We start from the raw sequence: 72,089 nt of genomic DNA on the forward strand, positions 1-72,089 counted from the left end.
TTTCAGAGTCATCCCAACTGCAACACAAAGACCAGATGGTTTCTGCATTATAGTTCCTGCTGCCAAGCCTGAGGAGCTGCCTGGAACTGCCAGTTTTCCAAGACGGGTGCTCCAGACTCTTGTTAATACTTGTGCACCTGATACGCTTCTGATATACGTATTCTGGCTTTCTTTTTCCACTTCTTTTTCTTTTTCCTTCCCTTCCTCCCTCCCTTCCTTCCTTCCTCTCTGTCTCTCCCTTCCTTCCTTCCAACCTTCCTTCCTTTCTCTCTCTCTCTCTCTCTCTCTCTCTCTTTCTTTTCAACCACATTTGGTCTCAGTGGCTTACAACCAAGACTCTTGACAGATTCAAGGCCTAATGAACAGAAACTACCAGACTATGGTGCAGCTTCATCTCATATAAGTGGTGGGATATGAGGAAAATCTTATACCCAGTCTGAGCCTGTTTGCTCATGTGGAATGTGAGTCTGATATCTGCCTTCCTAAACTCTGAGCTTATCGTGCAATCCAAAAAAGCTCTTTGTTACTGTTAAGCAATGGAATAATGATAATGATGATGATGATGATAATGATACTAAAGATACTTTATTAGAGTTTCATAAGGTAAATATGCAGGAAAAAGAAATACATAGTTGTGAGGTGGAAGGTGGAATACTTAAAGCACTTTAAAAAATTACATAATAAATTTCTTTCTGAGTGTTAGAATAAAATATTTGAAATTCACACTACATTTCAATGAACCAAAAAAGAGAGTCATTCCTTAAAGAATGCATTTAATACTATGTAAATAATGCTGCTCTTCATTTATTTTTCTTATAAATATGGATTTCTTTGTTTCAGATTTTCTTAAGGGGAATTCTATCTGAATGTGTTACAGCTAAATTCATGAGTCCACCCATATCAGATTGCATTTCATATCCCCAAATGCAATGCCTGTTAGATCTTTTGTTTATACCTTAACTGTTGGCTATCTTTTTTCAATAAACATTTTTATTGAATTATACATTCAGAAGGGTATACAAATCATAAAGGTACAGTTTATTGAACTATCACAAAGGGCACACACCCATGTAAGTGACAGCTAAGTCAAAACCTGAATACTCCTAGAACCTGAGAAAATACCCTCATGCCCCTCCGAGGCCATACTTTAGCTGCCTGAATTGCCCTTAATTTTAACACCAGAGAACAATTTTTCCTGTTTCTGGATTTTATTTAAGTGGAATTATAAACTATGTATCATTTTGTATAAGGCTTCTATAGATCAACAATATATTTATGAGATTCATTCAGGTTTTGAGAATAGCAGTGGTTTTCCTTCATTACTGTGTGTTATTCTATTGTATAAATCTACCACAATTGGTTTATTCATTCAACTCTTTGAAATGTTTCCAGTTACAAATGATATTGTTTTCAACATTCTATTTTATCTTTTGGTGTACATATGTATTTCTTTTCAATATTTACCTGGGGATGTAATTGCTGGGTCATAGAATATGAAGATGTTTAACTCTTATAGATAAAAAATAGTCTTCCCAAAGAGGTTCTGCAGTGTTCTGCATCCTTGTCAACACTTGGCATTATCAGTTATTTTAAATTCTAGTTATTCTAGTGGGGTTTAGTGTTATCTCCTTGTAGTTTTAATTTTCATTCCCTTGATTCTAAGCACACAACAAAGAAAAACTACATTATCTTTTATTATTTACACTGAGGGATATGCAGGGAGACAAACTGTACCCAAAGTGAGCTCAAAACTTTACAGCCTTGCCCTCGAAACAAATACATGTACCTGAATCTGCATGTGTGTAGGAGAGCAAGTGTATAACTGAGGAGTTCTTCAAATAGCTTCCATGCAGAATTAAATGTTTATGAAAAGATAAATAAGTAATAAACACAAGCTAATGTGAAACTTACATATATTATTAAAATTCAACTTAAGCACAACAATTATTTAGAATCTAGACCAACAAAAGATTTTTTTTCAGGGGGTGGGTTATTTTATCATAAGGTTTGTTAAAATTGCTGGTCCCTGATGATATTCAAAAGCACACCACCTAGATGATTTTATTATCATTTTTAAACTCTCTACAGACAACTCATCCCTTTATTGCCTGCACTCAGAGTGGACCACTCTCACTGCCCCATCCTTGGTTGCCACTAAGGGATTTTATGCCTTTATATGTTGAATCATCCTTGCATTCCAGGAATAATTCCCAACTGATCATGGAGTATACTCTTTAAATTTTTTTTCTGATGTCCTAAATGATTTCGGCCCCATCCCAATTTACATCACCTGCTTTGAATGGGTTTCTGTGCCTTAAAACTCAAAGAGCCTGGTGCATAGTGGATGCTAAATAAAACATTACCTTTGGACCTAAATTTATGGGTTTCTATGTTGACTTGGAGTGGAAACTCTTTCTTGGAGGCTAGTGGGAGTCAAAACATCATACTAATATTAGCATCTTTTCTTCTAGGGAGTTAGAGAATCAAAAATAACTAAAAAATAAAAGAGCACTTTTGTGGGAAGTTAAGGAAGGGACTTGACCCTTGGCATCATTAGCTCACTGGAGCTTGCACTCATCTCTTTATTGTCAGTGAGTTTACTGGTTGGCAAATGGACATGGTAAGGACAGCACCAACTTTCAACTAGATACAGACAGGAAGAATCAGAAGTAGGAATATAGTTTATTGACATGTCATTATTTCTCTAGATACCATGATCATTTAGAGACATGGTTTATGACATCTGTTTACAGTTTACAAAGGCATTAAGAACCAAGTGACAGTGCAGTAAGATTGCATGAGACAATACTCCTGTTTTCCCCCTGACTTTATTTCTGTGTTGTATCAGTTATATGACAGTTATTTAACCTCTTTACTGTGACATACAATGGTAGGGTGTGCTATGCTGTATTAACATAATTATGCTCCTTTATTGACTATAAAAAAAGAATTTTTCAGAAGTCCTGGGCACTGTAAACAGCAGCTTCTTCAAGCTAATGCACAGGAGTGTCAGCACAGAACTGCAGAGGTTAGTTAATGGAGGCTGAAATTCTGCACTATTAATAAAGCATGGTATTTAAGAATTGAAGTGAATTATCTATGAGGTTTAGGCATGGAGCTCTAGGAAATAAATATTTTATATAATTACAATGTAAGATTAACTGTCTAAATATTATTCACTGCCTTACAATTTTTAGCACTTTATCCCTCAATAATTAATATTATTTACTAAATATCTATTACTATCATTAAGAGGTAAAATACTATATGTAATAATAAGTATTATGAAATCATTATTTATACATATCAAACATGGGGCTGAGGAGGACCTGGGAAGGGAAATCTGGGCGGGGGCCAAGGGCTGCCTGGAATTTATAACTTTATTATTATATTTAAAATAGTAACTATTCAAATTTCCTGTACACTATTCATTGCATGATAATATATAACATTTATTGCTATATAATGACTAGTATTTCATTTATTAGTATTTTGTATTAGTAGTACTAGCAATTAATAACCATTTACTAAATAATAAATATATAGAAAATGATTTTAATTATATGCGAAGCCTCTCCCATCTCTCCCCCCACTTCACCCCAGGCTACGATTCCTAGAAGAACTGGGCAGTAATTATCACATTTTCGTGCTTCTCTGAATGATCTACAATTTGTGACACTTGAGCCATGTCTGGAAGGATGAATGGGGTTAGTTAGGAAAGGGGAGATCGAAGGTCTTTCCAGGGAAGGGTCAGCAGGTACAAAGACATAGAGACGTCTGGCTAGTTGGAATGGCTGGGGGCTGGCTGTCACCCTTCACAGTCTCACATCCCTAGTGCAATTTCCAAGTGTCCTCTCTCTTCAGCAAGATAGTCAAACTTCTTTAACAGAGGCTGACTTCTAAAAGAGCAAAAGTGAGATTTGCCAGGTCTCTCAAGGGCTAGACCAGAATTTGCAGTCATTTTTGCCACATTCTGCTGGTCAGTGCAAGTGACAAGGTCAGCATAGGTCCAAGGGGAAGAGAATTAGCCCTTACTTGTTGATGAGAGGACAGACATATGTCTGTAACCATGAGAAGAACTGGATACTATTATATGACACAGGATTGTTCCTTGAAATTTGGAAATGAGAACATCCCAGATTAGCCACACCCCTTCTACTTTTAAATTTCACTATGTTTTGGACTACCTTACTCAAAAATTGCATTTCTTTTATTACATGAAGGAGAAAAAAGAAGGAAAAGAAAAAAGAAATCCCTGTACAGGAAATCCGCTTTTGAAGTTCCCCAAACTAATTAAGAACACACTCAAGTCTCATTTATTTTATATTATCCATAAAATAATCAAAAGTTAACAGGCATTTACCTATGCCTGTTAGAGCATTAATTTCACTAGTAAAATCATCTAAAGTATCAAATTCTAGACATCTGTTTAAACTAATAATCTTGAAGAAACTTTGTCTAAAGCAGAGTTGTGGCTCACTAGATGAAATATTTTTATTAGATTTGAAATTAGATGGAGTTCATTTGTAGAAAACAGACACCACTTCAGGCACTTAAGAAGAAAGGGATTTCATACAGTGAATTTGGTGCATACAAACTAACTGGAAATGTTGGAGGTACAAAACCCAGGATGCTGTAGATCAACACCACAGAACACGCCCAGCAAAGGACTGCTAACTGTCATCACCAGGAAGCTGGCAAGTCAGGAAGCTGCAGTCTCAAGTGGACCATCATCTTAGTCATCATATAAGGAAAGAGTATTTCCTACAATTGTTGATCGGGATGAGAGGATGGAAAGCCACCACTTAAATGTTGACCTCTGGACCATGTACGCATAATGATTTATATAAGGGCAAAAACAAATTAAAAATAAGAAAAAAACTTTAATTCTTTGTACTGAAATAAAATGAAGCATTTCTCCCTCTCCCTTTTCTTAGAACATTCACTTTAGAAAACTTATAATTCCTGTTTCTTTGAAATATTTGTAATCCTTTTTAAAAACTAAATATGCCTCTTGCCAATTTTATAACCCAGGAATGTTTCCTCAACCTAGAAACCAACTCTGAAATGTTAGCATCAAGGAAGAGAACGCCCCTATCTCTCAGTTTTTATGGGAGGGTAGAAGCTGGCTCCTGCCTCTAAGTTGCAAACCTACCTCCTGTCATAATGATATAAGAAATTTATTTTTCCTTTGGGTAAAGGCAATGAGCACAGGTGGTTACCCTAATTACCAAGTGAATTTAGGACCAACCATGTGTGATAAATTGTGCTGTCCTGTGCTGTTTATGTTGAGAAGCCGGATGGAATGGGTTGTGTCTGCTCAGCTGCACAAAAGGGTGAGATTCCTTTCTCTCCTTGCAGTCTCCTACCAGGTTACCTGTAATTCACATCACATTCTGGTTCAGGCTTGTTCAATAACAACATTTTTTTCTTTTCTATTTTTGTGGGGAGGATTTCTCGGTTAGCAGGGGACCTTGTTTTTATATTTCCCCAACACTGCATGCCACGGCCTCTGTGCCTCTGTTCCTGTTTATTTTTTTTCACTTATTCAAGTCTTGCATGAGTGTATTTGATAGGCAAAACCTAAATCATACCCAGAACCCTAATCTTGGGTGAGCCTGGGAAATGTCGTTTTTAGCTTTCCAGTCCCTACAATGTATGTTTCATCAAAAGAGTGAATTTCTAAATTTCTAGACAAGTAGTGAATAAGGCATCATAAAAATCATGTAGTCTAGATGAGTTTAATTCTCTGCTTTAAATCCTGGAGGAACTCTAGTATTTGAATTTTTCTAACCACGAGCTGCAACTAATACACACCTCAGCACATGCCAGGTGTCAGTGAGAATTAATGATCAGTTCTGAGCATCTTCCCGGCCAACAGGCCTGAGCTAATCATTCTACTTTTCAGCTATCACGACAACTGTGCAAGTTGGCTATAATTACCTGGATTTTGCTCATTAGGAGACTGAGGTTCAAACAGTTTACATGTCCTGTCCCAAACTATACAACTAGAAGGGGAAAATTCAACATTTAAATTTAGGTGGTTTGATCCATTCCCCTACTTGTCTCATGATTTTCCCTTTTTACTTTCAGGTTCCTAGATCAACCCAGTGGGGTTTCTCCGGCCATATCACACACAGTCTCAATGCTACTACTAGAGTTAAGAAAATGCTTTCAAGATAAAGAAGTAGAGGTTTTTCTAGATGTGGCTTAACTCCGGAACGTGGTTTGCAGTACCACCAGCTGCCCCTGCCCTTCTGGCCAGCCTGTGCCCAACGGCTTCTGTGGATGGACAGCTAGAGGGGGAGGCAAAGCAGCTTCCCAGCGGGGCTCTGCCTTTCACCACAGGACCGTACTGGGTAGGTTACTTGACTTTTCTAAGCCTTGACTTCCAAATCTGTAAAACAGATAAAAACTCAGGCTGCCTCACGGGTTTGTGAGGACTAAATGAGAAAACAGATGCAAAGCACCTGCCCCATAGAAATCACCGAATGAAGGTCAGAGCCCCTGATGATTTTATGATGATCAAACTTAACACTTCACGAAGCAATGCATTCTCATTTGAGACAGCCTGAGTTACTGACAAATGGTTTCTTATATAGAGCAGAATTTTGCCTCTAGTACATTTTATTCATTGGTCTTAAGTATTCCCTCTGGGAAAAAAGCAAATTAGGCATCACACTCTTCCACATGACAACCCTTTAAATAGTTGAAGGTACATTTCCCCCGTTCACCCATACGAAACTTGTGTCTGCCAACTTCCCCACCCAACCCACACTCAAGTTTTTATATACAAAATACTCTTTAGCCAGTTCTCCTCAAGTTTATTCTTGGAAATATTTTTAAACTGTTGGTATTTACATTTATATTCCATTTTATTTCACAACAGCTTTGACTATCATCTTAGCCCCTCAAGAGTTTTTTTTTTAATTGAAATATAATTGATTTGCAATGTTTCCGGTGTACAGCAGAGTGATTCAATTATACATATATATATGTATATATACATATTCTTTTTCAGATTCTTTTCTTTATAGGTTATTACAAGATATTGAATATAGTTCCCTGTGCTATACAGTAGGTCCTTGTTGTTTAGCTAGTTTATATATGGTAGTGTGTATCTGTTAATCCCAAATTCTTAATTTATCCCTCCCCAAGAGCTTTTTAATCTGGATTTCATTATTCTCTGTATGAGCAAGTTCTCTGGATTAGCTAGGATTAGGTTTGCCTATGAATTACATGACACTAAGATATACATACAGACACTTAGGTTGTTTCCATACCTTGGCTGTTGTGAATAATGCTGCAGCGATCATGGGAGTACAGATATCTCTCTAGATAATGGTTTTGTGTCCTTTGTATGTCAGAAGTGGGATTGCTGGGTCATACAGTAGTTCTATTATTGATTTTTTTGAAGAACCTCCATACTGTTTTTCATAGTGGCTACAGCAATTTGCATTCCCACCAACAGTGCCCGAGGGCTCCCTTTTCTCCACACCCCCGCCAGCATGTTTTATCTCTTTTTTAAAATAGCCATTCTAACAGGTGTTAGGTTATATCTCACTGTGCTTTTTATTTTCATTCCCCTGATTAGTGATGTTGAGCACCTTTTCATGTACCTATTGGTTATTTGTATGTCTTCCTTGGAAAAATATTTATTCAAATCCTTTGTTCTGACTGCTCCACCCACCAGCCTTTCCCTCTCTCTCCATATCTTCTGGCCTCTCTATTCCCTGAGACACAACAATATTGAAATTAGGCCAGTTAATAATCATACAATGGCCTCTAAGTGTTCAAGTGAAAGGAAGAGTCACACGTCTCTCACTTTAAATCAAAAATTATAAACGATTAATGTGAGGGAGGAAGGCATGGTGAAATTCAAGATAGACTGAAAGCTAGGACTCTTGCACCCAACAGTTAGCCAAGTTGGGAATGCAAAGGAAAAGTTCCTGAAAGAAATCAAAATTGCCACTCCAGTGAACACATGAATAATAAAAAAAAACTGTAACAGCTTTATTGCTGATATGGAGAAAGTTTTAGTGATTTGGATAGATCAAACCAACCACAATATCCCCTTAAGCCAAAAGCCCAATACAGACAAAGGCTCTAATTCTCTTCAATTCCATGAAGTCTGAGAGAGATGAAGGCACTGCAGAAGAAAGGTTTGAAGCGAGCAGAGGTTGGTTATGAGGTTTAAGGAAAGAAGCCCTCTCCATAACATAAAAGTGCAAAGTGAAGCAGCAAGTGCTGATATACAAGCTGCAGCAAGTTATCCAGAAGATCTGGCTATAGATGATTAATGAAGGTGGTTACACGAAACAACAGACTTTCAGTGTATATGAAACCACCCTATATTGGAAGAAGATGCCACCTAGACTTTCATATCTAGAGAGGAGACGTCAATGCCTGACTTCAAATCTTCAAAGGACAGGGGGCCAAAGCAGTTGGTGATTTTACGGTGAAGCCAATGCTCATTTACCATTCCAAAAATCCTAGGGCCCTTCAGAATTATGCTCAGTCTGCTCTTCCTGTGCTCTATGACTGGAACAACAAAGCCTGGACTTCAGCTAAAACAGCAGAAGCTGAACTGCTCCCATACTCCTTATTTGCTGCATACACTTCGCCAGTGTGTTGAAGCCCTTCTTCTAATCTAGTTTATACCCCAAGTTTGTATCCACCTTGACAATAAAATTCTTCCACTTACTCTAGGACTTTTTGAAATAAGATTATAATGTCCCAAGTCATGTAGAGACTGGGTCCACAAATGCCCTATATATATCTCACTTTTTAGCAGTAGCCACGGTGATTGGTTCAGTGGGTGAACACGTGAGCTAAGTTGTCCAGTCTGTCTGTGGAATTTTTATATAGCAAAATGGGGAAAAAACGTATTCTTACTTTGCTCTAGAATCACAAAATTTGGAGACTCTAAGCCGGGAATTGGCTACCTTCCCACACCCCCACCATGTATATGAATCCATCTCTCTGCAATAGAAGAGGATAAAATCAATAAGCAGGAAAAACAGAGACAAAAGACAACCATGATGGCATTGTGTCTCCAGGTCCTATATCTGAAGCTCCCCAGTTTGCCCGATCCCTGCAGCTCTTCCTTGGCTTCTCTGAACAACCCCCTGGATGACTTCATTAAAACAACCTTGGTGCTTAATCTTTCTTAAGTTGGAGTCTATGTCATTGCAAACATAAGAATATTAACTGTAGCAGAGATAGCTAACCCTTATGCCCCAAATGTATGCATTTCCTTCCTGGAGTTCCTACCAGGAACTGCAACCCAGTCAGGCAACACACTTTCCAACCTCAATACACCTAGGTGGGGCCATGTGACTTGTTCTTAGTAATGGAAACAAGCATGTATTAATTCCAGATCAAGATTGTTAAGAAGTGGTTATATCTTCTTCACTCTTTTTTTTTCTTCCACTAGCTGAATACAGATAAGCACAGTGTCAGATGGTGAACCTATAAGACAGAACGAGGCTGAAATCCTAAATCACTAGTTGGAGGAAAGTTTCCCACTAATCTCTTTGGGAGTTGATGTGATTGACAAGTAAACTTCTATCATACATATTTGAAAAATTATATATTTTGAGGATTGTGTGATACAGCAACTACTCCTATCCCAAGTAATTCACTAACTATTGAAGTCCTTAATCTCAAGTTTTTCATGGCAATTAAAATTTTCTTTGAGCTTAGGAATGAACATGAAAGATATCCTAGAAGAGGTATCACTTGAACCAAATCTGGAAATATGAGAAGAATTCAATTGTGTGATAAAGGAAGGGAATGGCATTCCAGTGGAAGAGAAGAACATATGCAAAAAAGGACAGCAAGAAAAATCATGGAATATTTGGAGACTAGTAATCCATTTATTATTAATAAAGAAAGAAGAAGAGTAATGGGATATCAGTTGAAGTAGCAGGGGGGAACCAGATCATAATATGTCTTGGACCAAAACAAATTCTATGAAACTCTGGGTTCCCACAACCACAATCATTATATCACCCTTGATGACAGAAAGAGCAAGTAATTCTTTATAGAAATTTTTTTGTAGGATTCATGGCATGTATATCAAGAGAAGAAATTGATACTCTGCTCATAACTAATGGAGTTAGAGTTTGGGCTAATTTCTGGATTGAACTTGAACTTGAAGGTAGTTAATGGTCTTTGCAGTAGCTTGGGATAAAACTGCTTAGTAAGAGTTCTTTGTATGGGATGGTGACAAAATAATCTAAATGAATTCTCTCTTGCAGGATATAGAAATAAAAAATACTCACAGGGAAAGCAAATCACTTAAGCAATGGCTGTATCCAGAAATATTGTTAACAATTCTCTGTGAGGTTTATGGAATAAGCCAGTTATGGAAGTATCAGGACCCAAGGCCAACTGATAACAAGAAAGTGAGACAGTAGCCAGGTTACCTTGCTTTATCTTGCTTTCTTGTGCTAATCCCACATAACCAGTGGTGATCTGGGTGTACCACTTCCATGCCACCTTAGAAACGACTGCACTCAACCTATTATGCCACACTAACGAGTTCGTATTCTATGTTGAATGTGAAATTTACTCCTACAATAAGGTAACAGCCATAATGTCAACTCCCAGGAAATACAACAATTGTATTTTTAGTCCAGGCTTATTTGACCTCTAGTAATCAATCATGGACTCTGACATGGAAAAATTTTACATTAAGTGAAAGAAAATAAATGGGTTAGAGGAAATCAACTGAAACAACTGTTTTATAACACGCAGGAAAGTAATATTTTAAAATAGTCCATCTGTTGACAGGATATTGATACTTGGAAATTTCTGTGTATAAACTTAGCAGGGTTTTGGCCTTTCGTGTTGCAACTATGACCCTTACTGGCCAGAAAGTAGCCATGGAGGCAAGGGAATACTGTTTAGATACTGACGATAAATGAGATAAAAATCCAATAGAAGGATTGCACATTGCAAGAAACAGAGTAGTTGATTTAGGATTGTATGTCATTTGGGCAATCGATTTCTCAACCTGTTTTTCACAAGATGTTATTTGGTATTTTACAATTAACGTTTGTGACCAATGATGCTTGGAAAATGTTAGTTTCAATAGATTTGAGCAAGTTGCTTAACTGAAGGATTTTTCAGAGCCTGTAATACGCTAAGCAGCATTTTTAATGTCTAAGAAAGGATTTCAAGCATACAACCTATTTCTCTAACTTATTTGACCTTACAACATTTTTTGGTAAAACATCTTAAACAATGCTCAGAATTACTAGTTTAACTAGTTCCATGCACTGTCACTGTGGCCAAAGAATTAATTTTTAATTCAGTCTTTTAAAATTTGTATAAGAGACTTTAGGTAAAGTAATTGTTTAGTATTGTAATTAGGGAAAATTCTTACCCAAAAGAAATTCTGCGCCTGGACTTACCATGGAAAGCTCAGTCAGAATAAACAAAAGGGCCATATTTACCAGAGGGATATGGAGTGTCCTCTCCATGGGAACGGAGTGAACACCAAGGACATGGACCCTTCAGGTCTTTTGATCATACAAGGACAGCCCTTCTCATCTCAAGTAATAAAGTACCTTACACAAATAAAATTCATTATTTTATGGTACAGCTACTTAAAATGCAATATTTTCACTGCTTTTATAGTCAAATGACTAAGCCTATCTTGGTGAGAACAACAGTAGTATTCTTTTTTTACTTAGAATACCAAAAGATTATCTTTTCATTAAATATGGTCATCTTCCTTAAAAAATTCATTGAAAGATATGTATAGGTCTGGTTGACTTGCAATACAAAGAAAAGTTAAATGGAACAGTTATTCCATCTGTCTGAATTAAAATGAAATCTGCAAATTCTGTAAAATGAGAGCATTAAAATTTGTTTCCTGTCATTGTGCCAACAACTAACAGGCTACTTCTGTTTTTAACATTAAATCTCCACAGAGGAAGCTTACTGAGCTGAGATTTTTGTTATAATATTGAACACAGTCTAAGGAATACTTTGGTTTATTGTTTTTTTCAAAATTCCAAGGCAGATACATGAATCTATCCTAAGAACAGTAGAACTACACAGAAGACCTAGGATGCCTGGGAGTCAGAAGACATGCGTCCAATGTGTAGTTCTGCTAACATCTTTCGACAATGAGCAAACTACTGCAGGTATCATTTCCCCAACACAAAATGAAAAGGTTAGAATTGATCAACCTAGATTTAAAAAGCCATGACTTGAAAATAATCTTCTAATGTATCAGCCCCTTCAGCTGAAACTCAAATAAGTAGAATGATAGTGGGTTCCAGTGTCTCATGAGTATCACTATTGCAAAGTAATGCAAAGATTTCCAAAGGCTATTTCAATGTGCTCTTGTGAAGCCCATTCCTAAAAGGAGGTGCCTATTGATTTCATACAGTGAGTCTAAGGAAACTCTGGAGGTCAAGTAAGGAAGGGGGTCTGGAAGGAACAAGTTCTGCAGAGTTCAAAGCTACACAGGTTTGCCCCTTTGACAAACCATTTATACACCACAAGATTTCCATTTCATTTTTCCTTGATTTTGTGACTTTTCCTGAACCTTCTAATCTGAATTTGAATCACATGTAAATTGGAACTAATATGTGAGCCCAAATCATATAAGATTGCATATGGAAAGTCATATATTCAGGGGCTCATTTTAAGAGAAAGTTTATTTTTATATCTTTGAGGCATTTGTGTGAATACTTATGACACCTAGTGGTCAAAAACTGGGAAATGAGATATTTAAGGAAGAGGAAGTGGGAATGGCCTGAAAGAGGAAAATCTATAGGTAAAGGAAGAACAGCTTTTTAGCAAAACATTTGTCCATAAAGGTGTCTGATTCTGGAATCCTTTATATAAGAAGAATCAACTTAAAGAAAACAGAAAATGCAAAGGGTCACATGATCCTTAAAAATAAAAAGAGTCTAAAGAATCTGGAACTCTGCCATCTTCAGAGAATGAAGAAGAATTTCATGCACTTGTATTCTTCCAATCTAGCAGTTTGAAAAACAATCATTCAAGAACTTCTGCAATACAGGGATGCACACTGGTCTTTAAGACAGTGAACTGACAGGTCAGCATCTTTTCATTTTGTATCAGAACATCTTTTTATTTCCCATGTGTTGATGCAGTCTTTAAAAAATGTTTCCAATAAAAGAAAACTCTAAATTATTCATGATGTCTACTTTGCAAAATTTTCAAAGAGAAGAGATGTAAAATATGGAATTCCTATTCAATAGAAACAGTAGCTAACCTTCTCTCTTAAAAAAGTGAGAATCAGAAAGATAATGATAATCAGAAGAGAGGAGATGCACAGAGTTTGAATGAGTTTGAAAAAATAATTCACTGGGGTGGGGGGCAGGCAGGAATGAGCACAAGGGGTTACAGGGAAAGCGTCATTAATAATATTTCTAGAAATTGTTACAAGTGATCACTCCTCTTGGTTCCTCTCTCAACTTTTTAGCATTTCCAAATGAGATCCACCCTAGGAACTTTATCACAGAAGGCCTATCAGCTCTACTATCCCCTTTCCTTCATATATTGAATATATTCCATACTTTAAAACAAACCATAACCAATTGCTTAGACTTCTCCTATCTGAAGTATATTCCAAAATATTAGTTGCTCTTATAAAATTTATTTTACAGGCTGTAGGGATACTGTTGAACGATGTCATGTAAGTCCCCCCCTTTTGAAAGCAAAGCCCTAAACATTCTGGTATATATGCCTTGCCTAAGAAGGATGATCCCATTAATATATCAATCTAGTTATAAATTTCCATGTTTAATTTAGTTTGAAATTTCTCAAGAATTATTTGTTAATTTGGATTACCTATACTACTGCTTCCCTTCTATTATTATAAATAGCCAAGAACTGGGAGTCTCTGGAGTTCTTTCCAGACACTGAGAATTGTCTGAGAATTGAATTGGTTCAGTAGATAAATATTTCCTATAATTTTGAAGCCAAAAGAGTTCAAATTGGAGTTAGCTGCTTAGTATAGAGAAGGAAAGAAAGGAAGAAATAGAGAGAGAGGAAGGAAAGAAGGAAGGAAGGAATGAACGAACGAACGAAGGAAGAAAATAACTTCTTAGAATCCAAATGCCTAGTAAACATGTTTTCATAAACTGAGGGAAACCAAAATACTCTATGCATTGAAGTTTCTCTTGAGATCTTTCTTAGAGCCCTGTCTGGAAGTCAAGTGAATGGGACCTTGCAGAGGCTCTACCATTAAGCCTCTGTGTATCCTTGGACAAGTCACACAAACATTCTGTACCTTCCTCTCTTCATCTTACAATATGGAGATATTTTGCTAGATGATATCTAACTAAGGTCCCTTCCGCTTCAGAATTGATTTTTTAAATAGTTTATTGTATTTACTTTTTCTTATCTTATTTTCTCTGCTGATTAGGCCCCTCAAGTTTCCAGTTCAATACCCTTTGAGATTGGAACCAAGAAGAGGAAAACAGAGCTAATATCTGTTTTTTCACTGTTATGAGAAATGAGAAAATAGAAAAATATACTGGAAGATTATCTTGGGAAAGAAAGAATTACTGTTTTAAAGCAAAATAAATAAATCATGAACATAATTTTGGCAGTGACATATAATGTTATTTTTTTGTGTTAAGTTCAATAATTACGACATTTTAAAATACTATTGGTTTGAAAGTTAGGAATTGGTAATTAGTGTTTTGAAGGTAGGAAGGGAGTAGGCTTAAAAAATTTAACGGTTCAAAAAGCTAGAAATTGCTTTTAACAATTCTACATCTTTCCAGAGAGATTCAAATATGTGATATGGGGTTGTATTCTCCTAAGTTTCCTTCCAGCCCCGAAAATCTGAGAGTCTATGTTTGTTTCTCCTGGATTTTTCTACCAAATGGCCTTTCCAAGTACCTCCGGGCTTAGAGTTATTTAATTTCATGACTCCTATTTGCTGAAGGAAACCAGAATGTCATCCCAAAGTATGCCTCTTTGACATAAAAATTATTTTGAGCTGAAGGCAATTAAGAAGCAGTAAATGCAGATAAAGTTACCTTCTTTTCTGCCTAAACACAGGAAATAAATTCTCCTTTCACTGGAGACAGACTCTTAGCCCAAAGAAGGCACCAGAAGAATCTGCAAAACAAGCTTGTTAAACTAACTCTTATCTTCCAAGTTACTTCTTCACCGTTTACCACCCTTAGCCCAAACCCCTTTTTGTTTTTTTTTTGTTTTTTTTTAACCAGTGAATTGTACACTTTATTTTTTATTTATTTTTTTAATTTTTATTTATTTATTTTGGCTGCGTTGGGTCTTCGTTGCTGTGCCGGCTTTCTCTAGTTGCAGCGAGCAGGGTCTACTCTTCATTGTGGTGCGTGGCTTTCTCATTGCAGTGGCTTCTCTTGTTGCAGAGCACAGGCTCTAGCCGTGCAGGCTTCAGTAGTTGCAGTGCCTGTGCTCACTAGTTGCGGTGTGGGCTCTGGGACGCATGGGCTTCAGTAGTTGTGGCTTGCAGGCTCAGTAGTTGTGGCACACGGGCTTAGTTGCTCCACTTTATGTGGGATCTTCCCGGACCAGGGATCGAACCTCTGTCCCCCGCATTGGCAGACGGATTCTTAACCACTGTGCCAGCAGGGAAATACCCCAAACCCCTTTTTCTTGTCAATTCTTTGCAAATTTATTGTTTCTTTGCCTAAAAGATACAAATGCTTCCTGCTCCAATCACTTCTTCCAGCCTTCATGCTCCTGTGCAAGCTCCATGTACATGTAAAAATTCAATACAATTTGTATGCTTTTCTCCTGTTCATCTGTCTCTGTCAGTTTAATTTTCAGACCCAGCCAAGGACCCTAAGAAGGACGAGAAAAACTTTTTCCTGCCCTACGATACCAACCCACGAGAATAGGAAAGTCCATCAGTGGACTGATGAAGACAGGAAAGTGAGAAGATTTAGGAATAAAGATCATTTTCACTGTTTTTACCATCTTTTACCTTGTGAGGAAATGATGAAATGTAGGTAGCCTAGAAAGAGTAAGAAATAAGAAGCAGGATTGTAGGCACACTAGTACTACCAGGCAATGCCTGGAAAAATATCAGCGTCTTATTTGTTTGTTTTTAGAAGAAACTGTATTTTTTGCACTCTAGTCCCTCCCCAAAGGAATGAGTTTGTTCAAGAAACTCATTCACGTGGTGTCAAGTACTATTTGTAAGGGGGTGATGCGGCTTGTATATTTATAGTAGCTCTTCTAAGGAAGTGCTGAAGAAAATCCTGTGGCTGAGGAGAGTGTTAGATCGTTTCAGTTCCTGTGATATTTATTTAATATAAACCAAAGTGTGAGAGCACACATACCAGGCACACAACTCAGAGAATACTTGCACCCTGTCCCAGTGGACATTTGTTGTAAGATAAAAAGCCAGGGGCTTTCCTGGTGGCGCAGTGGTTGAGAATCCGCCTGCCGATGCAGGGGACATGGGTTCGTGCCCCGGTCTGGGAGGATCCCACATGCCGCCGAGCAGCTGGGCCCGTGAGCCATGGCCGCTGAGCCTGCGTGTCCGGAGCCTGTGCTCCACAACAGGAGAGGCCACAACAGTGAGAGGCCCGCGTACTGCAAAAGAAAAAAAGCCAAATCTATAGGGCCTACTCGGCTAGTATTCCTTTTCCAAGTAATAAATTTATCATAGAACTAGATTTTTTAAATCTACCAGAAGAGTTTTGAAAGGCAGCGAAAAGATTAATTGTGGAAAGGGAAAAACCCAGGATACAGAGGAATTAAAGAACCTGTATTTTCCCTTTTAAACTAAATTCTTATTACATTAGCCTGCTTTTGCTGAGGCTTATTTCAGGGTCTAGTTCAATACGCTTGACTAGCAGAGAATTACGGAGTTTAAAGAAATCTACACCATGTATATTACTTATGTTTTATACTGTACTATATGAATTCTGTTCAAAATGATTCTGTGTTTGTTTAGAGGGCATCTTTGTTTCCATGTCAGTCTATTATTCTATAAATCTACTGAGGGCAGGGGACATTTCTAACCCCACAGCTGCCTCCAAAAATATCAGTCTATAACAAGAATTTCATGCATGCCACCTCGTCATTCCATTTTCTCCATCATTTTAGCAGCCAGCAAGAACTTCCCTATTCGATGATCTACGTGCCCTTGTCAATCTTCTGTAACCCCCAAACCCAGCATATATCTCAACTCTGAGCAAATTGGGCTCTATGTCTTCCTTCCCTGTAATGAATCTTCCCTTCTGTTACATATTAACATACCAAACTTCCAGGAGCCTACCTCTCATCTGTTCTTCCTTCTCTAAGGCTGCCTTTCTAGAAAGGAATGCCACTGACTTATAGGCCTTTCTGCTTATCCCAGAAACAGTCTTTTTAAAATACATTCTTGCCTTTGTGCATGTGAGCAGTAGGCACTCCGCTGTCAAGTAATTCCTTTTAGAAAACGCACTGACTCCCAGGTGACATTAAGTACAATGCCATGAATTCTCACTCCTATGGCAAATGATAACCATATTTGTATCGGTAAATGGTTATTAGTTTTCTTGGGGAGTTATTATAAAGGATTACATGCAAAATGTATTCATATCCACTCAAAAAATTCCAGCATACTTATTGGAGGGCAGAATAATTTTAAATGTCAGAGAACATAGATAGCATCCATTGAACTTCCTCTACCTTATTATCAAGTAAACTACATCTCTCCTCAATTCTATTAGGAGCATTTATCATTTCAATCTGTTGATCTGCATTTTGGTACTTCGACTCTGGAGTCTCTTTAAATTAAATAAAGCAAGATAGCCCGGACTTTGGTTATCTATAAAAGCAAAAGACTGAAAACAATCCACGTGACTAATAAGCCTTTGTAAAGAACTGTGTAATTATTAAAAAGAACAAGGCAATTCCAGAGGGGCTGATAAGACCTTTCTCCAAGATTGGCTGTTAAACTAATAAAGAAAAGTACAGAGATGCATATATAATTGTACCTGCATTTACAGAGAATATTGCTAGAAAGATAAATAAGAAACAGGCTACCATGATAGCCTCTAAATGGGAGACCTGAGTGGCTGGGCACAGGGGTGTAGGGAGACATTGTTTACTCTGTTGAAACAGAGTCCCCCTAAAACCAAGTTCCCCTGCTGAGTTTATGGTTACTCTCTCTATCCAAACCTTTATTCCCCTTCTTGTCCCTTCTGACCTCAATCCTGTGCTAATTGAACACTAATCAACCAGAATCAGATGACTAAAATTGCTGTTGTTGATAACATGTTACTGTACTAAAATTGCTATTATAGAAATCGTTATTAACATACAAACCAGGTTGTTTCTCCGGAGCAAGAGGAGCTAGCCATGGACCACCTGGCCAGAGAATCGTAAACCAGAGACGTCCTGACTTCCAAACCTCCAATTAAGAAATGTCACAAAACGATGATTAACCCCAGCTTCTTTGTTCTTCCCCTTTAAAACACTCCCAACTCTATGATCAAGTTGGAGTGGATCTGAGGCTTGTCTCCCACTCCCTTGCTTGGTGCCCTGCAATGAACACTTACTTTGCTACAAACCCACTGTCAAAGTTTGGCTCTCTGCCCAAAAGCCCTTGCTTGGTTACAATATTACCTTTTGAATTTTGTAATATGTGCATTGAATTTATTTACAGATTTTAAATGATTTATTAATTAAAAAACTCATAGGTACCGGAATTAGACTTTGGCTAGTGTTCTGATACAGTTGCCAAATAAAATATAGGACACCCGGTTAAATTTGAAATTCAGGTAAACAGTGTTTAAAATTAAAGACAAGTATGTCCCAAATATTGCATGGGACATACTCATACTAAAAAAATTGCTGTTTATTCGAAATTCAAATCTAACTGGGTATCTTGTGTTTTTATCTGCTCAGTATGGCAACCCTAGGTCCTGATCCCACCATTTATTTTGTTTGTGACCCTGGAGAGTGAGTTAGGTCAGATTCCTCGAAGCAGAAGAAAGGAGAGGATGAGACCTCAGCTCATCCTGGTTCCGTGGGGGTAGTCAGAGGGCAAGTTCAGCTTCAGAGCAAGGGCTTTTGTTCCCCACAACTGCACCGGCATCCCTGTGGGGAAAGGAGGGCATCTCCAGCCCTCCTCACTTGAAAGTAAAATGTCTCCAGTAGGGCTTCCCTGGTGGCGCAGTGGTTGAGAGTCCGCCTGCCGATGCAGGGGACACGGGTTCGTGCCCCGGTCCGGGAAGATCCCACACGCCGTGGAGCAGCTGCGCCTGTGAGCCATGGCCGCTGAGCCTGCGCGTCCGGAGCCTGTTGCTCCACAACGGGAGAGGCCACAGCAGGGAGAGGCCCGCGTACTACAAAAAAAAAAAAAAATGTCTCCAGTAGTCCGAAGAGGACAGTCTGCCCGTGAAGAGCCACAGCTGTGGCTGCTGGAAGTACACCAAAGCTGGGGGAGAAAGAAGGAACTATAGAAGCAGATCCAAAGGAAAAAGAAGAAGTAGGTGACTGGAAGTGATGATGATCAGGGCCACTCCTATTCCTGCCTCTGTTTCTGGGACCTCTATACTCCTCCTATTGGGTACCCAGTGGTATGTAATGGCTGTTACTCTGTGGTACACAACACACCCTGAAGGACCACACCTCATCTTTGCTTTGCCTTCAAAGGACTGTTCCATGCTCTGTCAGGCTAGCATCTTCCAAGTGAGGTGCTTCATGGTAGGACGAGTGGATCCCATGTCATGTACACTTTGTCACACCTTATTTACTATAAAGTGGGTCCCTTAATCCAAGGCAATGCTGTTTCAGCAGATCAGACACTCGGTGGGCCCTGAGATAGTGGTGTTAGCTGATACACTACAGCGAGAACAGAAACCCTATATCTGGAATGTGTGTGTGTGTCAGATCGGGATGGACTGAGCCACAGATCCTGCTGAGGAAGATCTAGGAACTCCTTGCTGCATACACGTACTGAAACATTGCAGAGAGGTCTGACTACCTATTACTGCCTATCAAAGTGCCCCAAATCATGGTTCAAGCAACAATCACTAACAACAATCATTATCTCTCATGGTTTCCATGGGTCGGGAATTCCCCAGGGCTCAGTAGGGCTGTTCCGAGTTCTCCAGAAGCAGAAGCAGACCCTGAGGCAAGACTTTTTGAGCAAGCAACTTGCTAAAGGAAGTCGGGAGAGATCTGGAAGGCAAGGAAGAAGGGGAAGCAGGAAGAGGAGGAAACCAAGGCAGGGTGTGGTCTCGTCAGTTCTGTAGAAGGCTGGCTCCACGTGGTCCACAGTACACCTCTGGAGTGTCCATTACATCTCACAGTTGTCCTAACCTGATGCGAGGGGCCTGAGCATTCTCATTCCACACCTGTCAGTCATTGGTCCTTTACTACCCTGGACAGCAGGGGGTAAACCCCCAGGCATGCCTGGCTCTACTGATGCAGATCCAGTGTCCCCTTTAGATTGCTTTTAAAACTCTTTCTTGATTTGTAAAAAGGAAATAATATTCATATCTATCTTATTTTTTAGGACTAAGTGAAATTATGCCTACAAATTTCTTACTTTAGTATCTGGTACTATGCAAGAACAGAATTGAAACTCATTATTTGGAGCAGGAATTATCCAAAAGATACAATTGCTCCCTTAATTATCAAAAGCAAATGTGAGTATCGGGAACTTCTGAATGGATTCCAAGAGTATCACATTAAAGGATTTTTAGGGGCGCCAGTTGTAGATTCTAGCCCCTCACTACCCTCTTACAAGAACTTATTCTAGATTCTCTGAGTTAGCCTACACGCCAAGATACTTTGTGCTGGCTTATGGGGTTTCTTGTTGTTTCTCTTAAGTTGTTGTTAGTAATATTTTACTATATTGGTATAAAATTAACATTCAAACTTATTTAGCTATATTTAAGAAAATAGGCTTTCTATTTTAAAATACATAAATATTGTCATGTTGAATACATTTCTAGACATTCAAAACACTACCTGATGTATAGAAAATCCTTCAAAAAAGAAAGTGTTGAATAAATGAATTACTGAATGTTAGTCATAATAATTGGGGAAAGTGGGGGAAATTACAGATCTATAATCTCTAATCCACAAATCCAAAAGGCTCTGAAAAATGATTTTTTTCATAATTTAGCTGGTGGCAAAACCTAATTGGACCTGAACTCATTTGACAGCAAAGCCTGAAGCAAACCGACAGAAGGCCATGTCAAAAAAATATATAGTCTTTATTTATCCCATTTTGTGTTAATATTTAAATGTTCCACTGCAGATATATTAATGTGTTTGATTAAAGGGTACTGTCCCCAGGTGTCTATGGGAGACATATAATACATGGGTAAATATATGGATATCATATACACACTATATTAACTTTCTAAAATGCAAATCAAATTCTGAATCAGAGATATATCTGGCCCAAGGGACTGGGATATGAGTGTCTACATTTTGCTATGACTTTACCTCGTGCCACTTGCACTCACTATTCCTTCTGCTAGAAATACTCTTTCCATTCCTTTCCTGCCTGGATCCTTTTCTTCCTTTGGGTTTTGACTTAAATTTCTCCTCCCCAGAGACACGTTATTGGTTCACGCTGTTATTCTCCATCAAGCACCCTGTTTAGTCTTTCACAGCAATTTTGTCAATCTATAATTATTACCTTAGTGTTCTGTTTATTATCTATCTCTCCCTCCAGACTCTAAACTTCATGAAGTCAGGGACTTTTCACCTTTATTCAATTTTGTATTTTGTCCAGCTCTTAGCACAATGCCTGGCACATTGTAGGGGCTCAATGTACATTTGCTGAATTGAATGAATGAATCAGTCAAACAATTAGTCCATTCAGACATGCTAACATTGGAATGGGACTCAAAGACCTCATCTGCTAATTAAGCAAAGCTAATACAATGAAGAAGAACTGACTTGTATGTGAATTTGTTCTTGGTACAAAGAAAATATTTCTCTTAGGTCCAAAAAGAATGACTGCAGATATACAAATCTATGTATAGTGAAATAAGAGACATGATAGAGAAGATGTGATTCTCTACTTGTCAAATACTCTGATGACACTTTAATAAAATTACCTCCTGGACATAACTGCCTTCATTAACATTGTGTTGCCTCTTTCTAATCTGGTGCCTTATTTCTTATTTTAATATGTGTATTTGTGCCCGTGATACGTGGACTTGAAACAACACCATTTTCCCATCAACTGCCCAAACAAACAGAATTGACAGATTTAAACTTTCTGGGATCCTAGAATTACCACCTATTTCCAGAGTAAAGAATTTAAGTTCTCATCAGAACTCATCATTAATCACTTCAACATGAAATCAGAAGGTTTTGAGATTATCTCATCTGTGTCATGATTTCTCCAAGGTTTCTGGGTGTGGTACACACCTTGTAGGAGGATGCGTCGTATAGGTCAAGCTCCAGAACTAGCCATTTTCCAAAAGTCTGCTTGTTCCAGAAAGAGTGGTATTTTTTTTCTTCCTGTGCTTCTGCCCTGTGCAGCCAAGAGAGGAAGCTAAGTTTAGTGGTTAGTGCAATAGCCTGAGTTAGCAACCTTCATTTCTATATTTGGTTATGTGATTTGCTGAAAACCTTTTTCAAACCAACTCTGTCTAAATTATGAAAAAAGTCTTTATTCTCTTATATGTAACTTTTCTGAACTTCTGTGTAAACACTATTTTCACTGCTACTGTTCTGAAACCCTGAAACATATTCCTGGGATTTTTTTCTCATGTATTTCTGTTAGTAATGGTCTGGTTGGAGAATTCAATAAACCAACAAAATAACCAAGCAAAAAACAAACTAAACTGAATACTAGGGTCTCGGTGGCATGCCCCATAATTTTCACACAACCTAGAGCCATCCACTCAGATGAGAATGAGAATGGAGGCCCTTGGAATTATGCCCAAGTGAACATCATGGCCTTGTGTAAAGCCCAGCAAATGAGAAAGAGCAAAACTGCCCATCATAAATAACTTTAACTTTTCAAAAAGGATGACTTTAGAACCAACAATTCCCTCGCTCTAGATCTTTAATTGTATAAAGGAAAAGATGTGCTCCTTGCTAAAACAGTTAAATTGCATCTTGGGGGCAAAATATTTTGTAGGGTAGAAGTTTCCTTAATCACGTGCTACAGCACTCTACCACTTTGTGAGGTTAGCTTTGTTTGCAGCCTGGCAACTACTTGGTCTGTGTTTTAAGGAAGGCTGAGTAAATGCTGTGGGGACCTATCTAAAGGGTAAATGCTATTGTAAACGTTTTTTAATGATTGTATTACTTTAATGTATATGAATGTTCATTGAACCATTGTTCATAACTGAAACTTTCAAAAACTTAAACATTTATCAATAGAAAATTGATAAAATAAAAAATTGAGTTGAAGTAAAGTTAAATACTGTGAGGTTTAAAAAATGTGAATCTATATTTGTTTGAGTTAAAAAAAAAAAAGTAAGCCAACAGAATACTGTGTTTTATGATCCCAAACATTATAAAATGTTTGGGGTCTATATGCACATAAATTTATAAAGAATTATTTCAATGCCTCATAACCAAATACTAATATTGATTTTCTACGGAAGTGAGGCTTCCAGGACTATTTATTTTCTTATTTGTACTTTTCTGCAGTATCTTCTAATATACTATTTATTTATCATTAAAAATACAGAGCAATTTGCATTAGGTTTTTGCATTTTTCTTATTACAGATATATAAGCAAGTAAATAAGAAATTAAACATCACCCCAATCCCAAGAGATAACCACTGTTAACATTTTTGTATATTTTCCTACATGTATGCACATAATGTTACACAAATGGGATGTGTACATAATTTTAAAATGTTTTATTTTATATTAGACTATAGTTGATTAACAATGTTGTGTTAGTTTCAGGTGTACAGCAAAGTGATTCAGTTATACATATACATATATCTATTCTTTTTCAAACTCTTTCCTGTTTAGGTTATTACAGAATATTGAGCAGAGTTCCCTGTGCTATACAGTAAGTCTGTGTTGGTTATCTATTTTAAAAATAGTAGTATGTATATGTCAATCCTAAACTCCCCTACATAATATTTTATAGTCAGGATTTTTTTTCACCTTAGAGCATATTATGAGGCTTCTTCCAAGTTTTTGTTAGTCTTTTTACTTTTTTAAATGTCTGTTAGTGTTTTATTGTATGGACACATCATGATTATTTAATCAGCCCTCCATTTCTAGAAAGTTATGTGCCTTCCAATTTTCTGCCGATATAAATAGCACTTTGATGAATATCCTTGTAACAAAATTTTCAACCATTAGGAACTCTTTTTCTAAGACAATGGAAGATGAAATCAGCCTGTCTACCATCAGACAAAGGTCAATTGTTCTCTTTGTTGCCAAAAGTACAGCTCAGCCTCTCAGCCACTTCTTCTGGATCCACAAATAAATACTTCAGGGCAAAACCAGCCCTATTAGCTGAACTTGTATCTCTGGATTCCCAGATCTACGCCAAGTAATTTCTCAGTATTTTATTAGCTCTTTGTCACTTTAAGGAAATTTAAATATATATATATATAATATAATATATATATAATATATAATAATATAATATATATTATATATAATATATATAATATAATAATATATATATATATTCCAGTATTTTCAGTTGTTTTTAGTAAGAAGAATTTCCAAATATCAAGTTTTCCATTACTGAGAGTGAAGCTAGGGTATTTTTTAAAGTGCTCTGGCATTTCCTACTTGAGACCCTCCATGGTTTCCCTTGACCTTCAGACAAACCCAAATCCCTAACTAGAAGTACCAGGTCCCACAGGCTCTGCTTCCTACTCAGATATCAGACTGCATCTTGTCCCTCATTGCTTCTCTGTCCATCAGCTTCTGTCACTCTGCCCCCTGTCCGCTCCACAAAGGGTTTTTGCAGTTGCCCTCCTCTGCCTGGAACACTATGCCGCCAGACGTTACTTGCCTACCTTCTGCTCCTGATTCAGTTTTGGGTTCAAACAATACCTCCCCTGAGAAGCATTCCTGGCCATCCCATATAAAGTGTCTTCAACCCTATTCACTCTTTCTCATACTACTTGGTTTCATTTTTTTTTCTTGCTGCATTTATCACTCTATGCCACTTGGTTTAACTGTGTGTATTCTATCTTTTCTCACCAGGATGTCAGTTCCATGAAAAGGACCCTGGCCCTGCTCTATCTGGTTCTTCATATCATGCGTCACAAGCACTTTTAAAAAGTGCTCTGTGAAAAGTATTATTATTTCCTTTTCATACATTTTCAAAGCGTGCAGTGTGGGAGGAGGAGCCTGTGAGGAGATGGACTTGTTCCTAAGTAAATGTCCACGTATAATCTGGTGACAAGAGCCTGACAGACCAGAGGTCATAAGACAAGTTATTTTCCAGTTGCTGTGGGACCAGTGATGTGTCATCCCACCCTGCCTTTCACAATATTTCAAAACATGTGTCACTCAGCTTTTTAAACCACTTCACCATCTTCATCAGTTCTTCCTACTAACCCACATCACATGTGACCCACCAAACAGCAGTGAATTCTAAGAGGGCAACAAGAAAAAAGAAGAACAGTGAGTACAGGGAAACCAGGGGAAATCTATAATTATTCTCATAAACTAAAAAGTGAATTTTACTTTGCTAATAGATTCATCTGTACCATTTTAATAGAGACACAGATGTAGAGAACAAACGTATAAACACCAAGGGTGGAGAGGAGGGGCTGGGATGAAGTGGGAGATTGGGATTGACATATATACACTACTATGTCTAAAATAGATAACTAATGAGAACCTGTTGTATAGCACAGGGAACTCTACTCAGTGCTCTGTGGTGACCTAAATGGGAAGGAAATCCAAAAAAGAAGGAATATATGTATACATATAGCTGATTCACTTCTCTGTAAGCAATTATACCCCAATTTTAAAAAAATAGAAAAAAGTGAATTTTAAGTACAACATTAATAATCATTAATTAATAAGCAGAAAGAATTGAGTAAGAGCCTCAGCTGAGCTAGCAAAACTAAAATCTAGGTGCTAAAAACATGGCTCTCCATCATTTTATGGTCCTAGCATAATTTCAAATACCAGAGTTTTGAGAAAACTGTTGACGAGATTAAGACTCAAGAAACCGCTAAATTAGCAATAAATGAAACATAATCATACTAGCACAGAGCAAAGCCACGTATTGCCTAGAAAGACCTCACAGGTGTGATGCGCCAATAACCCTGCATCCTTAGGCACTCATTCTGCTTGAAGAGAACAGTCAATGCCCTCGCAGCACTCAAGGACATGATCTGAAAGTGAAGTCATCTCTTGCCTGTACATTTTTCTTTGGTGAGAACTTGACTTATGTTAAACCATTTGACTTGTGGTAGATTGTATCTAATCTGGACCACGCTCCACAAACAACTCAGGTCAAGTTCTGTTTGACAGACATTGCCTGTTGGCAGAATACTCAGCTGCAGTAAAATAAGTTTTAAATGGTGCTCACAATCGGGCAGCCTAGTTCTTGGTGAGGCAGAGTGTCACAGCATGCCAGTTCAGAAACTAGACTGAGTTCCTTACTTCCTATTTCAAACATTCATATTCTACAGTCATCAAGTACACTACCTCTGGGCTAAGTAAATGACCTAATTAAGTTGAATGATTTGTACAAAGGTAAGAAATATGGTTTAAAAAAATAACATAAATTGAAGCAAAATCATAAAGGATCTTAAATAATATTAAAATATGTTAAATAGCCACAGAAGAGCCATTAATTTATTAATGAATTTATTCATTTAACAGATATTTATTGAGCATCTTCTATGTGCTAGGTTGTTTCCTAGGTGAGTGATAGAGAACACGATAAAAACAAAGCCCCTTCCTCATGGAGCTTACTTTCCAGGGAGAGAGACAGATAATAACAACAACAAAAAAATTTTTTTAACTGAAAAACTAAGTAAACATATAGTTAGGCAGGACTAGTGATAAGGGCAAGGGCAGCATAGGGAAATACAGAGTATGCGGGAGGGGTGGTAGCAAATATACACTCTGGGGATGACTCACTGCTAGGTGACATTTGAGAAGAGACTTCCTTTAAGGAAGTGAGAAAGCAGAGAAAGCCTGGGCAGCAGATTTCATAAGATAGATTGTTCCAGGCAGCGGCAACAATAGGTGCAAAGGCCCTGAGGCAGGAGCATAGCTGTGTCAACAATGGTCTACTGGAAGGGAATATTTGCTAAGAGAGTGAAAGGAGAAAACAACCAGAAGCGGCAAGATCACATAAGACCTCTGCAAATATTTTGGCTTCTACTCTGAATGAAATGAGAAGCCAGTGGAGGATTCTCACCAGAGGAGTGACATATTTAAACGTGTATTTTAAAATGATAGCTCTGGAAGAATAAAAATGCAAACAGGGAGATCAAGGGAGAGAGAACAGTGGAGTCTGAATCACGGTGGTATCTGTGGAAGAGGTAAGAAGTACTTGAATTCTAGATACTTTCTGAAAGTAAAGCTGAAATCATTTGCTAGTGGATTAGCTATAGCATGGGAAAGAAAGAAAGGAATTAAAGATGACTCCAAAGCATTTAGCTAGAGAACTAGAAAATTAACATTCCCATGGATTGAGATGAACAAATACCACAAGAGGAGTAGGTTTGGAATCAAAATAAGAAGCCTGATTTTGGAAAACATGAGGTTACCATCCTGTGCTGTCCAAATCAGCAGTTACTGACCATATGTGGGTATTTAAATTTACATTTTAATTAATGAAAATTAAATAAAATTTAAAATTCAATTCCTCAGTTGCACTCGCCGTGTTTAAAGTGCTTCCATACCCACCTAGACGGGGTTAGTGCCGATGTATTGAATAGTGCAGATGATACATTGCATTTCCATCACTGCAGAAAGTTCTGTTGGGCAGTACTGGAGAGACATTAAGCCTTTACTATGTGCTGGGCCCTATGCGAAGTGCTACAAGTCAGGCAATGTTGTATCTTTTTTTTTTTTAACATCTTTATTGGGGTATAATTGCTTTACAATGGTTAGTTTCTGCTTTATAACAAAGTGAATCAGTTATACATATACATATGTTCCCATACCTCTTCCCTCTTGCATCTCCCTCCCTCCCACCCTCCCTATCCCACCCCTCCAGGCGGTCACAAAGCACCAAGTTGATCTCCCTGTGCTATGCGGCTGCTTCCCACTAGCTATCAACCTTACATTTGGTAGTGTATATATGTCCATGCCTCTCTCTCGCTTTGTCACAGCTCACCCTTCCCCCTCCCCATATCCTCAAGTCTGTTCTCTAGTAGGTCTGTGTCTTTTACAAAGGGTATAACTAGAGTTCAGAGGAGTTAAGTAACCCTGCCCTAAGTCACACAATTCTTAAAAGGGTAGAGAGCCAGAATTGGATTCCAGTATTGTCTGCTTCCAAAGCCCCAACACTTAAATCATCACACTAAATTTTAGAGAGATTAAACCAGTTTGAAATTAAACGTGACATCTATAGGGAAATGTCCAATAAGTTATCGGCAATAAAGTGTTGAAGCATAGAGAAGAAAACAGGAGATCTGATAGACCTGGGTGAAACTCAGGGAGTGAAACTCCCAACACATGCAGTGTGTTGTAGAACTAAACAGAATACATTCCAACATACTACCAGTTAAGAGAAAATAAAAATATTCAATGAAGGCACTAGTTTATACCTTTTGATAAGGGGTGAACTGATGTTAAAGGATTGCTTAGCAGAAAGAAGGGCTTGATTGACACTAGATAAGATGAAGCTGAGCTGCATTTGTTCTTGTTCTACCCAGTGGTTCTCAACTAGGTATGCTACCATACCCTTAGAAGACATCTGGAAATGTATAGGGTGTTTGGGGTAGACTGATGGGTGCCATGGGCATTTTGTGGCAATGATCTTAGGACACCGACTTGCCACAGCTCAGCACAATGAAGAAAAGTTCTCTCACCCAAAATGTCAACAACTCCCCCCATGGAAGAAACATGGGCCTACCCTTCCTCTAGTAATACTCCACTGTCCATAAACTGAAGCAATACAGACATTAGAACATGGTGTGGTTGCACAGGTTTTAGTCAGATGAACTTGTGCTCCAATCTGTTCTGACTCGTACTAGCTGTATGGCTCGGTATCATTACCTAGACCCTGAGACTTAGTTTCCTCATCTAAGTAATGCAGAAAACAATTGTTAATACACATCATTTAGGGTGGTTCTGAGAATTATAAAACTCTTAAAAGTACTTGGCCCAGTGTTCGGTTCAGGGAGTCATATGAATGGACACTATTATTAGAAGTGGAAAAGGGGGATGAAAGAGGAACTCTAGTATGGAGATGAAAATAAACAAATGAAATTCAAATAGAAAAGGAAGTCTAGACCAGCACTGTCCAACTAAAAATATGGACCCCCCCCCTCAAAAAAAAGGCCAGCACATGTAATTTTTTTTAGCACATGTAATTTTTAAATATTCCCTAGCCACATTAAAAAAGACAAGCAACAGGTAAAATTAATTTGATTAATATACAATATTTAGGTAACCAACTGTATCCAAAAATATGATTTCAACATGTAATCAATATAAAAAAAAATCAGAGGTGTTTTCCTTTTTTTTTTTTTTTTTTTTGGTATAAAGTTCTTTAAATCTTATGTGTATTTTACTTACCCAGTGCTCATCAGCCACCTGGGGCTACAGCTATATATTGGACAACACAGAGCTAGGGTATCAGTGAGTCCAACTCTTTCATTGACTGCTAGCTCTCAGTAATTAAAGATTCTTGCCAGCTAATATTTTAGTGCCTAGAGAGTAGTTTCAGAAAAGTCTCAGTTATTACATTTAGGTACTTTAAACTCAGGATCTTTATACCACTGAGAAGAGGCAGTGCTGTAGAATGATTGACCAGTCATGAGTGGACTCCATGAGTTGTAGGTTCCCACTCCAACTCTCCTGCTTCCTATGTCCTTGAACAAGTTAGGTAGTCAAAAACCTATTTTCTTATTTGTAGCACATAGATGATGTTACTAGCTCCCCTAAGTATTGCTCTGAGGATCATGTACATAGTTTTAGCCCAGTGCCTATAGGAATTTCTCCAAATGTGAATTGCAGATAGTTGTTATTTGGCTTGAGAAATTGGACAGGAGTCACTAGAATTCTAGTTATTCTTTATATATACACACAAGTATTTCATTCAGAGCTCGATTACTTTTACGGCTTTTGTTAATGAGCACACTATGTACTTTCAAAGATGAGTGTTTCTTGTCAAGTGCAATGACTTGTCCTTGTGTTCAGATATACCTTAACCTCTGGAAGACTGCCTGGCACATGGTAGGTCCTCAGAAAGTTTATTAAATGAATTTCTGGCTCAGAATTCCTGAGTAATAGTTATAAGCACACTATTAACAGTATGATTTAACCTTTATTCTAATATTTAAATTATAAAGTTTATTTATGTAGCTATTTTTCAACGAGAACAGTCTCTGTCACAAATTTAAGATTCTTGAGTTGATACAAAGTTCAAATAGCATAGGGCAAGATTAATGATTGGTAGTTTATTTGCCACAGAAGTAGTTCTACATATAAATTACTAAAATATAATCTCAATATGGTAACCTCAAGGCTACCCCAGAATTTATTCCATTCATAAATGTTAAAACTCATCACTAAATTCCTATAAAGCTTAAAAAAACATGCAAAACTGGTATAGCACAAACAGATTTATTTACTAACCAAAGAGATGATCCTAATTAAACCAACACTTTGAAATAGTTAAAGTAAAATGTTTGTGATAAAGATAATTGAACACAGTAATGAAAAAAAAAGAAGTATGGAGATTTGCTCATTGAACTGAGCTTGTTCATCCTCTCAGCTTCCTATCCAAAATGATGATGAAAGTTTTACTCTACTTTTTCATAGACCCGAGTACAGGTGACATTGTTCATGACACATACCTAGGAGAAAGAGTGATATTAGAAGAGTCAGGTTAGTCTTACATCACAGGGCAATGGTGATAGTTAAATGCTAGGACCACAATCCTACAAAACGTTGTAATCTACTTCATAGACGAAGAAAATGCACTTTAGGATTCCTGGGTTTGAAAAGCTAGAACCTGTTATTTTGCTTATGACATGCATATGCTTAACTGAAAACTAAATACTGATTTGCAATATCTAAACTATTCATTCAGTCTCAGCAAACACTATTCCTCATATTAAAGAAGCAGAAAAACGTATGCCTAAGAATATATAGACATTTTTTTACAAATTGAAGGTTTGTGGCAACCCTGCATTGAACAAGTCTATTGGCGCCATTTTTCCAACATCATTTGCTCACTTCCTGTCTCTGTGTCACATGTTAGTAATTCTCACAATATTTCAAACTTTTTCATTATTATTATATTGGTTTTGGTGATCAGTGATTAGTGATCTTTGGTATTACTATTGTAATTTGGGGGCAGTTATTAGCAATAAAGTTTTTTTGTTTGTTTTTCTTTTTTTTTGCAGTACACGGGCCTCTCACTGTTGTGGCCGCTCCCGTTGCGGAGCACAGGCTCCAGACGCGTAGGCTCACGGGCCCAGCCGCTCCACGGCATGTGGGATCCTCCCAGACCAGGGCACGAACCCGTGTCCCCTGCATCGGCAGGCGGGCTCTCAACCACTGCGCCACCAGGGAAGCCCTAAAGTATTTTTTTAATTGAGGTATGTATATTGTTTTTTCAGACATAAGGCTATTGCACACTTAACATAATAGTATAAACATAACTTATATGCACTGGGAAACCAAAAAATTCACATGACTCACTTTATTGTGATACTCAGTTTATTGCGGTGGTCTGGAATCCAACCTGCAATATCTCTGAAGTGTGCCTGAACTGTAAATGTAGCAGCAGAGCATGGACTAAACCCAGCTCCTGCTACATCCTCCAGTACATCATCTCACTTCTCTATCTCTACAAAGGGCTTTCTTAGTTATTAGTGTTTTGTATTTACCTTGTTACTCTGCAGTTTTTTCCTTTCCAAACCTAGTTCTCCTGCTCATGATCAGTGATACAGAACACCTATGTAAACTACGAGTTCAAACAAGAAGCGCAATAAAATAGAAGATGTCAGACACTTACCACCACTAATTTTCCGTCTTCCACTTTTCTTGTTATTATGCTTTCCTTTCCATCCCATTCCTGACGTTGAACCAATGCGCCATCTGTAAAGTTGCAGACAGTCTGCCAAAATAAAGCATACTTTTTAATCTTCCAAAGTACAATAAAAGAGAGTTTCTGTGACTCATAACCTCCTTAACCAACATTTTTTCATCTTTTCCCTTCCGAGTCTACTTCATTAGCCCATACTGATTTCATTCGTAACACAGTTTACGCTTTTCAATCAAGATGCACATAAGAGATACGCACTCTTTCTCGTGTCCCTTCAACTATTTTTACAAAATAGACTATGTTGTGAAGCTGGTACTTTCACTAATTTGTCACAACTCAATTCATAAAACAACTTGTGACTTTTTCATTAAGTTCTTGCCTGGAAGCAGTAAGACTGTTATTAATAGAATCTATCATTCTAGAAGCTTCTGTGATATTATAAGTTAGGACTGACCTGAGTTTTTCTGCCATCAGCTGTAGTCTCTTCAAACTTCTCTCCCAGGATGCAGGAAAACTGTGTTGTTTTCAAAGCGGTCTCAGTTTTTATGGTGAGGTTTTTGCCGTCGGAAGTGATGATACAGTCCGGTTTAGCTATTGCACCCATTTTTCGCAGAGCTAGCCCCACTCCTGTAGAATGTTATATCGTGTTAAACAACAGGAAGACCAAAGTTATAGTTTACATAATAAAAGCAGCAATTCAATTGTAATCACTATGCTGTGCATATTTTCACCTATTCACTTATCAATAACCACCGTGAACACATATCCAGTGCTCACCATGTGTTCATACTTGACATATATTATTCATGGCAGCCTTATGACAACCTTGTGGAAGGTGGATACACTGTCTCCATTTTACAGATGAGAAGGTGAGGCACTGATGTAATTCACTCAAGCTCATTCAGCTAGGGAGGGAGGGGGCTGCGAACCAACAATGCAGGCAGGCCGTGGGCCTCCAAATAGCTCAGCCACCACGCTCTGCTGGCTTTCAGAAAGTTAGGGAAGATATCTGAACTTCTACAATTTCCTCAATTCTGCCAACCATTGTATTCTATGACTCCAGCACACAGTCTGGCACATAAAAGGTCCCTGATAAATATTTGATTAGCAGACTATACAAAATCAACATTGATCCTGAGATACGCCAATTACACAAAGTTTTAAGAATTAACTGCACAATCATAACGCTAGCAAACAGGAAAAATCTTACCCTCAAACAGAGTAACTATTTCAGAGCTGTGTAACTCAATTACTGTATTGATATATTTAATTTATAATCTGTGTATGTCCCCTTAACGTTAACATTTAGTAGGAAACTTAGTTCTAGGCGAAATCTCGGTTTCACAGATGAGGAGATTACAACCTAGACAGAGGAACTGACTTGATGATGAACACTCAGCCAGGCTTGAAATGTCCCCGTGAAGACTTCTCTTTTGCCAGCTCAAGGCTGGTGCCTTGTTTTGTTAGAGTCATTAGATATTCTCACTTTGGACAAATAAAAGGCTCTGCTTTTCCTACACCTTGACTGCTCTCTAATGAATTGAGCCTTGACAACCTTCATGACTCCAGAACTCTGGAAACCAGCCATCTGATAAACACATTCGCTTTCAATGGGCAGAGAAACAGCCTTCTCCGGTCCTCACACATGTGAACAGACACAAATGTGTTTCTTTGATTTGAGAACGTTAGGTGGCTTTACTCACAGGCTCGTAAAGACACTCAAGAGTCACCACAGAACCAGCCTTAAGCAGCCGCTGTCTTGCATAAAGGTTAGTGAAGGTGTGTTTCCGAAGTACCTCAGGGCCTAGGTCTTTGTAGCGACTTGTGCACCAGAAAGCAGTCATGCTAACATTTGTGGGAGGGCGACTTCTAAAGCGTCCCCCAGTCCCAGCAGTTGTCTCAGATAGGATCTTTGCCATGCTTCACCATCCCACTTCCTAGGGGCCTGTGACAAAGGTTCATCTTTGTTTGCCAGTCTACCCAGTGTTTCAACCAGCATGCAATCGTTGTCACCGGCTCAGGAAAAAGACAGGAGAAAATTCAGTACTATTTTGAGTGACAACTTGAATCTTCCTACAGAGACTCATCCTTCCTTGGAAGGCTTTTAATAAGTCAAGTGCCTTCTGCAAAGCCACAGCCATCTTGGATGTGGTAGGAAAGCAGCCGCAGGAGGGACCGGCAGTTTCTGATCGCGGTTTCCCAACAAAGCCTCTCTGCCCTCCACCCTCTAGATGCAGAGGCCAGGGCCGCGGCGCACTGCCTCCCCATCCCCGGGCACAGTCAACCTCACTGCGCTCCTCCCACAGGCCACCCGCCAACAGTACAGCGCCGCCAGTGCCACGCCTCCGAGCGCCGCTCTGGGGCGCGGAGGCGAGGATGCCCCGATGTTCCCCGGTGAGCCGTGCCAACCCAAAGGGCCCGGCGCACCCGGAGAGGGCGGGTGGGGGACCTGCGGGTAAGGGAGATGCAGCCGAGAGCGGAATGGAAGCTGAAGCAGTAGCCCGGTTCAGACCCTCTAAAGGATTTCTGCTAGAAACCGCGTCCCCGTGGAGAAGAGGGAGGGGACCCCGCGCGCCATCTAGGAACAAAGATGCGGCAGGGTGGGCAAGGCGAGTGGGTGCGGCCACGACGGAGTGAGTGCGAGTGGGAGGACGGGGTCAGGATTAGGGAGGACGAGTAGTGGAGGAAAAAAAATAGGTAAAGTTAAGAGGGCTGCCTGGAGGGGTCGAAAGAAGTGAAGTTGGGGGTGGGAGGGGGGGTGAGCGCGCTAAAGGCAGGGAGCAAGTGCGGTGGCGCCCAGGGGAAAGCAGCAGAGAGCGGGGCAGACCGAGAGGCCCACGCTCTCCCCGCCGCTCGCCCGTGACGGAGGTGGAAGAGGATAACGGGGTCGGCGATAGGCAGCCAAGCATGCCCAGCCTCTGAGCCCAGCACGCCGAAGGGGACCTAGGGACAGATAGACATACACGTGCCACGTTGCAGCGCCGCATGCTGGGGAACCTCACCTACTTCCTTCATGTATTCGTCAAAGCCTTTGCTCTCTACTAAGCACCATCTTCCTACCAGCTGCTGAATGGTGGCCATGGTGGGCGCGGGCGGGCGAGCGTGCAGAGAAAGCGAAGGAGGGTCGGGCGCCGGGAACCTGGCGTGCGGACGCCAGGCCACCGCGGCTGCTTTATAAAGGCGGAGCGCGCGCAGGGCGGCGCCCGGCGGCCAATGAGAGGAGCGCCTCGCCCGCCCGGCACCCCGCCTCCGGGCCTCGCTCCGGGGGTCCAGACAGGCAAACCCGCTCCACCTGCCCCGGCCGCGAGGACTCCTCCGGCGCCTCCTGCAAGCAGGGACTCGCCCGGCGCGCCCCACACCACACCGGACGCCAGCCCCTGCACCTTCCCGCGCCTCCTTACGCCCAGGAAGCCAGAGGGGCTACCGGCGGACCCGGCCCACAGATCCCACGTCAAGCTGCCGCCCCTCTTCCATTCAAAACACCCCCAAAGAATCGATTAGCCTTCGCTCCGCTCCAATGGCAGGAATTGATTGATCGGTAGTTTGATTGATCGATTGATAAACTTCTTTGCCTCACTAGTCACTGCTCGCAGACGGGGCAAACCCTCATCCCACACCCTCCTGAGACAACCCGTTCTCCCCACCCTCAGGCCACTCCCGGACCAAATGGGGCCTCAGGATGGGTGTATACCTGTGTTGAGTTAGACCATTTTATCAGAAAGTGCTGGGTGGATGGAGATGTCCCAAGAAGTTGGTTTTCCAAACTCAGATTCTGTAGCAGGTATCAGCTTAAGTGACTGCCACTGCTATTAAATGTTCTCATTCAAGTATGTTTTATATTTTCAGTTTCCCCTCAGGCTCCCAAGTCTTTAGATTCCAGTGCTTCTCCTCTTCACCTTTAATCATAATAATTCCCTGGGTTTGTATGTAGAACGTCATACTTTTCAAAGTGTGCTTGTCGCAGTATCTTACTTGGTGCTCCTGGGTTTCTGTGGGAGTGAGCTGGGATGAGGTGAGGAAGTTGCCACACAGAGAGGGTAGCCAACTTGGTGGGGATAAAGTCCATTTACTGAGTGCCTCCTTGCTGGATGCTGTACTTCCTGGCTCCTTTATATCCATTAACTGATCTCCGCTAGATCTTTGCTGAAGAATATTATCCCAACTTTCTGAAAGAGAGATATGGCAGGGAAAGTTTGCAGAGTGGCAGAACCAGAATGCCTGCCCAGATCCTTCTCACTCTAGACCTTGTGAAATAGGTCCACACCTGGCTCACTCTCCTCAAGGGATTAAGAGTAGAGGCTACAGTCCCCTGAACTATTCCAAGACACTAGCTCTTGTACCTTCCCTAACAAACTGAAACCTCAGCTTGGTTTGTCATCTCCCCGCGTGACTCAGGACATTTACTCCCCTGCACTGTAGCCCTTTCAAGTTCCTGCCCTAATTTTAGGGTCATCCCAGTTTTCCTTGTGGTACCATTTTAATACTGAGCGACTCAGGCCATGCAGTTGTGCCACTAAGGGCCGGTAGGTCACACACCTGAGGCTCTACTGCTCAGCAAACATTCACATTCTGAGGGCAGCTGGGCGCGTCATTTGCTCAGCAAAGCAAGTGCTGGCTTCCAGACACTTAGCGCGGCCCGCTGCCCCTCCTCCTGGAGAAGCAGTTCCTACGTGTTTGGACTTGCCTTCTTAATGTGCTAGTTCGGCAGGTTTCGTCCATTTTTGTATAGAATATGGTAATAATAGCCAGGACTCAGTGCCAGAATACTAATTTTTAGATTATCATAGTCAACCATGCTATAGAAATATCAGAAGGAAATTGGCACTATAGTACTAAATACTCAGGTACTTAAATTGTTTTTATACCAGAGGCATTACCCAAAACTTATCTTTTAAGCACAGTCTTTGATGTGATGAGTGTGTAGATGAAAAATGTCCCCGCCACATCAGTAAACAAAGGATGCTGCAACCATCAAGGCCTCAGCCACAGCAGCGCCCTGACTGTGCACCGGAGGGGATTCAGGATGGAAAAAAGCAAAATACTGGCCCTAGATAGTTAAGGCCCGTATCAAAGGCCCAGACCCTTGCATCTTCCCATATATAGAAAAGCGTTAACTTTGTTAACTTGAGATGTCTGGTTTTCTTTAATTAACAGTAGTCTTCTGGTGCTCTATCTGGTTTTTGTTGTAAAAATTCCTCTATATGCTGACTCCTTCATTCCCTCTTTGGAGCAGTCCCTCAGAGCTATTGGAGAGGCTGTCTTCCAGGCTTAAGTCCTCAGAAACTCCACCAAATAAAACGTAATTCTCAACATTTAGGTTGTGCATTTTTTTCAGTTGACAAGTGGAAACAATCCTTTCGTGGTTAAAACACATCAACAAACATAAGAGATATAGGCCAAAATGCCTGTTACTGTCTCTCATGGAACAAAGAGGAAGGGCATTGTGATTGCTCTGCTACTGTGGGCAACACACTTAATCCCTTGTTGTCTGATGCCTCTCATCCCTATTACAAATACAGAGAGAGATTGAAGTCAATTATTTCTAAGGAACCTCAAGCCCAAAATTCAGATTCCCTTCCTTTCTTATGAATACTAGTAACGGGGCTTCCCTGGTGGCGCAGTGGTTGAGAGTCCGCCTGTCGATGCAGGGGACACGGGTTCGTGCCCCGGTCTGGGAAGATCCCACGTGCTGCGGAGTGGCTGGGCCCGTGAGCCATGGCCGCTGAGCCTGCGCGTCCGGAGCCTGTGCTCTGCAACGGGAGAGGCCACAACAGTGAGAGGCCCGCATACCGCAAAAAAAAAAAGAATACTAGTAATGGATTACAAGCTCTGAAAAACATTGAATACTTTCTTAACCTGCTAATTAAAGTCCTGTTCTAGACTACTTAACTTGAACCCAGTATAAGTGCAAAAACCAAATCTGTTGTGAAAACAAATCTGATTAAAGTCTTGTATGACTTCACGGGACTGTGGACAAAAAATATCGCCTGCTATTTCAGTAAACAGAGGGTGTTGCTGTGGCCATAAAAGCCGCCCCCAATGTGTGCTCTGAAGGGATTCAGGATGGAGGGAGAACAGCATCTTGGCCCTAAGTAGTTAAGGTGCATAGCAAAAGAATAATTTCAAGGAGCCCAGACTCTTGCATCTTCCCATACAAAGAAAAGCACTAAAATCATTAACTCGAGATGTCTGTTTTTTGTGTGTTTAGCAGTAATATTTTGATATTCAACTACATGGTTTTGTTTTTTTTTTACTGACACAAAGTCCTCTATATCCTGGCTCTTCCCTTACCTCTTTGGAGCAGTCCCTCAGAGCTATCTGAGAGGCTGTATCCCAGGCTTAAGTCCTTGAAAGTCCACTGAATAAAACATAATCTCAGTTTTTAGGTTGTGCATTTTTTTCAGTCGACGGGATGGTTGAGTATCTCTTCATTGGAAAAAGGGAGGAGAATTATCACTTGATTGAGATTAATTACATTACAATACAAGGAACAAGGGACAACAGTTTTATCCTAGCCTATCCTTACAAACAGAAGGAACTGTGCCGGTCATTAGTTTTAGTGGTAGCACAGTGACAGTATAGGTGTCACATCATGTGTTCCTTCATGCTGGAGGATAATAATACATTATTCTTGTAGATGAAAATGGTGGAAGAATCCTGAATTACTAGCGACTCTTCCCCCAGTGGCTCTAGTAGACTACTAGTTATAAGACAGATGCAATTTTCTTTAATATCTCTAAACCTCAGTTTTCTCATCTATGGGATTAAGGAGGTAAGGATTAGATTAATTAATTTCTTAGAATCCTTTCAGTTTATGAAGTACTCCTGCAGTAGTTGATAGCCCTGAGAAATACACTCAAAATTACTCTATTTCCACCTAGTGGTAAAACGGAGTATTTTTCGCAGGTTTTCTTTGATAAGTGTTAGTAGCTTGTCAGCTTCCACAATCGCTTCCAACATACTGTTGGTGTATATCGTGTAATTTTGCTTAAGACAAGTTCCCAGCTGCAGTTTGTATAGATGAATGTACATCCCATAAAGTTAGTTATAATGTATAATCATTTCCTAGGACAGCAAGCATTGGTGGCCTAGAAGCACACTGCTAGTAGAAAAAGAAAGAGCACTACATTAAATGAATCATTGCAGAGATTACACAAAGCAATCCGTGTTCAGACCATTGAGTCTTCTCTAAGTACATACCCAGATGAAGCCAAGAAGGAGGAGGAAAAGCAAAGTGATCACTATAAAGCATTACTTCTCAAATTTTAGTATGCAAATCACCAGGGGGTCTTGTTAAAAACACAGAAACTGGGCTTTCCCTGGTGGCGCAGTGGTTGAGAGTCCGCCTGCCGATGCAGGGGGCACGGGTTCGTGCCCCGGTCTGGGAAGATCCCACGTGCCGCGGAGCGGCTGGGCCCGTGAGCAAGGGCCGCTGAGCATGCGCGTCGGAGACTGTGCTCCGCAACAGGAGAGGCCGCAACAGCGAGAGGCCCGCGTACCGCAAAAAAAAAAAAAAAAAAAAAAAACTGGAAAAAAACCACAGAATCTGATTTAGTAGGTCTCTGGGCATAAGATCGTGCATTTCTAATGAACTCCCAGGTGATGCCAGTGTTTGGGTCTGTTCGCCTGCCCACTTCAATCTATACCCTTAAGTTATATCAAACTTAAAGGTATAAATTGAACAGCATGTAGTGAAATGTTTGCTTTATTTTCCCATGCGTTTTCCCCATGTTGTCTTGCCTCTTGTGTTCCTGAATTCCTCCTTTACAGCGATAGTTTCTCAGTTGAGTGACTCACTGTTAATAAGGAGAAACCAATCTGAGTTTCCAATGAACCACATTCTGTTCTCTAGGTTGGCTAAATGCCATGATTTCCTACAGGAACTGGGAGCTGAGTGGGTGTTATCACTGAGGGAAACCATGATCTTGGTTTGGCTCTATCTTAGAAGGTGGATAAAGAATATTTGTGTCACAAATCTCATGTCTTGTCATCCATCTTGTAGCTTCAAAATAATAGTTAATCCCTCAGGACAAAGCTGAGGTTCCTAATGGCCTTTCTGCCCTGATAGATTAGCAGAACTGAACACAGTGTTTTGGGCACAGTGCAAGATATGGTGCTTATGGGTCCCAGGTAGCCTGGGGACAGGTCTGACTGATGATCGTTGTCATGTTGTAATTATAAACGGTACTCTCACTCCAAGTATCTCAAATTGAATGATGTTGGATGAAGAGTTGTGAAATGTAATTCTCACCTATCCGGCAGTTCCAAAGCCTAAATTTCAAGTATGACATTATCATGGGACTCTAGTATCATCTAATGTAAAACCTGAAGGTTGCCTTACAGGAGGGAAGAAAGGCTGTGAGGCAGAGTCAGTCCTTCTCTATTCATCTGGCCTTACACAAATATGTCATGTGCGCACTGCTCCGCTTATCCACAAATGAAAGGCAAGCACACAACAGACTCCTTTGATTCAAGTCAGCCTGCATTTTTAGACCACCTAACAATCATGTGGAATAGGCTGTAGTCCTTGTCTTCAAGGAGTCTGTCACCTAAGCTTACACCAGTTAAGGAACTGCATTCATATATTTTTTTAAATTTAATCAACATTTAGTAAATTTTTCAACACATTCTGAAAATTTTCAGGTATTAAATGTCTTTGAAAATATCGATAAATTCATTTGATAACATGAGGAGAATTTTCCAAGAATTACCACAGTCTTTTGCAGGGGGTGAGCTGTGTATATCGTCCGTCCTAATTGCTTTCAATTGTATCTGGAAACTAGATTTTTGATTGTTTGTTTGTTGGTGTGTTAGTTTGAACAGGTCATCTCTTTGGCAGGAACAAGGTGGGTGTACCATCCTCTTTAAAACTAATGTGCCAGATGCCGCAAGGCAACCTGAGGTAACCTGTGCTCAGATTAGAAAGACCTTGTCTAATACTGGGTTACAGACTGTGAAGCAACGCACATCAATACCCAGCTCTCCCTTTGTTTTAGTGTTAGTGCATCACCAAGTGAACCATAAACAGACACTCGGCTGTCCCTAAGGTTGTCGCATGTGGTGAGATACACAACCTGCATAGTAAAATCTGCCAGTGTACGACTCACAACAGGGATTCTCCACCACCCTGGCCAGGCTGGGTAAGGACCAGAAGATCCTGCTGTGTTCCCTTTCTCGTGTCATCGACATCCTCTTTTGCGAGAAGAGACTCAGAAGCAAAGCTTAATGATTTTCCCACACATCCTCTGTTACCTCTGTCTTTCCATAGAAATTATAGGTGGATCCAAGGGGGGGGAATATGGCTCTGTTATGACAAGTTTTATTGCATTTGTTGCACAATATAAAATAGTATCACTTCTGCAGCTGTATTAGCAGCACATCATACAAAGTAATAAAAACTCTAATTAGTCAAGAAAGACAGATAAAGGTACCGTAACAAATCCTCTGAGAAGCTACAGACCCAAACCAGTCCAGCAACTGAAGCCTTAAACTTGTCTTTCAGCCTTAAACTGAAATAGATCTTGGAACTCCCTTCTCATCTACTATTCTAGAATAGGTCCAGCTTCTGGAAACAGGAAAGAATGTCACTTACCAGTGTCTCTTTGAACGTTACTTACTATATGAAAGTCACCTTATGCCACTTACCATACAAAAAAAAAAAGTTTTTTTTCAAATTGAATATCTCTCCATTGTATTGTATTTTTGCATTTTGCTTGACATGATCACTTCTGAGATATATTTATAGAAACAGAAGTTGGGCTCCATTACAGAACAGAATATCATAACTGCCTAATATCTCGTTTGAAAGCAAGTGAGGATATAAGTCTGAATTGGAAACAAGATAAAAAGCACTTCAGAATTCAACAAACCTTTTATTAATCACTTGCCAGTAGACATGAGTCTTGTGAAAAATGCAACAAGTTTCCTTTTGCTTTCATCTTTCCTAAGCAAGTGGCAGCAAATCCTCATTTCACAGAGCAAGGCTCCAGCTCTTTCGCACACTGACTTTCACAACCCCAAGCCTTAAGGCCTGGGTGCTCTGAGGGAATCGAACTAGTTCAAGTCAGTTATGCATATTCAGAAGTAAAACTTGATCTCTGGTGCCCACACCCACGTCATAGAATTTTTATTTGCATATTTTGGCAGTAATTTCTGGTCGGACCTGATCTCTGCCCAATTAGCTCTTATTAGTTGAGCAGACGTATTATAAGCAAATCCTTTAAAGTTATATACTTTCACTTCTGAATAGGGATGTGTGACTTGAATTCAGAACTAAAGGAGAATCTTATGTCCATGCCACTCTCTCACTTTGTCACAGCTTACCCATCCCCCTCCCCATATCCTCAAGTCCATTCTCTAGTAGGTCTGTGTCTTTATTCCCGTCTTACCCCTAGGGAATATATACACTACCAAATGTAGAATAGATAGCTAGTGGGAAGCAGCCGCATAGCACAGGGAGATCAGCTCGGTGCTTTGTGACCACCTAGAGGGGTAGGATAGGGAGGGTGGGAGGGAGGGAGACACAAGAGGGAAGAGATATGGGGATATATGTATATGTATAACTGATTCACTTTGTTATAAAGCAGAAACTAACACACCATTGTAAAGCAATTATACTCCAATAAAGATGTTTAAAAAAAAATGAAGGTAGGAGAATTTTCTTTTTTTTTGTCTCATCCAAGCCAAAATATTATTTATCAAAATAAAACTAATGACCTATTATGGTTATTGAATTTCTAGAGCCAGTTTGCCAAAAGCAAGCAAAGTATTTGTGGTATTCACACCAAATCCCAACCAAAGTAGTGGTCAGAAAAGCCATTGTGATAGATCTTTATGAGCCCTCATTTATCAGAAATTTCAATATAATTTATTATCTGAGAAGAAGCCAGATTTCCAGTTGCTCAGAGTAATCTATAGCATACAAGAGGCTGGGTGAATCGTAAAATAGTAACTATAGACCAAAGATTTAGGTTGTACATGGGTAATCATTAAATTCTTCCAAATAGCACTTTCACAGTATTGTGCATCCAGTTAGGCAGAAGTTAAGCTTGCTGTCAAGGTGACCCAGAAGAACCTTCTCCCATAGCACTTGCCTATTGTACCCTTCACTCTGTCCTAATAGGACCACTCTAGGTACCCAGGAGCAGCTTCTGATTCTCCTGTCTCTAGGACATTGTTCATCTCTGGAATGCACCCTTCCTATTCAATCTTTTTTAACAACTTTATAGAGGTATAATTGATATACAAAAAAAAAAGTCACATATTTAATGTATACTATTTGATGAGTTTGGACCTATGCATACACCCTTGAAAGCATCACCACAATCAAGGTAATAAACATATCCATTACCTCCAAAAAAAAAAAAAAGATTCCCTTAATACAAATAAATCCAGTCTCTTATTTAAATCCTTCTGGTGATAGAGACCTCGCTTCCCTACCGAGAAGCCCTTTGTGTGTTTAATTGGGAGAAAGCAATGATCACTATTGTGCTGAAATCTGCTTTCAATAATTTCTAGCTATCGGTCTTAGTTTTACTCTCTGGAATAACATAAAATGTCTGCTCACTTATTCTCTCATGGTGGGCCTATGAGGCCTGTATGTATCTGATGATGATACTTCATCCACATAACAAAGCGAGAGAGAGGCATGGACATATATACACTACCAGACGTAAGGTAGATAGCTAGTGGGAAGCAGCCGCATGGCACAGGGAGATCAGCTCGGTGCTTTGTGACCGCCTGGAGGGGTGGGATAGGGAGGGTGGGAGGGAGGGAGACGCAAGAGGGAAGAGATATGGGAACATATGTATATGTATAACTGATTCACTTCGTTATAAAGCAGAAACTAACACACCATTGTAAAGCAATTATACCCCAGTAAAGATGTTAAAAAAAAAAAGAAAAAGAATAAAACAGAGTACTAAAATCTATTGAACTTGTAAAAAAAAAAAATCATAGGTCAATATCTCTGATAAAAAAAAAATTGCTTACAGATCCAAATATATTATACATAAAATACTTTGGAGAAAGAGACCTATAAATAAAATTCTATAAAATATACGTTATGTGTGTATGTGCGTGTATACCTGTGCATGTACATATATGTATATGTGTGTATGTGTATATATATTCTCTCTCTCTCTCTGTATATATATACACACATAGAGAGAGAGGTATTAATTATAGCAAAAGGAAGAGTGAAAAAGAACAGTAATTCCAATTACATTTTTAATTTAGAGTAAGCTAGAGGCTAGGAAGGACCAAGTAATAATGACTCCAAAAACTTGTTTAACATGACTATTGCAAAACATTCAGAAGAAAAATCATTTCCACTCTACTCAGCATAATTAGAGTATTTCATAATCCAACTGCAGCTATTGTCTGAATGCCATTTTTCCAGAGTAAGCAATAACATAATCCCAAATTACAGGTTTACCAAGACTATCAAATATATTCAGTGATTCAGTATTAAAACACTTCATAGAGAGAAATATTAAGGTGAAAAATAAGAGAAGGGGATTAGCCTAAAATTATTTCTATCAATTCATATTTGGCCTATGAAAATAATAATTAACATGTGATGATTAGAGCAATACTCGTGTATGGATTTTAAATAGCTTTGGGAAATTTAACACTAAAATTAATTATGTGGTTGTTTGGCCTCCACCCTTATCCCTCAGGAAAACCATATATCATAATAACAATATGTGTCATAAACACACACACACAATTTGCTCACTATTTAAACTGTCACAGGGCCTTTTAGTTTCCTTAGAGAAGCTTTTTTTTTAAGTGTCATAATCGTTGTGGTCTCAATTCTCCTTTGCCTTCATTTCAATTGGATAAGCTTATCTCAGGAAGATCGTTTGAGAATTGAGTCAGAGCAACTTTTGTCTATTTCGTAACCCTCTGCTACAACATTTTAAGATACGCCAGGCAAAAAAAAACACTGGCCTCACTCATAAAACAACAATTTTATTAGTTATCCACTCTAAAGTCACAATGGTATAGTTGAAAGAATAGTATCCTAAGATGTAGGAAACCCTAGTTCTCAACTTTTTATTCTGCTACTAAATAACTGTGTAAACTTAGATTTTTGTTTCCTCATCTGAAAAATGAGAACAGAGTAAATCAAAGTTTCAAGGATGTATAAATTTCACAGAGCTTTTCTTTAACAACCTAAAAAGAAAGATGCACTGACAAAAACAACAAAAAACCCTAACTGTGTACTTTAATTATTTGTCATCTAATTTAAGGGTGCAATATAATGGTTGAAAATTAAAATATATGCCACTGACTCTTCAGATTCAGACTCCTGGGAAAATGTCATAATATGATCCTTACTATTTTTGTCCAGCCCCCTTCTGCCCAGCAAGATCTTGCTGAAGGGGGCATTATAAGCAGAGAGATGGAAGAGTCCCCTGAGTCAAGAAAATGGCAAGTGAGAAATTCTCAATAATTTGGGTGAGAGTGGGGGGCAGGTTCTCCAAAGAATCCATAGTAACATCTCATGAAAAAAAAAAAAAGTAGGCAGCTGTAAATATTCACTAAGAGCAAAACAAATTTCAAATGAACTTTATTATTCAGATGTAAATAAGTTGTAGCTCAAACCATTCCAGTCAAATAAGATTTTTTTCTACCTTTTTTTTTTTTTCTTCTTTTCCCCCCGACTAGAGCAGCCAGAGGTAGCCTTGTGGAGTCAGGAAGACCGTTGAGGAGAGGTCTCCACCTTCCCCCACAGAGGTTCTCCAACCTGTGAAGAGGCTGAGGGAAAGCAGGAAATTGCTTGCTTCTTTTTTTTTTTTTTAATGCGGTATGCGGGCCTCTTACTGTTGTGGTCTCTCCCGTTGCGGAGCACAGGCTCCGGACGTGCAGGCTCAGCGGCCATGGCTCACGGGCCCAGCCGCTCCGCGGCATGTGGGATCTTCCCGGACCGGGGCACGAACCCGTGTCTCCCGCATCGGCAGGCGGACTCTCAACCACTGCGCCACCAGGGAAGCCCCTGTTTGCTTCTTGCACAGTGAGAAGTTCCACTCTTTAAACCTGCCAGTTACACGTGTATTGACTTAACGTCTGTGAAATGTGCAAGTTACTCCAGGTTCCTCCTCCTCGCTTAACCCTACTCTCACTTTCCTTCTTTTTTTCCCATGTACTAGGGGATTTCTACCGTTTCTTGAAATAATTGCCAGGGTTGTGCCGAACGTATTATAGAAATCAATTAAGTCAACTGATGCCACTGAAAGCTAATGGTAAGAAGACAGTATCAGTAGATTTGAGCATGAAAGCCTCACTTTTAGGTTACTGGGTTTGCTGTTGTTTGTTGTTGTTGTTGTTTTCCATCACCAGACACTTGACAGCACCATCCTTCATATGACTCCATGTGCTGAAGAAAGGTAATTAAGAATATTGATCCTCTATTAGAAATTGGTGAATTAGAATTGACCATTCATGTAATTAGAAAAAAAAAAAAAAGTGACAACCAAGAGGTTGAGAATGGATTCGGTGATCTAAGAAACTTCGGGTGCTAGAAATACCATGGAGATTAAGCCTCTGTTAATCTTCTGTTTATTAGGGATTACACTGTCTTTTCTTCTTTACCACTTAAGGTATGGGAGGCAGGGGGGAGAGGTTCTCTTTGAAGGCTACAAGTTTAACTTGCTTGTTCAGTTTCTCTTCACATCGGCAAGATGAAAAATTACGGATACGTACCTATTACTCATAAAAAAGTCATTCTCTTTTATTCTCCACACCATCTCCACACTCTCACTAAACTTTTCAGAGACAAGTTAAAGTAATAGATCCATTTCATTTTGCAAATGTACTTCTGGAATTGTCCCTGGCACCTAGGATTACCTAAGGTAAATGACCATCTCTCACAGCTTTTCTCTTAAGGAAGTAAAAAGCAGGTAGAGTCTGTAAGAATTTCTGAAATAAGATTTATAAGAAACTTTCATAAAAGGGTTTGACCTACTTAAAAGAAATGCGTCAGAAGTTTTAGGCACCTGTTGTCAGTTCAATTAACCCTACCTTCTAGAGTGGTGCATTGCAGAAGTTCTGGCATGCTTAGAACTTCCATCCAAACACTATGATAACCATACAACAAATCAGGAAGACCTCAGCGTTCATTCTTGCTGTGACCACAGCACAGCATCCGGGCTTAATGTGCTTCTACCTTCTGAATGGCTTACTGTGGCATTGTTCTTTTCAGACCAATGAATCAACAACAATACAAAGATGATTTTAAAGTGGTTACTCACACATGAGATCATCACACTGGGGCCCTGCCATAGGTTATTAAATTGTCTCAGTTTACAACATACTCTAGAAAACAGTTCCAGCTAGAGAGCTAACACTTACAGCGAGGGAGTAGGTCACAATGAAGTCCAAGAAGACAGCTGAATCACCATGGGTGGAATCAATTAAATCTGCACTAGGGCAGAGGTGATGCTTCCTCTGAGCACCCAGCCTTATTAACAAGTATCAAAAATCAAGATGAGGGCTTCCCTGGCGGCGCAGTGGTTGAGAGTCTGCCTGCGGATGCAGGGGATGCGGGTTCGTGCCCCGGTCCGGGAGGATCCCACATGCCGCGGAGCGGCTGGGCCCGTGAGCCATGGCCGCTGAGCCTGCGCGTCCGGAGCCTGTGCTCCGCGACGGGAGAGGCCACGACAGTGAGAGGCCCGTGTACCGCAAAAAAAAAAAAAAAAAAAAATCAAAAATCAAGATGAAAAGGTAGGGTAGGAACCCTCACATGGCTGGTGAGATTGTACATTAGGACAACCAATTCAGGAATCTGTTTGGAATTATCCACTACAGCTGAACCTTTACACCAAGAGACATACAAAAATGCTCATGGTGGTGTTATTTGTAATAACCACCCCCCAAAATGGGAAGAACTCAAAGCTTCACAACAGTAGAATGAATTTTTTAGTGTGATATATTCATACAGTGGAATAGTATTCAACAGTGAATATGAAAGAACTATGGTTACTTGCAACCACTTGGATGAATTTCATAAACGTGTTGAGCGGAAGAATCCACACAGAGATTAAAAACGTGAATATTCTACTTATTAAAAATTCAAGGGAATTCTCTGGTGGTCCAGTGGTTAGGACTCTGCATTTTCACTGCTGGGCTCAGTCCCTGGTTAGGGAACCAAGGTCAGTTCAGTCCCTGGTCAGGGAACTAAGATCCTGCAAGCTGCTCCGCACGGCTAAAAAAAAAAAAAAAAAAAATTCAAAAATAGATAAAACTCATCTATGATGTTAGAAGCCAAGACAATGGTTTCTTTTCAGAAGGAGAGAAGGTGGAGCCATTGGGAAGGGAATGAGGGGGCTTCAGAGTGCTGGCAAAGTTTTCTATCTGGAAGATGATTACAAGGATGGTTTCATGTTGTGATATTTCACCAAGCTGTACACATAGGATCTGTGTGTTCCTCTCTTTCTCATGTTAGGCTTTAATTGGGAATATTTATTTTTAACAAGAAAATATAAGCATTAGTGAAAGAACTATGAAATATCTTAAGTGTCTCCGGAAAAAGTAAGTGGTTCAATGAAATTCTATGTCTATTACTAATCCTTGCCTATAAAAGATTCTTCTTATTATTTTAATAGTTAGAGGCTATCTAACTTTTTACTTTGTCAGTTTTAACCTGTCGGCTGAGTTCAGCAGTTAAGGAAGTGGATTTTGAGGGGACCACACAATAACTTGATTTTCCACTTCACAAGGTTACACTAACAACCACGAGGGTGATATGTGACTAAGAAATATCTGAGGTCTCCTTTTGGAGACTGTGTGACAGGGTGGAAAAGGGTGGAATTTGGAGCCAGAGGGGACAGAGTTTGAATTTTAGCTCTATTACATACGAGTTGTATGATTTTGACCAAGTCACTTACTTTCTCTGTTTCCTCATCTTTAAAGAAGGATCATGGGACTTCCCTGGTGGCGCAGCGGTTAAGAATCTGCCTGCCAGGGCAGGGGGCAAGGGTTCGAGTCCTGGTCCAGGAAGATCCCACATGCCACAGAGCAACTGAGCCTGCGAGCCACAACTACTGAGCCCGCACGCCACAACTACTGAAGCCTGCACACCTAGATCCCGTGCTCCACAACAAGAGAAGCCACCGCAGTGAGAAGCCCGCGCACGGCAACAAAGAAGACCCAACGCAGCCAAAAATAGATAAATAAATTAATTTTAAAAAAAGAAGGATCATAATACCATTTAAATGAGGGCTATATTATGTATGTATGTATGTTTACTGTATGTGTAAATATAACATATATTATCCAGTGAATGGGAACTATCATTATGAATAGAATTACCTAACCTATTTGTCAACAAAGTAAATAAATGGAACCAATATAAAATGTAAGTTTTATTTTGTTCTCAAGGTTTTTACCTCGTGTTAAAAATGTTCCAAAAGCACAGTCCTAGGCCCCAGCAAACAACTGGTCTATTTCAAAATGTCTGAAGCTGGTACTCTCTGTAGTCTCAAATGCTTTCTTCAGAATCTAAGTAACCATTATGCCCCTGAGGCTTACTTGGTACTACAGTATAACTAGTACTACAGTGTAACTAATGTCTCCCAGATGAGGACTTCACACCCCTGCAATGACTTGCACTTGAACTTCTATCACGGAATGTGTCCAGGAAAAGGGTTAAGTGGAGAAGAGGGCAGGACATGAGCACTAGAGAGGCAAAAGACCATTACTATTAACCTAAGGAGGGACAGGGAAGAAAATATGTAATTCCTGCATATTGATCTAATCCGTTGAAAAGAATGTGTAGAATAGGATTTAGTGCATGGTGTGTTATAGTTAAGCTTGGACATCCACTGTACAACGAGCAATATACAGCCTAAGCATTAATATCTTAAAGTTTTAGTTTCATATCTATAAAACAAATATAATTAGAGCTTTAAAATTTTTCTTTGGAAAAAAAGAAATGGTTTAATTCTTTAATTGTGAAAAAATTATATTAGTCTCTCTGTTTGTTGTCTGTTTTTTACATCTTCCAAAAAATATTTAGGTCTGAAACTCCCTATGGGGAGTGGAGAGTTGGAGAATTAATACAGACCACTTTCCCTCCATGAACCCCAAGCATACTGGAAATGATGTCATTTGTCTTAGGTGTTTTGAATTCCATTCAAATCACTCCTTATCATGACCACAGATCTTTACAGATAAAGGAAACTTTAAGAGCTTATTCTGGTCCAGTAGCCAGAAAGACAAAGAATTGCTGTTTCCATCTTATCTGTCTCTGAAACTTCCTCCAAAAAATTTTTTTGACCTAAAAGTATGGGTTCTGACATAATTTAATTAAGCATGTGTGAAACTGCAGTGTTCCAGAGTCTGAAATTGTTATAATTAAAGTGAAATGCAAACTGTGAACCTCTGATACCGTTTTTCAATGTCACACTACATCACTTCTGCTTAACATCAAATCACAAGAGATATTTTTCTTCTGTTAATTGCATTTTACATGCCTTTCACATCATTGGCCTCAAAACAGTTACATTCGAGAAAAAAATTACTGAAGCAAGGAGTAAGGTCCAAAATAATCAAGTTCACTAAAGTTACTTTCACTCAATGATGTCTCTAGCAGATGAATTACCATAGTTTCATTCTACTATAGCCATCTCACTCTCAAAAATACTTAGTTTAAAAACTGAGGAATCTAGAGCAAGATTTTTATTTTCAGAGTATGTGTGGAAATCTAGCAAAAAAAGATATCTGCTTATTTCTAATACTGTATTATAGAAATTATTATTCTTTACATAAAGCTTAAGCTATTGACAAACACTAAAAATGAAATTAATAGTTGTTCAATTTTCATTATCCTTTATCCATGAGTCTCATGAACCACAAAGTGTTCTTGGCAGTTTTACGGTTCAGATATTCTCTCTAGACTTAGACTTGGTAGTTGACACAAAGGACTTAAGGGCCTGACTTCTAGTCAGTAAGAAATCTAACATATGATATTTTGGAATATTGGGTTAAATTGCTACATCTGTAGACTAAAAACAGTCAAATTCAGGAAATTATTATACGATACAACCAAAGAACTGATAGGTTTTGAATACAGGCATCTCGGTGTACCTGGAAATATCATAGGGTTCCTTCTCCATTAAATTAATGTGAACATATATTTTGAAACAATTATCTTTTAAAGGGCTCTTCTGTTTACTGTTCTCTATCTTTTTTCATACTCACTTCCTCCTTCGTCCTTTGAGTGGATAGCTTCTATTCTATCAACCCAATAGAAACTCCTCTCTCCAAAATCATTGATGATCATTCAGGAAATTGTCAAATCCAAACACTGCTACAAAGCACATACCATGCTATGGAATCTAAGAATTTTACAAATATTAAATTATTTGATTCTCATAACAACTTTATGATGTGTACTATTATTATCCTTATTTTATATAAATGAGGAAATTGAGGCCAGGGAAGTTAAGTGATTGACCAATGTCACACAGCTAGTTAGTGGCAGAGCCAGGATTCAAATCCAGGCAATCTGGGTCCAAAGTTGAGCTGGATGTGTTAATCTCATCCCTCTCTGTCTGGAACACCATGACCCCCTTTCCAGTGTGTCCCTCTCTATCAGATCTTTCTTGTTTGCTCACTACTTTGATAAATTCAACCTCTCTCTCTTTTGAAGGCCCTCTATAATAAGTACAAACATACTTGTACTTATTTCCATCTGCGTTTCCCTTTCATATAACCTCCTGGACGCCCTCTCTTTTACCATTTCCTATGGTTTTCTCTGACTCTAAATACTGAATGCGCCAAGGTTAAAGTCTTTGAGCTTTTGCTCTCTACTTACACCCATTCCCTTGGTGATTTCATCCACTTCAGGCTGCAAACACCATCTGTACAGGAAAACTACCACGTCTATAGTTCCTGCTTGGAATTCCGTCCTGAACTCCAGACCCATATATAAACCAGTATCCTCTATGACTTCACTTGGTCGTCCAGCGGGATTTCACAGTTAACTTGTCCAAACAAAACTCCTGACCCTTGTTCCCTCCCACACACTCCACTTCAGTCTTCTCCATCCTGCCAGGAATAACACCATGCTTCCCATTGCTCAGGGCCAAAAATGCTGGCATCAGCTTTTATTCCCCTTTCTTTCTCATGCCCTACAATCAATCAATCACCAAGTCTGATTGGCTCTACTTTCGAAATAGATCCAGAATGCAACCACTGGTCTCCGCTTCCACTGCTATTAACTTGGCCTGAGCCACGATCATTTCTCACCTGAATTAGCCTCCTAACTGCTTCTGTTCTTGCCCTTTTAGTTATTTTTTTGCAGCGGAAGCCTAAGTGATACTATGAGAATGTAAGTCAGATCATGTCACTCCTCCACTAAAATCATTCCAGCAGGTTCTCATCTCACTCTTAGTGAAAGCCAAAGTCACTTTCACTAGTCTCTGTTCCCTCCCTGACCTCACCTTCTTCTATTCTAGCCCTGCTTGAAATACTGGCTTTCTTGACATTCTTCCAGTTCTCCAGGCATGTTTCCACCCCAGGGCCTTTGCACTTAGCGTTCCTGCTGCTACTTGCTGCTCTGCCTGGAACATTTGTTTCCCATATACCGTTGCTGCTTGACCTGCATCTGGTCTTTGTGCAAATGTTACTTTCTCAGTGGGGTCTTCCCTGATCACACTATTTAAAATTGATAGTCCCTAATCCTAATATCCTCTATCTTGCTCTCCAGCCTTACTTTCCTCCATATCACCACCTAAGAGGATATATTTTACTTATTAAGTTATTCTCTATCTCTCCCCACCAGAATCTAAGTTTCATCAAAATTCACTCTTCCAACCTCAGTGCCAGGCAGTGCCTATCATACAATAAAGGCTCTAAAAATGTTGTCTATTATACTCCTCAGCCTGTAGCCCAGAGTAGAGAACACATTAGGTCTTTGATAAATGCTACGGAATGGATCATTTCATTTGTGACTGAGTATATTTTCTTTTGATCATATATCTAAGCTATCCTAAGATGGCTCTGAAGGCAACTCCAATCTCTAGTTCTATTCCAAATCTCTCTTCCAAACCTGAAACTTGCAGTACCAACAGCCTCTTGTTTACCTCATCCTAGATGGTATAGATCCTCCAAATTCAGTCTAAAGTTAAACACATCTCTGGATACTCACCACCCAAGCTCAGTTAGCTTTCTAATTTTTTTATTAGTGCTCAAGACCTTATCATCCCTCAGTCAACAGTCATTTTGTATCCACTGACTTCTATATCCTTGTATCTAAATAATTATCAAACCCTGAGTCTAGCTATATATACAACATTTCTCTAGTTTTTCTTTTCCTTTCATTCCCACTGATAACACCCTCACCAGACCTTGACTATCTCTTTATTCCATCAATCCGGTCAGCCATTCAGTCCTTCATCCGTCTCTTCATACATCAGCAAACATTTATTTAGTCCCCACTGTACTAAGTACTTGGCCCATAATTATACAAAATGTGCCATTAAATGGTGTCCTTGATCAGAAAAAAGTCACTTGGTAGGACAAATTGATACAGTATCATTTGTTTCAATCCTTTAACTGTATCATTAACTGGGTAAGCAAAGCCAACTCCTGAATCACGGAGTCAAATCATGGAGTCAAAACCCACGCCAGTCACGGGTTTTGAATTTTCCTGAAGATAAAGACAAGGGACAAGTATGGTCCACTTGCCATCTGTGTGCTGGTTCTCACTCCTGGGAATATCTTCTTTTGCATGTTGTAAACACCGTCTCTCTCCTGCTGACAAACTGGACAATTAGATTAAGAGTTCCTACTTCTTCTAGTGCTATGGTAAGGGACATCATTCAGCTCAGTGCTACATGGCTCAGTTCCTCCTGTGACCACTCATATCATCTACCCCATCTTCTAGGAAATGCACAAAAACATCTACCTCAGTTCCTCTCTGATCTTGGAAAGGGATCATATTCTATATAATTAGATTTATTTACGTGCTTTTGTTAACACCTGCTCTCCCCAGAACCATATGTGTAATGAGAATACGATCTGTGTTATAGGAGTCTCTTGTACCATCAACATTGTTTGAATATATTAGGGGGTTTTGTGAATGTTGAAAGTAATTGAATAGAATTGCTTACAGGTCACACTCAGTTTGAATATATCATATAGCTGTTTTGGCATTAGAAAGAGCTGCATATAACGTGGGCAGTAGGAACTATACATCCAAACAATAACATTTTACTCAAGGAAGAGTCAAGAGGTCGTTCTTTCTTTGATTCAGCCAATGAGGAAAAATTCCCCTGGTCTTTAAGGATGAGGATTATAACACCAGCTCCCTCTATTGGTCCTTTTAGAAAAGATATGGCATTTGAAACTATTTTGAGCAGCCACAAAAATAGAAGACACCCTCCCTCCAAAGAAAGACACAGTTGAAATATTATTTATCCAACCACACCATTCTGAATATATAAGGAAGAAATATATAATATGGTTTTAAGTGGCAATTTCGTACAATGTCTCCTTCCGTGTTGATTATAATGATCAACAAATATATACTATGTTTAGGAGATCAATGAGAATGGAGTCTAGCGTAAACATATGATTTTAGGCTCTTTGAAAATAGTGGTTATTGAGGTTTAGTCTGCATAAGGAAAATCTGGACAAGGGGTTTGCAAGCTTTGGTAAGCATCAGAAATCACCTGGAGGGCTTGATAAAACATGGATTGCTGGGTCTGACCTGCAGCATTTCTGATCTAGTAGGTCTGCCTCGGAGCTGAGAATTTGCATTTATCCTATTCAGAAAACCACTTCTCTGGGTCATGCTACTAACTGTGATCTACAAGTCGGCAGCATCAGCATCACCTGGGAGATCTGAGAGACTCTCAGGCCTACCCCAGACCTACTGAATCAGAATCTTCTTTCTCAAACGATTTCTAAGTTGAGAGGCATTAGAACAGGGGTGGCAGAATTTTTCAGTAAAGGACTGGATAGTAAACATTTTAAGCTTTCCAGGCTGTAGAGTTTCTGACACAACTACTCAACTCTTCCATCTTAACACAAATACAGCCACAGACTAAGACTGGCTTTGTGTCAGCAAAACTTCACCTCCAAAAACAGGCTGTGGGCTGGATTTGGTCCACTGGTCATAGTTCACTGACCTCTAGCTTAGTACATAGGTGTGTTTCTGTGAGGTTTTGTTTGTTTGTTTGTTTGTTTGTTTTTTAAGTAGTGTTATCTCCCAAGGTCTCTGTTTCTGTGGTTCTAGGGTTGGACCTGCTATTTGTATTCTTAACAAGCACCTGGAAAATTTTGATTCATGTGGTCAGCATACCACACTTTGAGAAACACATTCTGCCATCATTTTTGTCTTGTAGTATCTAGTTATTTTATTAGATATATATGGTTTTCTTGTAAATAGCTCACAACAAGACAAATTAAAAGCTCTGATCCATTATTCCTTTTAGCAACACCCTCCATGTTTTTCCAAATGTGTCCCACACAGGGTTGGGCTGGTACTAATAGTATGTATTTTTCCCCAATGGAGCAAACTGAGCACTAGAAGGAAACTTGGCTCTTGGAAAAGTTGCTACTGCACATATTTTCCCATCAGGAAGGAGGACAAACTGCATGCACATTTAAGCAGGAAACTCATTACAGAAGGAAATTAGAAGCCATGAGAAGTGCGTATCCTTCTCCTTTATTGCTTCTCTAATTTTTTCAAACCAAAACTCAACTGTCCTAGCTAAACTCTTCAGGGAATAGTTTTATGATTAAGGCCAAAAAAAAAAAAAGAGTACTGTGCATTTATTTTCTCTCAATTCTATATCAAGCAGAGAAAGGGAGGGAAAACAAAGCCAGCTGTGAAATGGACTTTACTCTCATTCTCTAAATGGTTAGTTGTTTCTTTCATAAAAGTAGATTTGAATTTACCTTTTCATCACAGTTATCCCATCCCTCTCACCAACTCTCCTTTCTCCCAAAGACACTAGCTCTAACGTAAGTCTATGAACTTTTCTGCTGCCATTCTTCTTAATTTGCTTAAAAGAGTTCTAGGAAGCAATACATGAAAAAACCTTAATTGCTAATGAACAAAGATGAACATTCTAAACATTATGTTTTTAACAGTTTTTTCAAAGACATGTTTTTCTCAAAGTGTGTAAAAAGATGTTTAGAATTTTCTTAGCCATTTTTTCCAGCTGCCTTAAAGTGTAGCTTTAAATTGTCATGTTCTTGGGAGCTAATATTTTTTTATAAGTTTTTCCGAACTATTTAAACAATACGGTTCATTGTTAAATTTTTTAAAATACAGATAAATGATGAAAGAAATCATGCATAACACCCCTAGTCAAAGATAACCTCTACTAACTTAAAAAAAATAATTTGAGGTAAAATTCACATAACATAAAATTAAATATTTTTTTAAAAAATTTTATTGAAGTATAGTTGATGTACAATATTACATTACAGGTGTACACTATAGTGATTCACAATTTTTAAAGGTTATACTCCAAATATAGCTATAAAATTATCCCCATTCCCCTATCCCACAGCCCCTGACAACCACCAATTTATGTTCTATCTCTATGGGTTTATCTATCCTGGATAATTCATATAAATGGAATCATACAATATGTGATCCCATGTGTCTGGCTTCCTTCATTTAGCATCTTTCTAAAATTCATACACCTTAAAGCATGTGTCACTAATTAATTCCTTTTTATGACTGCATAATATTCCATTGCAGAGATATAACCCATCTGTTCATCCATTCATCATGGATTGGATGTTTCCATCCTTGGCTACCGTGAAATAATGCTTCAATGAATACTGTGTACACATACTTGTTTTCAATTCTTCTGGGTATATATCTAGCAGTGGAATTTCTGTGTCATATGGTAATTCCATGCTTAACTTTTTGAGGAACCGCAAAACTGTTTTCCATAGCGGCTATACCATTTTACATTCCCACCAGCAGCATATAAGTGTTCCAATTTCTTCACATCCTTGCTAACATTTATTTTTGTGCATTTTCTTAAATTATAGCCATGCTTGTGGGTGTAAAATGGTACTTAATTGTGATTTTGATTTGTATTTCTCTAGTCACCATGATGTTGAGCATCTCTTCATGTGTTTGTTAGCCATTTGTATACCTTTGTTGAAGAAATGTTTATTCATGTCCTTTGTTCATTTTTTTAATTTGGTTTGTCTTTTTTGTTGTTGAGTTGTAAGATTTCTTTATATATTCTGGATGCTAGACCCTTATCAGATACATAATTTGCCAATATATTCTCACATATTATAGATTGTCTTCTTTACTTTCTTGATAAAGTCCTTTGATGCACAAGTTTTTAATTTTGATGAAGACTAATGTGTCTATTTTTTTTTCTTTTGTTGCTCATACCTTGAGGGGTCATATCTAAGATACTTTTTTCATGAGCTTCTTGGTCATTTATAATTCTTTGTCAGGAATATTTATTTATAAACATGCCTCAATAATGACTGACTTTCTAAGTTGGATTTATAGAAGTTATACATCTGGTTACCATAAACCAATATTAATGCAAGTAAGAACATTATTATGATTATTGTTTTATCAGCGGTATTATCTTCCATAATACCTTTACTTATATACAATACAGCATATTACTCTCAAAGCCCCTTCACCTTAATTTTGTGCATAGTCAATAAATCAGAATATTTGAGAAGAGGCAATAGTTTGGTTTGTCTTTTACTATACATGCTGCCTGGAACTATGACTCCATATTTAAACAATGTGACTTCAACAAGATGAATAAATGTCTTTGGTACTAGGAACCCCATGTTCCTACTTAAACTGGCACTGCAAGTGAAGTTTATAGAATTTTAGAGCTAGAAAAAACCCTCAGAGACCATTTAGTATAGTTCTCCATAGTTTTATAGATGAGGAAGCTGTAGCTTAGTCTGGTGATAGAGGTTAACAGAGGTCACAGTCAGTCAGGGGTGGATTCAAGATACCATCATGCTTCCAACACACTAAAGTTGTGGTTTGTAGAGCCAACAAAACAGTGAAAGAGCTTCAAGCCTACGTGCTCCCTCTACAGGTCTCAGAGGCTAAAAATGTCTGCCACAATCCAGTCAATCATTGGAACAAGTAGTGGGAAAAAATATGGACCATTTCAGCTTTGCTAAATGTGTTTTCCTTGCCACACATAGCCCCAAGCTAAGGCTATACAGACATTTCAGGTCCTTCAGGATGAATACTTCCTTCTTCTAAATATTTTTTCCCACTTATATAAATACAGACATTAAAGAAAGCAGTGTCTTGTAGTAGTTAAGAGCCTGAGTCCTAGATTCAGAGATTCTGAGCTTGACTCTGACTCAGTCTTTTGCTAGCTACATACACTTTCAAGCAACTGTTTCACCTATAAAATGGGGACAATAATAGTCATTATATCCACAACTAATAAGATAGTTGTGGAAATAAAAAAGAAGTAATGCATGTAAAGTGCTTAATATAGTAATTAACATATGACAATAGTGAAGACAAATGGCTGTAAGGGCTCTTTAAAATATTTTAAGAATTGCAGAAGGTGTGCAGTATGCAGCTCATTCACCTAATCTCATTGGTAGGGGAAAATTGACTACCAATTTTTTCAACACATTTTTGTTCTGTTTATGCTCCTTGCAGATGGAGCATTTTGAAGACACACATGACTTGGATTTTTCTTTAACAACATGTGAGTTTCTTAATAACTCTGGCTGTGGAATAATACACTCACTATAATGTTTTCAAGACTTAGTACATGGGAACAATAATACTTTAAGAATCTAAAGTACATGTTTGAAGACAGAAAAAACCTTCAATAACACATTTATTAAAAAGTTGATAAAGTTTATATATGCCATTTTAACTGTAATTTGTAAAGATGTTTCAATAAAATGGTAAGAAATTACAGACTCCTGAATTAGAGATATGAAGAATATTACCTTAACATTTATTTATTAATATAGAGAAAAGTCAGACAAGAATTAATGGAGGGCTTCCCTGGTGGCGCAGTGGCTGAGAGTCCACCTGCCGATGAAGGGGACACAGGTTCGTACCCCGGTCCGGGAAGATCCCACATGCTGCGGAGCAGCTGGGCCCGTGAGCCATGGCCACTGAGCCTATGCATCCGGAGCCTGTGCTCTGCAACGGGAGAGACCACAACAGTGAGAGGCCCACGTACCGCAAAAAAAAAAAAAAAAAAAAAAAGAATTAATGGAAAATGAGGACTTCCCTGGTGGTGCAGTGGTTAAGAACCCACCTGCCAATGCAGGGGACATGGGTTCAAGCCCTGTTCCAGGAAGATCTCACATGCCGCAGAGCAACTAATCCCGTGTGCCACCACTACTTAGCCTGCATGCTCTAGAGCCCACAAGCCACAACTACTGAGCCTGTGTGCCACAACCACTGGAGCCCACATGCCTAGAGCCCATGCCGCAACAAGAGAAGCCACTGCAATGAGGAGCCCATGCACCCCAATGAAGAGTAGCTCCCGCTCACCACAACTAGAGAAAGTCCACACACAGCAATGAAGACCCAATGCAGCCAAAAATAAATAAAAGAAGGAAAGAAAGAAAGAGAGAGAGAGAGAGAAAGAAAGAAAGAAAGAAAGAAAGAAAGAAAGGGAGGAAGGAAGGAAGAAAGAAAGAAAAAGAAAAAAGGAATATGAAACAAAGGTAATAAAGATGAGACATTATTCTGACATCTAGAAGCTAATTATAATTTTTTAAACTTTCAGATCATACCAAGAGCCACAATTAATTAAAACAAAGAGACTTTTTGAAAAGAAGTAATAAATAAGCTTTTGGAATGTTTGATAATCAAATTAGCTAAGAGGAGTAAATTATATCAACACATTGGAAAAAGATATAAATTTCTTGCTGACTTGATAGGAAATACCAACATTGATTAGAAAACATAAAATTCATAATATGCTACAACAAAGGGGGTATTGAGTTTTGTCAGTGCAAGAGTATTTGAAATTGGTCATTGCTTGAGTAAAATGGAAACGCCCAGAAATTTTACCATTTGTTACAAAAAGAAGTAACCATAGAGTATACAGCCAAAAACAGCAGGAATGTATTATTATAGAGTTGTATGAGGTAGCTAATTAATTTGAAAAATTATATTATTTTTGTGGATTTTGTGATGTTTGGGGTGTATGTCAGATTTTTTGAATGTGTAATTTGTTGTGGTTTTTTTCTCAGTTGAAATAAATATTCATTTTTGTAGCTAATTCTATATTTGTAATTTTTATTATTTTTTCATAAAGAAGAACTTCTGAATCGTATAAGTTTCAAGCCCACAAAAGCTGGATCTGTCCCTGGGTAGGGGAGACATGAAGGATCAAGGAAGGAAACTGAGGGGCCTGGATTCTGAGGGGGGTCTCAGATGCCAGCTGAGTCCTCTTCACTGCTGCTGATGCAGCTTCCATGGCTGTTATGTCAGTGAAGTGTTGTGGGCCTTTCACAAGCTCCCCACTTTTTCTTCTATATTTTCTACAGCTATTACTGCTGTTACATCAATGACTGTCTGCCAGACACTGAACTGTGTGTGCAGTGTGATGTGGAATAAGAGTACCTTGGGCTGCAGGTAAAAGGTAAGCGTAATGATCAGTGCCAAAGAAAAAGAGTGTTTCGTGGAACGTACGAGGACTTTGCCTCTTGAATGTATAAAAGAGCTTGGGTAGGGCAGATGACACAATATGAAATAGGCAGTGATAAATGAAATATTGCCTGCCATATCAGTAAACAAAGGAAGTCACAGTCATCAGTGATTGCAGTCACGGTCTATGGTGAGCTGGTGAGCCCTGAGGGAACTCAGGAAGGAAAGAATACCTGCCATCTAGCAGCCATCAGACCGCAGTCACTCCCCACAGTGAGCCCTGAGGAAACTTAGAATATGAAAGCACAGGATACTGGCCCCAGATGGCTGAGGTACACATCAAAGAAGTGATTTCAGTGAGCCCAGACTCTTGCATCTTTTCATACATAGAAAAGCGCTAAATTCCTTAACTTGACATATCTGGCTTTCTTTAATTAACAATATTCTTTTGACGTTCAGACTACCTGTCCTTTGTTGCAAAACTCCTATATATCCTGGCTCCCACCAAATAAAACATAACTCTCAACTTTTAGGTTGTGAATAATTTTTTAGTCGACAGCAGTAATGGATTTTAAATTGACCAGTGGTGACTTGAATTTCTATATAGGTTGGTGATCTTCTTGAAAGGTGAAGGTGGGAGACATATAAACTGAGTTTGCTTAGCTAGATCTATCCTTGATTTAAACTGTATGTTATTTGGGGTGGCTTGAGCAAGGCGGCAGCTGATGAAGGCTCTGAGAGGTAAGGGGAGGGGTAAAGGACCTCCTTGCCCATGCCATCGCAAGGAGCCTGCCCTGACCCCTGGCTACAAAATATTAGCTATAAATTGTACTTGCTGCTGAATTACTTAGCTTGTTTTGTTTTGTTAACCCCTTAAAATGTGCCACCAGAAATGTAATAACTCTAAAGTGTGTATGAACACAAAAGTTTGAGAACCACAAAACTGTAAGGAAACTCTTTCGGGTTCAAACGTAAGCTCTCACTTTCTCTGGCGCAATTAACTGCAGAGATGTTTTCAGTTCATGCAGAGTTCTCTGTTCTGTAGTAAATGATGAATTTTAGGGCTTTCCTGGTGGTGCAGTGGTTGAGAGTCTGCCTGCCGGTGCGGGGGACGCGGGTTCGTGCCCCGGTCCAGGAGGATCCCACATGCCGCGGAGCGGCTGGGCCCATGAGCCATGGCCACTGAGCCTGCACATCCGGAGCCTGTGCTCCACAACGGGAGAGGCCACAACAGTGAGAGGCCCGTGTAACGCAAAAAAAAAAAAAAAAAAAAAAAAGATGAATTTTACAAAATCATTCAACTCAAATTCATTTGTCACACACCTAGTGGGCCCAGACATTATGCCTGCAACTGGGCAAAGACCAAGTGCCAATAAACGTTAAGAGTTTTGGGAAAGACGAGGCCTACAGGAATGTCAGTATGTCAAGTCTGTTCTGGAAAGGACTGGAAGGAAAAGAGCTTTTGTTTTTTATGGAAGTAGAATCACTGCCTAAGAGAAAAGGAACAGAAGAAGGAAATTATCCCATGGTAAGAATGAAGGTTAATTCCTTATTTTTTGCTCTGTGAAGGCTTTGTAAAGCAAGTATATTTTTTACCTTCAGGGGCCTGACATATTTTAATTAATTTATACTAACGTCCTAGTGTTTTAATATATTTTTCTTATGCTAGAAAAAAATATGTTTTATAAGTGGCTTGAGGCCATAGTGGGAACAAAAACTGAGGAGGGTGGTAAGAATGTTAGGACAGCAGAAAACTAACTTGTCTCACTTCATGATTTGGCTGAAAATCAGCTGAGATGGCATCTTCTTACCTCTATTCTATTAAAAAAATTGTTTTCTGTTCCATTAAAATTTTTTTAAAGAATAAGCCACCTTACACTTTTATTGAGTTAGACAACATCCTCAAAAGTTATTTCTGAAACCTGATTAAGGTTTAATTTAAGCTCCTACTTTTAAGAGACAAGCATTTTGCTATGAGTTTTAAGGAGAGCTTAGAAATCTCCTTGATATTTGTAAATCTCATTGGGATTATCACAGTAGGAGCCAAACCATACCTTGGTTTGCATATCATTTTCTACACAGCTAATAACCTGCACAGTTAAGAACTAATCATCTCAGCAGGGCTGTATCTGCTGTTCTAAGCTTGGTAGAAGATAATTGCAACTTAAAGTATCAGAGGAAAGAAATGTAATATTATTCCCTTTGTAGTGAACAGGGACAGTGGTAAGAAAGAATTATATAACTATGATTTCTGAATTATTTATCTGGTGTCACAAATGTCACAGGGCTTTTAGTGAAGTTTTTGGTCATTACTTCACAGGAGTGTTCAAACGCACAATCTCAAGGCTCTCCTAATAAAATTTAAGTCATTCACTTTCCTTTCAAGGATGGACGATAAAGGAACTGTTACTGCAACCATCGCATTCCGTAGACCTGGGAAGTACAGCCAAGTAAAGAACACACAGAAGAAAAAAGCCAGGCATTTCCAAAGACATGGGGGCTCCCGTTCCATATGGCTTGACATGGTGCAGAACAGATGGCCTGGGTAGACGTGCTGGAAGAGCTGACGGTACCAGCAGGCCTGCCATATGAACAGGGTTTCAATCAGTTAGGGCAAGGAAAAGTGATGATCTTTATGTTTATGATCCTTTGCTTTATGCTTTTCTAGGCAAATAAAATGTCAGGAGGACAGATGTGTGGATAGGGTAGAATAATCTCTTAATAGGTCTACTGGTGCCAGAAGCCCAAGAAAACAGCTCTGGGTGCTAAGCCAGAATCCTAAAATCTCCCGAATAACAGCTCACTTTTGGGTGGTGCTTTTTATGCCAGGCTTTTAAAATGTCACGATCTTTCTAGGTAGGTTTGAATTTTGTTCCTAATTTAAAAGGAGGAAATGGGGTCCCAAAAGAGATAAGTTGATAATTCATCCTCAGTGAGTCGTAAAGCTGTTTCTGACTCCAGAGCTGACTCACAGCCGCTACTTTAGGCTACTGTTCTGGAAGATGTGTACTTGGTTAAAAGCAGGCCTCCTTCTCTATCACACATATAGAGGGAAGGACAGAAGTCACTCATTCATTCATTCAACAAACACTGCACTTCTACAATGTGCCAGATGCCATCAACACTGTGTGGATATTGAAGGTGTCAGGACCCAGATGTATCTATAACTCAGTGATTCTCAGTAAAAAAAAATTTCCCTTATATAGAGAATTTACTTTCATGCTCCTTCTAAAGACTGCCTGTCACTTTGCCCTGCTCTGTAACTTGCAAAGGCTGGCTTTGCCATTCTGCTGCCCCGACACCTCTCCTGCCTTACCTCCCCATCTCCCCACCCCCTACCCTCGCTCACTGATGCACCCCTTCCGAGCCCCCCAAACGGGATCACACCCCGCTCTCCCCCAGCAAGCCCAACAGCCCAAAGCTTGCCTTCTTCAGCTACTTCAGTGACTCTTTCTTTTTTTCATCAATGTGAAATAAGAGCTTCCCTCCTGCCACAGTCTCTTACAAACATTCTTTTTTTTAAATTTTTGAATTGTATTTATTTATTTTTTTATACAGCAGGTTCTTATTAGTCATCAATCGCCCAATTCATCACACCACCACCACCCCCACCACCACTTTCCCCCCTTGGTGTCCATACGTTTGTTCTCTACATGTGTGTCTCAATTTCTGCCCTGCAAACTGGTTCATCTGTACCATTTTTCTAGGTTCCACATATATGCGTTAATATACAATATTTGTTTTTCTCTTTCTGACTTACCTCACTCTGTATGACAGTCTTTAGATCTATCCCCGTCACAACAAATGACCCAATTTCGTTCCTTTTTATGGCTGAGGAATATTCCATTGTATATTTGTACCACATCTTCTTTAACCATTCATCCATCAATGGGCATTTAGATTGCTTCCATGACCTGGCTATTGTAAATAGTGCTGCCATGAATATTGGGGTGCATGTGTCTTTTTGAATAATGGTTTTCTCTGGGTATATGCCCAGTAGTGGGATTGCTGGATCATATGGTAATTCTATTTTTAGTTTTTTAAGGAACCTCCATACTGTTGTCCATAGTGGCTGTATCAATTTACATTCCCACCAACAGTGCAAGAGGGTTCCCTTTTCTCCTCACCCTCTCCAGCATTTGTTGTTTGTAGATTTTCTGATGATGCCCATTCTAACTGGTGTGAGGTGATACCTCATTGTAGTTTTGATTTGCATTTCTCTAATAATTAGTGATGTTGAGCAGCTTTTCGTGTGCTTCTTGGCCATCTGTATGTCTTTGGAGAAATGTCTATTTAGGTCTTCTGCCCATTTTTGGATTGGGTTGTTTGTTTTTTTAATATTGAGCTGCAAGAGCTGCTTATATATTTTAGAGATTAATCCTTTGTCCGTTGATTCATTTGCAAATATTTTCTCCCATTCTGAGGGTTGTCTTTTCGTCTTATTTATGGTTTCCTTTGCTGTGCAAAAGCTTTGAAGTTTCATTAGGTCCCATTTGTTTATTTTTATTTCCATCACTCTAGGAGGTGGATCAAAAAAGATTTTGCTGTGATTTATGTCAAAGAGTGCCCTTCCTATGTTTTCCTCTAAGAGTTTTGTAGTGTCTGGTCTTACATTTAGGTCTCTAATCCATTTTGAGTTTATTTTTGTGTAGGGTGTTAAGGAGTGTTCTAATTTCATTCTTTTACATGTAGCTGTCCAGTTTCCCCAGCACCACTTATTGAAGAGATTGTCTTTTCTCCATTGTATATCCTTGCCTCCTTTGTCATAGATTAGTTGACCATACGTGCATGGGTTTATCTCTGGGCTTTCTATCTTGTTCCATTGATCTGTGCTTCTGCTTTTGTGCCAGTACCATATTGTCTTGATTACTGTAGCTTTATAGTATAGTCTGAAGACAGGGAGTCTGATTCCTCCAGCTCCATTTTTTTCCCTCAAGACTGCTTTGGCTATTTGGGGTCTTTTGTGTCTCCATAAAGATTTTAAGATTTTTTTTGTTCTAGTTCCGTAAAAAATGCCATTGGTAATTTGATAGGGATTGCATTGAATCTGTAGATTGCTTTGGGTAGTATAGTCATTTTCACAATATTAATTCTTCCAATCCAAGAACATGGTATATCTCTCCATCTGTTTGTATCATCTTTAATTTCTTTCATCAGTGTCTTTTAGTTTTCTGCATACAGGTCTTTTGTCTCCCTAGGTAGGTTTATTCTGAGGTATTTTATTCTTTTTCTTGCAATGGTAAATGGGAGTGTTTCATTAATTTCTCTTCAGATTTTTCATCATTAGTGTATTGGAATGCAAGAGAATTATGTGCATTAATTTTGTATCCTGCAACTTTACCAAATTCATTCATTAGCTCTAGTAGTTTTCTGGTGGCATCTTTTGGATTCTCTATGTATAGTATCATGTCATCTGCAAACAGTGACAGTTTTACTTCTTCTTTTCCAATTTGTATTCCTTTTATTTCTTTTTCTTCTCTGATTGCCGTGGCTAGGACTTCCAAAACTATATTGAATAATAGTGGTGAGAGTGGACATCCTTGTCTTTTTCCTGATCTTAGAGGAAATGCTTTCAGTTTTTCACCATTGAGAATGATGTTAGCTGTGGGTTTGTCATATATGGCCTTTATTATGTTGAGGTAGGTTCCCTCAACCTACCTCACTTTCTGGAGAGTTTTTATCAGAAATGGGTGTTGAATTTTGTCAAAAGCTTTATCTGCATCTATTGAGATGATCATATGGTTTTTATTCTTCAATTTGTTAATATGGTGTATCACATTGATTGATTTGTGTATATTGAAGAATCCTTGCATCCCTGGGATAAATTCCACTTGATCACAGTGTATGATCCTTTTAATGTGTTGTTGGATTCTGCATCTATATTTTGTTGAAGATTTTGCATCTATATTCATCAGTGATATTGGTCTCTAATTTTCTTTCCTTGTAGTATCTTTGTCTGGTTTTGGTATCAGGGTGATGGCGGCCTCATAGAAAGTGTTTGGGAGTGTTCCTTCCTCCACAATTTTTTGGAAGAGTTTCAGAAGGATGGGTGTTAGCTCTTATGAGCTGTGTGACTTTGGGCAAATTATTTATCTTATCCAAGTGTCATTTTTTTCCTCTTCCATATTATTCAAGTAAACAACTGTACTGTCTCATAGCATTGTTGTGAAAACTTCTCATGTAAAATACTCAAGTAACATGCCTGGCATAAAGTCTAATTTACTGAATGCTGTCATTTTTGTGTCATTTCTTTGCTTTAGAAGAAGAAGAAGAAGAAGGAGAAGGAGAAGAAGCAGAAGAAGAAGAAGGGGGAGAGGGAGGAAGGGGAAGAAGGGAGGGGGAGGAGGAAGGGAAGGAGGAGAAGAAGAGGAAGAAAAAGAAGAAGGAGAAGAAAACTTTAAATGGTTCCTAATATGTTACAATATAAAACACACACTTCTTGGCTTGGAATTTTAAAACATAAAACACTTCATAATCTAACCTCATTCTATCTTTACAACATGATTTCCTGCTCCTTCTTTCCATGGACACTCTCTTCAGTCACAAAGAATTTTTCGATTTTTGCATGTCATTCTTCTTCAAATACATGAATATGTTGGTCTCTGACTGGAATTCTTCTGAGCCCACTTGTTAAACTCCTACATCACTCAAGACCCAAGTATAAGCTCCTTGGTGAAGTTTTCTTGTTACCCCAAACAGAACTAATTCCCCATTTTGCTCCTAAAACCATGCTATTCTTACTTCTATAAAGTAAGTTTCATATGGCACTGTCATCATTTATTTGTCTTTTCCTCTTTAAGTTATAAAAATCCTTTTAAGAAATGTTTTATTAATGTCTGGTTAGATAACACCTAACAGAAGTGCCTGGCATAGAGTAAACATCCATCAGTATTTTTTAAATGAATTAATAAATGTATAAATAAATAAATTCAGGAACCAAAGGAATCATTCTTTGTGGAAGGAAGATGTGAATTCAGCTAACACAGGTTGGGCCTGAGTATTTCACTTATAAAATGAAACAACAAAATACACACACACACACACACACACACACAAATGTGCAAAGAAATAAACAATAAACTGCTATACATAAAATAGACAAGCAACAGTGAACTATATTTAATATCTCGAAATAACCTATAATGGAAAATAATCTGAAAAAATATATATATATAACTGAATCACTTTGCTGTACACCTGAAACTAACACAATATTGTAAATCAACTATACTTCAATAAAATAATTAAAAACTAAAAAAATAAATAAACTCCATAATGTAATATCAGGGAATGTTTTTAGAAACAGCCTTTTGTGCTTACTCAGCCTAACCTTCTAAAGCCTTTCTTCACATCTTCAATATATCCTGAGTGATCAAAGTTTGTAATGGGGACCTGGAGCCATCATAAGTCTAAACCCATTTCCTGGTTACCTTTCTATTATCAAGACATTCTGTGTATTACAAGATGCCAATTCTTGGTCCATTGGGGCTTACTATGACAAGAAAGACAATGGAGATTATACTTCTGGGACTCAGAAAAGCAAATAATCCTAGACAAAAGAACACCTTTATGCCCAAAGATATACTTTGTGTTACTACAATTTAATAGCCAAAAAATTATAAACAAGCTAAATGCCTGAAACATAATGATGTTAAGTACACTATGGCACATTATTCAGAGGAATTCTGCTTTTTAAAATGATGCTTTTAATGTGCAAACAGTATAATCAGAAAGTATTTTAAATATGTTAAATTTAAAAATCAGGGTATATTCACTGCAAATAGACAAGGATCACAGCCATGTAATAAAAACATTGTACAAACTACTGAAAAAATATTAATCAAATATTAGTAATATTTGGGTAGTAGAGCCATGATTTTTTTTTTATTTTTTGGTAATTTCAAAATGTTCTTTAATTATTTTACTATAAATGTTACTTAATTTTTAATCCAAAAGCATATTTTGATGGATAACGCTGCCAACTTAAACCATTAGGCCAATTTAGTCCAATACACATTAGAAGTATCTAAGAGTCATTCAGCCTTCTTAAAAAGTTGCTCTAAGTATTCTCTTGCCAAGCTTTGATTTCAATTCAGCAACCTTCTATGGAGTACCTGCTACGTGAAGTCTTTGTAATAGTCATTGGGTTGCGGGGGAGAAGATACAAAGATAACACATAATACGTCACAGCAAGCACTTCACAGCCTAGTTAAGGGGCTACATACACCTGATTTCCAGTTGTCTCCAGCACAGCCTGTCCGTGTCAAATGCTCTAACAGAGATGAGAGTGAAGGGCTACGTGGGATTTAGCTCCACTCAGCAGCACTAGAGGAGTATGTACAGGAAGCTGACATTTGAGTTAGGAGTTAGGGATTGTGAAGTGTAAAGATGTGAGGGAGACTATTCCAGAAACAGGAAGAAGGCATTAAAATGCATGCAGAGTACTGAGTTGTCTCTGTGATGGGAACATTCAATATGAGGTGGGGAAAGACTTGGAAGGAGGCGAATGTAATTGCAGTAATGCATTTGTTGGCAGTGTACACGAAAAGCCTAAATAAACTTGATCCTCTTCCAAGTTTTAAATATTATAGACACTGTATTCTGAAATACTCATATACCTATAACTTGATTGCCCATTCTTTGGCCTATTTTTGTTTTCAGTTCTGGACTTGCATAATTTTAACTATAATAAGAAATATAATAACAACAGCAAACCTTTCTTCAGGATTTACCTGTGCCTAGGCACTCTGCTAAGATTTTTCCATATATTATCTCACATGAGTTTCCTGAAAATCACAGGAGGTAGGTCCTTATCCCCATTCTACTGATGAATAAACTGAGTCACAGAAATATTAATTAATTTTCCCAAGGTCACACAGGTAGTAGGTAGGAATGAAAAGACATGAAGGCTCAGACAAATCACATGACATTAAATTAAAATTAATTCTTGGGACTTGAGTAGACCAGACTAGGTCATGCCCTACCGATGTAGTTCAGCAGGATGGTCGCTAGATGGCAGAACCAGCCCAGCTTGGATAGAGTTTGGACTGGGCGCTGTCGAATCTTGGAAGCCCTTATGAGATTTAGCACTGGTTAGATATAACTGTTTCTCTTCAAATTAAGCAGATTGGAACAGGAATAATATGCATCCCTACATAGTTAAGCCTCAAAAGGAAAATTTTTTTTTCAAAATGGAGAATCACAAACAATCAAAATAATTTCCCATATATTGGGAAATTTATAATCTACAAAATACAACTAAAGAGGATGTGAGTCTTCTCATTTCTTCCTTCACAGGAATTTCTGGGAGTGGGATTGCTAGGTCATCTGGTAAATGTATGTTTAACTTTTTAAGACTCTGCACCACAGTCTGGATGGGAATTTATCTACTGTGTGGAGTTCTTCTTTCTAAATCCCTGTGTCTGGAATAGTAAGAGAGCAAAGGGCCTCTCCCACAGGAAAGGGGCTGAGCCAACGCCTGTCTCTGCAGTTGCAGACATTTGCTATCGTTTGTATCTTGTTCTTGGCCAGAGAGTGAAAAACACCAAGATTTTTATCCGAGCCTGAGGAGATAGAGCTCTCAGGTGGTGCTGTGTCTCCCTCACACATCTCAGGAGCAGGTCGACGCTGCTTGCCCTGGTGCATTTTACCAGCAACCCTGCATGAGGATCTGAACCACTCATAATAAAGCTGTCCTTGGCTTTCCTTTGTCAGTGTTTCTCTGCGTGTACTCCTCCCAAGGGAATGCCAAGGTAGAAGAAATGCTAGTAGTACTGAATCCTCCAGACAAACGCTCTCCAGTTGCACCCCTGACGGACCTTAATAGCCAGCATCTGTGTGTATTAGTATCTGGAGCACAGATGCTAATGTTGAACATCATTCTGTAGTTCCAGAAGTCGGGATTTATAATAGCTCAGACTGAATTTAGAATTTGGAAATCAAAATTTGGAATATCGGAGAAGGACTGAGAAGAGAAATTAACAATAAAATAAATGTATAGGTGTATAGCAGGCTACTGACTTGATTATATTTAATATGTATTTACTAGTGTCTAGTAGGTTATACTAAGAACTGTTCTGGGCACTGGGTATACAGCAGCAAGCAAGAAAGACAAGAACTTGTTTTCATGGAGCTTATCTTTTAATGGAATAGGAAGATGACCAGTTCAATGAATGGGCAAACACACACACACACACACACACACACACACACACACACACACACACACGCCAAGAAAAATATCAATGCTGGGCAAAGAATAAATCAGGATGGTGTACTAGAAGGGATTTAGGGAAGCCTCTCTGAAGAAGCCAAGCATATGTAGATCAGGGAAAGTGCATTCCTAGGCCCTAGAAGCAGCTAGTGCAAAGGTTCTGCGTAGAACAACCCTGAGGAGCAGAAAGAAAGTTGCTGTGGCAGGGCCTGGGGTGGGAGGGGAGGGTGTGCATGAGGGAGAGCAGGCAGGGTAAGGAGTTGAGAGTTTACATAATACATAGTCTATATTTTGTCTTCAAACCCAAGGATTATTTTACCTCCCAGTTGAGAAATAAGAGACCTTAGAAGAAAATTAAGGTTAAAGGAATTGAGGTTGAGAATGAATTTATAGAAGTCTAATAATATTTTTCAGTTCAATGAACAAAATAATAAAACAGATCAAGAACATCTATCTTGCCTTCTAAAGACATCACCTTTCTTTCGCTCTTCTTTGGCACTACTCAATTTTATTACCCAACCCCTTCCTCACAGTCTTAAAGATTTTCCCTTGGGTTTATTTTATTTTATTTTATTTTATTTGCAGTTGTGATGGAGTAGCTCAAGAATTTTTGTCTGTGCTCCAATGTTATGCAAATTTATGCAAATAAATGATTATGTTTTTGAAAAGTTGTATCCCTGAGTGACACACAAAAACAATATGTGATATTTAAGCACTAAATCATGGCATAAGCAGCATGAAGATCATTTATTTTCACAAGATAGCAAAACTGTGACAGATTACACACAGCATAGCCAAGGGGTAGAGAAGTTGAGAGGCCAACTGCTTGTCAGTCTCCTTGAAACTGTGAGTGAGGCAGGCTGCTCAGATGGGGCTGATTTTAGTTTACAATTTGGAACTCCAGCAACTTGCACATATTTAATACAAAATTGTTATGGTTTATATGTGGTACACAGAAGTAAATCTGCAAATACTAAAATACTATAGTAGGGGATTTTCTGGTTAGAAAGACTTACTTGATTGAAATTCTTAGTAAAGAAATGTTATAATAAAAGGATGTCATTTCAAAGGATTTTAAAACTAAAAGATAATTCAGTCTGAAAGATTTCAGTTTATTCCCAAT

At 38.9% G+C, this 72,089-nt stretch overlaps 1 protein-coding gene across 1 annotated transcript; it reads right to left on the reverse strand.

The window, feature by feature from the left end:
• Positions 1 to 29,233: 29,233 nt before the first annotated feature.
• On the reverse strand, positions 29,234 to 35,276 carry FABP5 (fatty acid binding protein 5). The gene is made up of 4 exons (XM_079901942.1): positions 35,147 to 35,276; positions 32,599 to 32,771; positions 32,115 to 32,216; positions 29,234 to 30,948 (listed from the first exon to the last, which is right to left on the reverse strand). Exons 1-4 carry the CDS (start codon positions 35,223 to 35,225, stop codon positions 30,895 to 30,897), a joined length of 408 nt encoding a protein of 135 aa, XP_079758068.1. The 5' UTR covers positions 35,226 to 35,276; the 3' UTR covers positions 29,234 to 30,894.
• Between the last annotated feature and the right edge of the window lie 36,813 nt (positions 35,277 to 72,089).

This window comes from Stenella coeruleoalba (genome assembly GCF_951394435.1).
Source record: "Stenella coeruleoalba genome assembly, chromosome: 17".
Lineage (NCBI taxonomy): Eukaryota > Metazoa > Chordata > Mammalia > Artiodactyla > Delphinidae > Stenella > Stenella coeruleoalba.

Excerpts from the sequence above, each read along its gene's own strand:
- FABP5 (XM_079901942.1), bottom strand. The coding sequence starts at position 35,225 with ATGGCCACCATTCAGCAGCTGGTAGGAAGATGGTGCTTAGTAGAGAGC. Across the intron at positions 32,772-35,146 it reads CGAATACATGAAGGAAGTAG|GAGTGGGGCTAGCTCTGCGA; the intron begins GTGAGGTTCCCC and ends AACATTCTACAG. Across the intron at positions 30,949-32,114 it reads AAGACGGAAAATTAGTGGTG|GTATGTGTCATGAACAATGT; the intron begins GTAAGTGTCTGA and ends TCTTTCTCCTAG.